Source organism: Ostrea edulis, chromosome 5 (genome assembly GCF_947568905.1).
Source record: "Ostrea edulis chromosome 5, xbOstEdul1.1, whole genome shotgun sequence".
In the NCBI taxonomy this organism is placed as follows: domain Eukaryota; kingdom Metazoa; phylum Mollusca; class Bivalvia; order Ostreida; family Ostreidae; genus Ostrea; species Ostrea edulis.
Window position 1 is genome coordinate 21,866,678 of NC_079168.1, and position 58,568 is coordinate 21,925,245.

The following is a 58,568-nucleotide window of genomic DNA, read 5'->3' on the forward strand; positions in this document are numbered from 1 at the left end:
AACTTTTTAAAATACAAGACGGTATGAACTGCAACGCTTCACGCTGAATACTTTCCAGGAAGCACTAACGCCTCTCTCTCTCTCTTTCTTTCTTTATCTCTCTCTCTCTCTCTCTCTCTCTCCGACATTGGCTCTATCTAACGATCTGAAATGGTGCTTTTTTACGCGAGGCATGCCGAGCGAATAAATCACCATTTCAACGAGTTTGATAGAGAAAATATCAAATTACACAGCTATAGTTGTTCTATTTATTTCTTTCGCTCTTTCTATCACTGTAGTTTTGAGATGATCTAATTCATTCCCGAAGCGTCATTACCGACAGCTGTGCTTGTCCGTGTTCCTACGCCATGGAAAAAAAATAGTGCGATAAATATATACTTACACACATTTTCATTCATACCTATGAATGAAACTTGTTTTAGAAGGCTTTCCTTTTTTAATCGTTAATGTGGGTGGTTTTTTTTTATTATTATTAAACTATTATATATCTAAAAACTTGATGGAGTATTTATTTTGTTGACGTAACATCATAGATTTATACTTGAAAAAAGTTTTGGTTGCGACTTTTTGAAACTGATCAATGGCAGTGGACTAATATTACTTTACTTTAGATAAAACAGAGATTTCAGTGCACAAAGTGTTTGTAATTGGGATTACAATGCTTTTTTAAATTAAATTTTTATGTGTTTTCTTGGATTCTGGATGGGGAGAATGTGGCTTCCTGCGAGACACTTTGATGGGAAGACATGGTAAATATGGTCCTATTCATTACGTCTGGAATAGCTCGAGAGAAGAGCGATATGGCCTGTTGAATACTTCCTGCTACTGCAGCTGGTCAAGTGGCTGGGCGGTCAATATTTGATCTACCGGGCCTGAATGGTTCTTTGTTGACAATAACTGTTTACATTTCTCTTTATTTACTTTCTAATCGTAATTTCGTAGTATTTGTTTATGGCGTGTACATAACTATGAAATGTGACTTGCATTATGTCAGTGGGTGCAATGCTATTCTCTTGCAATATTTGTACACAATATTTCTTGTACATTTTTAAATGATTAAGCTAAAACAGTACCGCTTTTCAGATTAAGATATTTTATCATTTTTCCTATGAACCTTTGTTTGATAAAACCAATAGACATATTAGTTAGTTTATGATTTAAATTTGATATATAGTGTTGAAAAGATTTTTTTAAGAAAATGATTCAATTTCTTAAACAGGAAAGTAAACTAAGGAATATTAAAGAGGAAATGATCTCAAAAGTAGTTCGGACAGGACGTGCTACATGTATATACAATGGGCCTTTGATAGAACTATGGTACAATGTATATCAAACTAGCGATATGTACCGCTTAAAGACTTTCTCTATTGCACCAAGGACCGTCGTGACAAAGGACATTGGTTTCCACTGTCTCATCCGAAAGATCAGCGTCTCTCATATCTAAATACTTTATGTTTATTATACCGGTTAATGAATTAGACTGTGCCCCATGATATTGATGATTACCTTTTGTTTTCTTGTACCTCTGATCAATTTTATGCATATTTAGGTAAGAATATGTATTGTCCTCACGTGTCATTTTGCGAGAATAAATGAACTTGGCATAGGAGCTGTCATTATTATACATCTTAGACTTGACGTAGTTAAGGTATATGCGGTGATGAAACCCAGAATCTACTAATTCCAAGGCGAACGTTCTACATTGTAACCAACGAACCACCGCAATCGGAAATATGAAAAGAATCTACATGTAAAGTAAATGTGTACCTGTATATAAGTAATACGTACTACTTTTTTTTTTTTTTTTTTTTTTTTTTTTTTTTTTTTTTAGAAAAGACATTTTATACATCGATTTACAAAATGTATATCATGCTGCAGACACAAAAATACTTGTACATACGTATTTTAAAACGTCTATATTTACACATGACGAACAAGAAACTTCAAGAATTTTACCAGAGTTTGAGTATTTTTCCAGAGTGAAATAAATACGCAGTCAACAGAGTTATCTGCGTTTCCACTACCTAGAAATAACAATCATTGTTTATTCAAATCTTTCATTCACCGACAAATCAAATTTCCTTTATCAAGCCAAGAAAAGAATCCATTGCATTGGTTGTACGGAAACTCGCTGTATTATTCAGCTTGTGTGGTTATTTCAATTGTGGGTACAGTTTGGTCCGATTCAATGATAGGTACTATTTGGTCCGAGGGAACACCGTTAGCCTGATCGGTTTCACTTTTTATAGGCGATTTTGTGGACTGAAGTTCATAACACTGATTATTGTCGAGATATCCATTACTCAGTGCATTAAGGATGAAGTCGATTGTTTTAGTATAGACGTTTGCCATGTAATCTGTATAACGATCTCCGAGCGTAATTTTCACGGCTTCCAGAAAAGGCTCTTTGATTTTCTGAAATGGAAAAAAAATGTAAATCGCTAGAGCTATGTACATGTATAATTTAACGAATCAGAAAAACAATTTAAACATGAACTATCGAGTGTTGAAAACCTTCTTTATTATTGATGAAACGATGATACTTGAATATTTATTATGCATAGGTGAAAAAAACCACTTTTACGAAACAACATTCATATTAAATCTAGAGTACCACACACAGATAAACAAGATAATACAATTATTAGTAGGACTAATGGTTCGGCTCTTACTACAATGACCTAGAAGATGTTCATCGCACAGCTGTCAAAATAAATGCATGCTTTGAAGATGTTCATTTCTGATTTAAACTCATTGGGATTTTCTAAGTAAATCAAAATATAACATTTATTTAACATTTTAACTTAGAAAATAAAAAACAAGCATTACAACCCTATTGTAAGGATCGTACAATACCGAATCATAACTTCGTCTACGAATTATTCATTGTAAGAGTTGTACATGTATCAGGTAAGTGATTCGAAATCTGCAGCTAATTGGACATTTAGAGATACAAATGCAATTCGGGTTTGTATATTTGATATCATCGTCTACATGCTACACGGCGGTTGCAGGTTGTACAACAGTAATTACCTCGAGGTGCACGTCAAAAACGACTGAGCTAAAATAATCCCGGAGTTTTTCATTCGAATTCGGGCGTTTTCGTGCCAGACGGGCTGACAGTTTTCCCATGAATAACTCTGTTATACCAATTGCATGAATTGTTTAAAAATGAGATAGTATACATGTATGTGTTGAATTACTGTTGCATTGAACATTCGTATTTACGAAAAGGATGGTTAGGCCGCAATCAGAATTTCAAGCAAATACTCCTTTTCTATAGATAAACTTCCGCGCCTTGCTATGTTTTTGGTCGGTAAATGTTGAGGACAAATTGTTCTGTATGTCGTGAAAAGGATTGTATTGTATATTGTTTAACGCCCCGCTCGAGAATTTTGCACACATGGAAACGTCTCGTGAAAAGGAATTTTCCAGAACAATTTTTCCAGAAGTTCCTTTAAAAAAAGTAGCGTGTACTTAAAGTTGCCATTGGTAGAAAAATACCACAGAATTTAATACTCAAGTGCAACCTGTATAAACACATATAGAGCATCATCGGAAACCCATGGCCAGTCAAGCTTAGTAGTAACCTGTGCCGAGTCAATTCTCATTCTGACCATATGATTAATTTTCCATTTATTTCATTTCACAAACATTTTCGTATTTACATTTGCAATTAAGCATACGTTGACAGTTTTTAGTGTAAAATCATTAAAGTTATGCAAAACAAAAACAAAAAAAAACCCACTTTATTTCCTGAACAGTTTGCTGGAATTCCCATGGGTACGTATTATGCTCCTTTATCTGAGTAAAAATGAGTATTATTGATAGATAAAGGGTCGTCGAGATATTGGTGTCGAGTTTAAGAATATAAAATATAAAGACAGGTCAGCTAATAAAGGAGTAATATATATATATATATATATATATATATATATATATATATATATACACACATGTATGTATTTACATATATGTAAATGTAGTTAGCGGTACTGTAATGTTATTTGTTGTTGCTGTTTTACTGGCATAAAACACAATTTGGGTTACTTTCATAATATGAAGGCAAAGAATAACAGGGTAGACTCATAGAGAGCACATTATGTTAGCATGTGTTGTTAGTAGAGCGAGGGTATAAATGTGCATACATGAAAATGGAAACCGTTCGTTATCAAATATACACCGCTCTTCCTACAATCACCACTCATATTGCAATTTTCAAAATGTATGCTCACTTTACTACCCTGTACTTCGATTGTATTTAAGAAGGCTTCGATTGTTTTCCAGATCGTTTGAGTTTGACCTGACAAAATTAAATCGTCACAGGAATTCTACCATTAAAACCGTATATCCGGGCCTTTTCCCTAGACGGTTAATTATTTGGAGATCGTGGTCTCCCGTCTCTCGGTCAGATTTTCCGTATGAAATGACTCCTCCCCGAGAAACAGATGTATTTCGCAAACTGTAGTGATCCACTCATTGTCCGACTAGCAATCGATTGTAAGAACTCCTTGACTGGGACCCAAGTCTTTACTGGATATATTAATGCAATTTGGTCTGCTTCCATTTTCTTATGATATTGAAAACGAAATAACTAACTAGAAATTGACTGGGGCAATGGTTGTGTGGACATAGAAATTGATGGCGACATTGACGTGGTAGATTCTTCATAAAATACCGGAAATAATCCATGACAATCGATCGCAAATTCCCTGGCATTGAAATGGGATTCTCCTTATTGAAAACGTCAATCATACTGACACTGAATTCATATCATATGTCTGTGTCATGTATAGCCCCGTGGTCGTTCTCAGAAGGTTAAACCTTTTAAATGATTTACATCTTTCTTAGCCCATTAACTTACACCTTCGATTAAAAAATAATCTCCACATCTCTTGTGAGACTCGGCACAAAATACACTTACTTAATCTATTGCTTCAAACACGTTAGTGCATGTACCATTACTTGATAAACCAAAATGGTTGTCAATGCCTAAATACTACCAGCAGTTTAGAATGACAGTCATTGATTTAAACTCATTAAAATTTCATTTAAGCTATATTTTACAAGATTAAAGAGACTAGTTCATCCTGCATATATATGACTAGAGAAATTATTTATTTTAACAGCATGCATGATGTGATACCATCATGGAACTCGGTAACTCCTTGTTTAACGCTGAGAGTATTGATCCCTTATACAGTGAATGTTTCAAAAGTCTTTTAAATTATTTACCTAATGGGTCTCATCGGAAATGTTTGAAGAAATAATGGGTAATGTTTCTCAGTCGTATTGTAACAGGAAATGCATTAGAAGTTTTCCATTACTGGAGATCTGTAAAGGTGCAGTTCGTTTCATAACACGTGAAATAAAAATCAGAAAGGAAAAGCCCATCCCTGCAACAAAATCACGTGATCGAATTAATTTTTATTTTGGAAGTCGACACTTTTGATTTGATTGCAGACCTTAAATATTGTTTGATAACACCGAAATAGACTCTCTCTTAAAGACCAAAGCATCTTCATGCAGAATCATCTATTGAAAATGTCATTGGTTGGGATTGTATAAGATTTTTTTTTTATCTCACCAGTGTTGTTCATGCGTAAATAAATTTTTGGTATTATTCCATTGGGGTTTTAAAATTTGTTCAATAAACAAAATTGTGTCCAATTACAGCCCATCTTCAGGTTTTATTTCCACAAACATAATTACCTTCCCGGCGAACGGTATCGATTATTTGATATACAACAGGGATTTCTGTACATCTAGAATTGAAACCCTATTCGCATAACTATTTTGTCTCTTCAACTTTTCGAATTGACATACCCAAGTTACACCAAACGAGGTATCTATTTCATCACCAACTGTGACAATGAACTTGTAGTATGTAGTGGCGGTTTCAGTTTTCATATATTCAAGAACACATGATTATACGATATTAACCTGTTGTAGTATTTTATGCCCTTTTCTATGTATTTATTGGGCTGTGTTTTAGTTTGTTATTATTGTTTTACATGTAAAGCACTTTAGGGTAATTATATCAATTAGATAAAGCGCTATATAAATGTACAATAATAATATTAATTTTAATTTGGTTCGTTTCTCCTGAAGACACGACATTGGGTCCCTTGCATCCTGCAATGTTTAGATATCATCTGCCGCCTGCATTCAAATGGAACATGTACAGGAAGCTGAAATTCGATCCCTTCGGAAAAATATCGTTTAATTTGGGCTGTTTGATGGCTAGTTATGCCAACTTGATAGATTTTGATAGAGGCTTTAAAAAGATGGTAGCCATGTATGTCAGCTTCTTTGTGTGTCGTGTAGCGGAGTGGACACAAAAACCCGTGGATTCAGTCGTCAAGGTTACTATCATTCAAGCAACAGACGCCACCGTCCATTGAATATAAATTCACATTTTGATTTATCGAAACTACTGTAAAACCATATCATTAAGTGTTTTTTATTTAAGAATTGGCAGAGTTTACTTGTCGACATTAATTACACATGCACCTTCAACTTTTTGGAACCAAAAGAATAGAAATGTACCACAAAAGATGAAAACCATACGTAAATCACCCCGGGGAATTTCTTTAATCTACGACTCTAATGGCAGTGCACTTCATTATTTTCGTAATCAACATGGAATACTTCGATGCGACTTGTAGGATAATTGGACTAATTATATTTCCTTCAACGCAAGGACTCCTCATTTGATTTTCTTTCGAAAACATAATCTTCTTAAAACATTTATCTGCGATATCAATAGTAATTGATTCCTTCCTGTACCTGTAGTTACTGTTGCTAAACCCCAATACTCTCAAATCTGATATGTTGTTCACTTCAAAAGTAGATAATTTTTATTTCTTGGAAATGTATGTGAATTCCTTGCTTTCCTCAAGTAATACTAAAGAGAGTCATTATTCATTTCTACATATAAGTTTATTTTCCTTTATGCTTTGTATATACAAAGTTCGTAAAAATAAATTGATTGATTGAATTGCTATTTATGAAAGCTTGATCGATATGACTACTGCTGTGATAATTTGGCAAACTGTGTGTGTGTGTGTTCTACCATGGAGTACCTCCCTGTGACAGATAATTTGCATGTACAATGTGTTTTTCTTTCAACCCGTCTACATTCGCATCATCTTTATATGTTCTGCTCTGCGAAAACTATACGTCAATACTAGCTAAGGCAATATAAATGTAAATTCTCCTGATTTCTACTAAACACTGACATTTTTCTCTCGATATTTCGCAAGTTTCCATTGAATCGGTGTTGAACTGCATAATATGTTTTTTTCTCTTACAATAGATATGAACCTATCTTATAGCATACTTGATATACAAAACATTCAAATATAAGCTTAAGGTAGTCAATGTTTAACGTAAGGAGATTGAACAGTTTTGATGATTTAACTCAAGATAAAGTGTTAATTGGTGTTTTTTTTAGATATTGATGAAAGTGACATACGTCAAATTCAAACGGCGGGTAAATGATTAGTAGCCGATCAATTTACACTTGAACCTCTTTGAAAGAGTTATCCACCTTTGATAAAAATAAGAAAAATCTAATTTTCTAAAAAATATCTGTGGTAAATGATTAATTCTATTTATCATATTTTTATAAAAAGAAAGTTTATGCAAATTTTACCAATAAATCGTATATTTGTTTCAAGAATATTCTAATAAAACGTGTTCTTCCCATAGACTGCCGTGGAAACTTCAAGGGGAAATAAATCAAGCAGTAATTATTTTTTTCTAAATTCTTATGGTGTATTATTTCTATTTGAGGAACCCTTCAAAATGATACCATGGTTACAAAAATCACACCATCCATTTATTAGATCTGAAATACATGTATGATAATATACATCTAATGCCTTAAGTTCAAAGGAATTCGAAAAGGTATATGATATCAAACCTGTAAAGTATAAATTTGCAACCATTTTGTAGGGTGACCCGCAGTGACCTTAACCTTTGGATCCCGAAATCAATAGGGTTTTTCCTCTCTTATAAACAAAGCTACATGGGAAGTATGAAATCAAAAGAGCATAAAATGTTGCCTGTACAGCGTCTACAAGCTTTTTGTGAAGAACCGCAGTGACCTTGACCTTCCTCTCTTGATAACAAAGCTAACGTCAAAGGAGCAAACAAAATGTGGAGTGTTGGGCGTCTACAAGTTCAGTGTTACACATATCGTTTGTACTCATCCATGCACGAATTAACTACATGTACGTCCCTCGTTACTAGCCTATATACCCCCTCTCGCAATAAGAAACCAAAATAGCATTTTTTTAAAAATCGAAAACCCATATCAAACACAAATTGGTCCATTATGTCACATCCGCTGCGTTTGCGAGTGAAAAATATCAATGTCTCTTTGAATACATGTACATTCACCAATCGAATATTTCTGGTGGAAACAAGACAACTAGAACACTAAAAGTAAGAAAACATTCATAATAGTTTAAACATAGAAAATATAATTTGACATTATTTTGATAGATTCAATAGAGAAAGTTAAAGATCACGATGAGCTGATAAAACTTCACGTAATTAAAAATATACTGAGTAAATGAATTGCAACCACATAACCCTTTTCTCAAGACTTAATGTACGTTCACCCATACGTAAAATATGTTTGCACTGACTTGCTTCAGAAGTGGATTCAATGTTTTTATTTTGTAGTTCCGTTCGCCTGTCCTTAAAAAAAAGAAACGAATTTTCTTTCGAACTTTAATGAATATTCACCTCCGCCTCAACCCGAGGTTGAACTCACTACCTGCGGAACCAAACCTCCCAGCAACATGTGACCAGTGCGCTACATCGATTGACCATCCTGACAAATTTCGATGATGATGGAATTAATTCTCGCCACGTTGTCGCACGCTACACGGTCATTGAGAATGGATTAAATGGTGCCATGCATGTAAATGCTGAACACAGCTATTGTAATTAACTTTTAACTAAATATAACTTCACTCAGGACAGAGTATCTTTAGATAAGCGGTTGCATATGGATAGTCCCACTTTCGTTCCAGTTCAAGGTTGAACTGACGTCCCGTATAACTACTAGTAAACCTCCAAGCAGAGTATTACCAGCACGCTTGACCACCTAGACAAGTTATCACTAGCTTTCTATGACTGTAGAATTCACGCTACCCTGCGACACTCTATACAATCATTTGTGGAGGGAAATGAGATAAGTTATTTGATGTAAATTTACACTTAGTTCTCAAAAAATGAGAGACAAATTTAGGTGTAAGTCTTGAATTCGCCATTTCTGGTAATATCCTAGTTCTACTACTGTCGAGGGGCAGCCACACTATGTTTATATAGTACATAATCTAATGGGATCACAGCCCCAATCACAAAAAACCCTCCCAGATCCGCCACTGCAATGGACAGTCTGTTGAGTTCGAAAGAGTAATCAGTTTTGATGAGAGGACTTATGATAGGTCGTTTCTTATTTCTTTTCTCTACTGCAGGTTAACAAGCTTGTTTGCATCAGCCACAAGCCCACAACCCGTACATGTACCGGACTGTTGACTGAATGCAAGGTGAAGATAACGAACAGTGATCAATCTCATAACTCCCACAAGCAATACAAAATAGATAGCTGGGCAAACACGGACCCCTGGACACACCAGAGGTGGGATCAGGTGCCTAGGAGGAGTAAGCATCCCCTGTTGACCGGTCACACCCGCCGTGAGCCCCATATCCTGATCAGGTAAACGGAGTTATCCGCAGTCAAAATCAGTATGCCAAGAACGGCTTAACAATCGGTATGAAACACGTCAGACAGCATTTGACCCAATACGAGGTTGTATTGACGAACTAGATCGTTATAACGACCATAGCGATATAGCGAAAAAGGATATTTTCTAAATTGTGATGGATAGAGAATTTTAGAATACACACGAAGAATCATTTATCAGATCGTCACTTCACCGTGATGCTTTACTAATAAATCTAGTCTATATTTTTAGTATGGTAGTAAATGTAAACACACAGTACATATAGTACAGATAGAGTTTATTGCATGTGAAGTCTTGCAATCGTATGTACGTTCCCAAACGCCACAAAGAAAGCAAATACAGATAATACCAAGTTTAGAAGAATGTCTTTTTGTCGTCAATAAATCTCTAAAACTACGAGCTTTATTTTTTTTTATTTCACAATACGAGATCCCAACCACCTTTTGGCACTATTGTTTTCTTTTATGCTGTTTCTCTGATTGAAAAAAAAAACAACAACATCTAGGAAGAATTGTTTTAACACACTAAAATTGATGTTTTCCCTTCCATTTTCCATAGTGTTTAAAAACATTTCAATGATCATCTTTAAAGTGGAAAATTAATAGTTACGGTACTTAACAGTCACCTATACATGTATATGTGTATGTGCTTTAAACAAGGAACAATGTTGTGAACATATGATAGTAAATTAAACTTGCCAACATACCAAATATCAAAGGCCGATATCAATAGACAAAGAAGTTATAGTCCGGACAAAAAAGCACTAAAATTCTATTATTTGTCCTTTACAGAGAAGGTTAAAGGTCATAAAAATGGCATGTGACACATTTGTCTTATCATGGTATACCAACATACCAATAAGCAAAGGCCTATATCAGAAGACAAAATGGTTAAGGTCCGACACAAAAATAAGCCCACAATTTCTATTATTTGACCTTTACATCAAAGGTCATACATCCAAGGCCTACAAAAAATTATGGTCCGGACTAATAAAATATTCCCAAAATTCTATCATTTAACCTTTACATAAAAGGTCAAAGGTAATAAAAATGGTACGCAACACACTGTCTTATGATGGTATGCATACATACCAAATACCAAAGGCCTACGTCAAAAGACAAAAAAGTTATGGCCCGGACAAACTTTGTATGAGAAGCGGTTCCAGTGTTCCTTTCGTTCATGAATGTACGTAGTTTGATTGATTGATTGATTGTTGTTTAACGTTCCACTCGAGAATTTTTCACTCATATCGAGACGTCATTACTATCGGTGAAGGGCTGCAAAATTTAGGCCTGTGTTCGGCGCTTATGGCCTTTGAGCAGAGAGGGATCTTTATCGTGCCACACCTGCTGTGACACGGGACCTCGGTTTTTGCGATCTCATCCGAAGGACCGCCCCATTTAGTCGCCTCTTAAGACAAGCAAATGGTACTGAAGACCTATTCTAACTCGGATTCCCACGGGACTGTACGTAGTTTGAAGTTTAATACATAAATATTAATCTTTTTCGAGTACCAGCAAACTATTGATTTTTTCTATTCAAAGTCACATGTTTATTTTTTTTTTTTTTTTTTTTTTTTTACAACGTACGTACATGTATGTATAACAGTGTGTGTATATATATATATATATATATATATATATATATATATAATATATGTACATGTATCTGATATTTTCCCACTCCAAAACACTGATAACTTTGATATTGAATGTCTTAATTTGATTTAGAATACGTATATGATTTCGGTGAGAACAAACTGAAATGATTGATAAAACTAAGCATTAAAATTCTAGCTATATGTAAATTGTCATAAACGTTTGACATTTGTCATGATTTTTGTGCATTCAGCTAAAGACTCAAATCAACACCGTTTTAAACCCCAGACCAGCTTATTCGGTCAGTAGTTATAACTCACCATATAGGGAAAAGATACATGTACTCAAAAATATATATAATCATACTCCCCGCAAACGAAGTTTGGGGGATATATTGGAATCACCATGTCCGTCTGTCTGTCCGTTTGTCTGCCTGTAGACATGATTTTGTTCGGGCATGTTCTAAGAAACTGGTGCATGGATTTTCTGAAAATTTGTAAACTCATTACTCACCATATGAAGATGTGCACTTGGTATTACCATACTAATTGGACTAATTTACAGGCTTTTTTTTCTACTTAAACTAAACTAAAATGAGTATATCTTAAAAATTCTTGAAGAGATTTGATTTAAACATTGTAAAATTGTAAATTGATTGTTCTTAGACTGAAGTTATGTATTTCTTATTTTAAATTCGAATATTTAAAGTATTAGAAAGTTATGCTAATTTCTATTTTGTTTAAGAATATTGTTGTTTGAGAATATTTCGAAAATATTTTGAAAGGTTTGAGTCAGACCTTTTACTTACATTTTTTTTTTATGAAAGTGAAATACCGTATGTGAACCTTACGTGTTGATTTACAGTGATATATGGATATTTCCATTTTCTATATATCCATTTTCTGGGGTAGGGGTCATACTCTAACAATTTTTAAACCATGTACCAAACAAAGAGAAATGATAATAAACAATTCAATTCTTTGAAAATCCTATTTATTGGTATAGTGTTTATATTGAGTATCACTAGAAATATTTCAATATTTGATTGATTAATTGATTTTTAACCAACATTTTCAATAAAAATATTGATTAGACAACTTCTGGTTTCATTTTAGGAAGTCTGTTTTTATGCATCATATAGTGTGCCCCGCGGGGGTTTTACTTCTAGTTCGTTCAGTTTTATGTACTGCAGTTATGGAGACTTTCAGAAAAAAATAATAAGAGGCCCAATGAAATATTCTTGCTGGTGCAACTGAACGCACCCATCCCATCAACACCAGGAAATGACTTTGAAATTGTTTAAGATTTAATGCATCAGTCAGTTGCTGGAGAAAAGTCAAAATAATCAACAAGACGACATCAGAATACGTTTGATTGGCAGGCATAACGTATTCTCTTACCCCAAAGTTTTCTGAACTGAAGTCAGGAAATCGTTGATGTGTGGCCCCGGTACGATGAAGGTGGTCTGTGACGTAGTTGTAGTTCTCTATGTGGGTAATGGCGTCGTCTAGCGTTGTCATCACGAACGTTGCATGGTGTTCTAAGGCCTCGTTTTCCCTCATATCATCCTCGGTTTCAAGTTGTGTGAATTTATTGAATATGTACTTCAGATTGGAGTTGGTTTTAAAGAGTCTGTCAAGAAGAAGGGCAAATGTGATTATCACGTTGACGAGATTCTATTCTGGTAAATAGCGTGACTATAGATCAAGATAATATTTCAGAAATTGGATAGGAGAATGTTTTTCAGACAGCAAAAAGTGCTAAATGCCGCATAAGAGCACAAATCAACTTGTAATTTATTTCATTATCACATATAGAACCAAATTTATCCTGTGAACAGGACTACATTTCCACATTTTAGAAGGATCATCTGTATTGGTGGAGGCCATATTCCATTCATTCTTGACTAGGCAGGCACAGAATTCTGTCCCCCAGAGAAACATCTTGCTTAGATTTTGTTTACTTACATGTACTTCTATTATTTTAGGATATAAATTTCATTTTTGAAAATACTTGAGAATATAACCTGCGACGCTTTACGCCGGTATACGACATAAAGCGCTAGGTAACGCGTCATAAAAAGGCTCATGTACTTTCAAATCTGAAGTATATACTTTAAATTTACTTTCTAGTTTCATTTCTGTCGAAATTCCTAACGTATTATTTGTATTCATGCGCGCATTGTTTATAACTGCAAAGCATTCATGAGGAAATGGCTATCATTGCAAATTGTACAGATATCAAAGGCAAATTTATTGAAAATGGCAATATATACATGCATCTATTCATAAATACTAACAAAATGATAATATTTTTCTTCAAATAAGGATTTTCTTGTTATATTGGACTCTTCCTTGAGATATGTATTTGTAGGTGTAACATACGAAGAAATTTTCAATTGATGAAAAGGATTAAATATGTACAATCATGTATAATTATAGAATTACATAAAATAGTGAAGATAACGAACAATGATTAATCTTACAATTCCCATAAAGAATACAAAATCAAGAACAGGCAAACACGGACCCCTAGACACACCAGAAATGGGATCAGGTGCCAAGGAGTAAGCATCTCCTGTTGACCGGTCACTACCGCCGTGAGCCCTATGTTTTGATCAGGTAAACGGAGTAATCCGTCATCAAAATCAGTATGTAAAGAACGACCTTAATAGTTGGTACGAAACACGCCACACAACATTCGAGTTAATGACAGGTTGTATTTGTAAAATGGATCGTTATAACGACCATATAATTTAAAACTTTAAACGAGACTGTTGAAACCCCTGTAGCATAAACCTATTTGTCAGTAGCTTACCTCGATTGAAAATGTACATGTATGAAATTGAAAAACTTTAAAATTTACAAAAAATTCAGTCGCAAACACGTTGAGAAAACAAAAATCATACCTCTGCGGGTCTCGAGCTCGTAATGACAATAATTAAATAGAGGGGTCTATTACCGTATGATGAACTTATTTTTATATGCCCATCATTAGAGTGGACGTAGTATATTATCGCGCTGTCCGTGCGTCTATCCGTCTGTCTGTCTGGCTGACTGTCCGTCTGAGGTAATGATCTCCGGACTTTTTTCCGTAACGGATGCTTGTGCGGTTTTGAAATTAGGTCACAATTTCTCCCTCAAGAAGCGTAGAAGTGGGTTTGCATTTCAGCTGGATTGGTGGACCTTGACCTACTTTAGGGCTATAAGTAAGTTAAACAGTTTTCTGGACTTTTTTTCGTTACGGATACAAATCTTGCACTGGAATTTAGTCATAAGCTTCCTCTCGGAGGAATAAAAGCTCATTTTGCATTTCAGCTGAATTGGCTTGTCTGTCTGTGACTTACAATAGGACTAAAAGTAGGTCAAACAGTTTTCATTACGGTTACGGTTACCTGAAATTTAGTCACAAGCTTCCTCTTGGAGGAATATAAGTTCAGTTTGCATTTCAGCTGGATTGGTCTATCGTTGACCTACTTTTTGGGCTAAAATTAGGTCAAACAGTTTTATGAACCTTTTCATTACGGATACAGATATTGCCCAGAAATTTAGTCCCAAGCTTCCTCTCGGAGGAATACAAGTTCAGTTAGCATTTCAGCTGGGTTGGTGCACCATGACCTACTTCAGGGGCAGAAGTATGTCAAACAGTTTTCCAGATTTTTTCTTATGGATACAGGTATTGCCCTGACATTTTGTCACAACCTCCCTCTCAGAGAAATACATAATCAGTTCACTTTTCAACTTAATTGGTGTACCATGACCTCCTTTGGAGCTAAAAGTAGGTCAACTAAGTTTCCTAGACTTTTTATCATCATAGATACAGATACTGCACTGACATTTTGTCACAACCTCCCTCTCTTAGAAATACATAATCAGTTCACATGCCAGTGGATTGGTGTTCCATGACCTACTTTAAGGCCTTTCTATTCAGAATGTGTGAGATATCAATTCAGAGTGAATAATATCCGTACAGGTTGAATTTTACTGTCCGAAGGACGTATATTGTACCGTTTATGATACTCTTGTTTAAAATATTTTGTTTTGGTACTCTTTCTAAAGTTCCATGGCTTTTTATTGGCAACGAATCAAACCATTGCTTTGAAATCCTAAAAAAAATACTAGAATATCAAGGAGATAGACATCGCATGGTATAATTTCAGCACTGAGATAATTTCTCACCTGATAATTTGCATCTTTCTAAAAGTAAATCTTTAAAACATTCTGTCCAGTTGTGTAGCAGGGATAGAAATTTGAATAATTTCTTGCACATTAATTTGACAAACTGTGTCCTTATGGATCTTTAGAAGATTTTAAAAAGAATTTTCCATCAATTTCTTTATTCAAACTTAGACTTCGCCCTGCCACTGAGGATCTATTTACATAAATCTGACTGTCAATGCATGAATTATACCCTTGAAGAGTTTAAAAGAATTATCCTACATGCATTCCAATTTTTATGTTTTGATCCCGCCCAATTCCCGTGGGCCATGGTTTGAATAAAACGTTAGGAAACTTGCATGAAAGGTGAAGATAACGAACAGTGATCAATCTCATAACTCCTATAAGCAATACAAAATAGAGAGTTGGGCAAACACGGACCTCTGGACACACCAGAGGTGGGATCAGGTGCCTAGGAGGAGTAAGCATACCCTGTGGACTGGTCACACCCGCCGTGAGTTCTATACCTTAATCAGGTAAACGGAGTTATCCGTAGTCACAAACAGTGTGCCAAGAATGACCTACAAATCGGTATGAAACACGTCAGACAGCATTTGACCCAATGATAGGTTGTATTGGCAAACTAGATCGTTATAACGACCATAGAATTAGCGAAATGCTGACTTTAAACGAAACCGTTGGAACCCCTGCAGCATCAACCTGTTTGTCAGTAGCCTGCTTCGATTTAAAAACTGACCATACGCAGAACAAGCTCTCTTGTATCAAATCAGTTGAGAGACATAAACACCATATGCAGTTGTTAATAGAATATTGCTACATAAATATGGAAAGTTGACGATGGAGAAGCTGAAATCATCCCGTTTAGCATAAAGCTGAGTTGTTAGTTTGCCGTTAATATCTACTTTCAATAAAATGTCTAAGTATGAAGCAGAAGTGGACAACTCTGTGGTGTATTTTATTTCGAGTTCACTGGAATATATCGAATGGACATATGAATGAAAATTATTATTGTTAATAAATAATACGTCGTGGATATACCGTATATAAATTTCGAATTGAAGGCCACAGCAAGAGATTGTTTCTTATCACGTATAAGTTTTTGAATAAAGTTTGCTTCATAGGAATATAAAAACAGGCCAGCTAACAAAGGAACACAATTCGTGCCCATGGGGATTCCAACAGACTGTTGGAAGACCTGATCACCAAAGACTACGAAGATATTGTCAATGAGGAACTCCAGCATATTTTTATTTCAAATTCAGAGTACTTGTGCGTGGAATCAGAGTGGCGTTTAACAAAGTAATTTTTTGGATGACTGATCACTAGATAGGAAAATTTGCGTTTTCCATTTTTGTTGAAGAAGCAACTGTCTATGATTTCAAAAAGTCTAGTCTTTAATTCATCGGGAGAAATGGTCGTGTAAAGTGTTGAAAAGTCATACGTTTTGATGTTGTTCATTTGAGAAACGTTCTGCGATTTCAAGTCTACTAAATATTCTTTAGAATTTTTTAGAATCCACATTTGATTTACATCACTTCTGGCATATGTAGTCGCACAGTACGTTTGAAGTTTCTCCTTCACAGCTGTTATTACTTTTGTGAGGAGCAAGGATAGGGGCTTGGTAGAACATTTACTGGATCCAGCAATGTGTCTTTGTAAGGGTTTTTATCCCTTGTTTAGGGATAACTCCGTTTAACTGATCACTTGACAAATTGTACCAGTGTGCTTTTGCAAGAAGAAAACTTAAAGAAATTACCTGTACATTATTATCTGAAATTTAAAAGTCTTGTGGTCAAACGGCTCATGGTTAAAACGAATTTTGAACTACACTACATGAGGATGTTTGCATAATTTGACAAAGTTGCTCTTGTGATTCTTGAGAAAATATTTGTGTAAGGAAACTTCCTAAGCAGAATCTAAAGCCATATATAGATCCACTTTGGGGCTCAAGGTTTAAACGCAATTTGAATTTCCGTTACGTTTAGACGTTTCTATGCAATGTTTGGTTCTTCAAGTCCAGAGGATTTTGAGAAAAAAAATTTCAGCTCCCTCCACGTCTAGTATTTGTTATTCAACTCCCAGTAGAAGCAATACGCCGTGATCATACATTTACAAACCTGAGTCTACTTTAACAAAGACGTTTTATGCCAGGTTTGGTTGATATTAGCCATGTGGCTCTGGAGAAGAACTCAAAATTGTAAGAGTTTACAGACGACACACAGACAAAGGACAATTTTCTATAGAAAAGCTCACTCAAGTATTTAGCTGTGGTGAGCTACAAATGCTAACTGCATGTAATCCCAGGGGTCAAATTGTTTTTAAGAAAATATTCTGACTTGAATAAAAATAAAAAAAATTTTTTACAATAGAAATAAAACAGGATCTACTATACACTCTTTTTGATAGAGTTATAATTAATCGATATCACATGTAAAGTGAACAAGAGACCCATGGGTCACATTGGTTGATGTTTACAATTTGACAACTTATAACTGAGATTCTTGGGAAGATTTTTTTTTTAGATAATTTGCCTCTGAATTCCGACGTAAACCATTGAATTTTCATGGCGTCCTCTGCGTGGCCAGTGGTTTCAGTTTTAAAAACTTGAATTTACATGAAAATGCTTGCATATTGATCTGACGAATTTCACTCATATGGTTTTTGGAGAGAATTTTCATAGAATTTTTCAATTTTGGTCATGCTGTTGCCTCAGGACTCGTGGTTGAATAAACTTGAAAATTCATTATGTAAGAAAGCTTTCAATAAAGTATTTTCTTTACTGGTTTAAGTGGATGTATTTTTATCAATCATCGTATTTTGACTCTTTAAATAATGTATTCACCCTTGGAAGAAGGCATAGTCCTTCATTTGAAAATTATTTTACCCAAGAATGCTTTGGAAGTAAGTCTGGTTGAAGTTAGCCCAATAATTCTTGAGCAGAAGTCGAAAATGTGAATATTTTGCAGACAACAGCCAGAAACAAATTTTCGATCAGAAACCTCATACATTTGATCAAGTTTGTTCAAATGAAAACAACATTGATTAAAACAGTTGCTTATTATATTGAATTTATATTTATCATGTTCTACACAGTATCTACACGATTGTACAGTCCAGTTTGACGGCTTATATATTGCTCACAACTGAATGTACGTTGAAATGAAAATACCTGTGTCATACAGCTAATCCATGCAGATTATTTACCCAATCACAAGAAAGTTTTAGTCATTCATAATACATAAACAAAAAGTACAGGGGTGTGTCTCACACTCGCTGATACTAAAAACCCATTCACTGTAAATTGTAGGCTTCAATATTGTATTTGTAAACATAATTAATTAATGGATTTGTTAATGGAAAGTTTCTCTTAAATATGAACGAGTGGTTCCCATCTTCTTTGCGGGTTGATGCTCGCGCTTGTCTGTATACATATACCGTACACATACCGATGATATAAGCAATGGAATTTGCACTGGCTCGTTATTTTTAGCCAAGTTGCAACGAAGTTGAACTTGGCTATTGGTTTGGTGAGGCGGGCGGTTGGTTGGGCGTCAACAATTGGTTTCTGGATGATAACTCGAAACGTTTACAATCTAATCAAATGACACTTTGATATGTTGTTGGGTACCAGGTAAGGTAGACCCCAATTAATTTTGGAGAAAAATGGTCAAAGGTCAAGGTCACAGTGACCGAAAATAGAATGAAAATTTCAGAAAAATTTGGTTTCCTGATGATAACTCAGTTTAAATCCGAATCAAATGATACTTAAAGATATTGTTATGTACCAGGTAAGGAAGACCCCTATTGGTTTTGGAGAAAATAGGTCAAAGGTCAAGTTTATAGTGACCGAAAATAGATTTAAAATTCCAAAAAAATTTGGTTTCAGGAGGATAACTCGAAAAATGTTACTTTGAATCAAATGAAACTTGGATATATTGTTGGATACCAGCAAAGCAAGGTCCATATTGATTTCGGAGAAAAAAGGTCAAAGGTCAAGGTCACAGTGACCGAAAGTAACTCGAAAAGTTTAAAACTGAATCAAATGAAACTTGGTTATATTGTGGATAGCAGGTTAGGAAGACTCCCTATTGATTTTGGAGAAAAAAGGTCACAGTCCTGAAAAAAGATTGAAAATTTTAGAAATATAATGTATCCCAAGCAACTCGGCTCAGCACCCTGGGTGCATATATTGATTTTTATGCATATTTACAATATGAAAATATTGCAACTTTTAAAACCCAAATATAATGCATAAAACTTCTTGGAAAATGTTTGTTTCATATATACAAAGTGATTCTAATCAAGATCACAATCGTGCTTCGACTTAGCTCCAGTATTTGGTTTGAATTCAGTGAAAGGAATTTCATACAGTACAGTGTATTGTATTTGCAGTAAAAAGTTTCGAAAACTGCATCGTTTATTTCCTTCTCTCCCTGTGGAGAATAGGGTTGTGAACTATTCCGAAACCGCACCGTTTATTTACGAGACTGCTCCGTTTGCATTCGAAACTGCACCATTTATATCGGTACAACTATATCATACCTTACCGGGTTTTTTTTTTACTGAACTAAAAAAAATGTAAAGCATGACATTATTACGGACGCTTTTGAAGATTATATCTGAAAACTGGAACGTTTAATTCACATTCCTAGAATGCGTAATTTTCATGCCTGGAACACCTTAAACATAAAAAAAACTGCTCCGGTCATTAATCGATATTGATCCTAGCTTTTCCCCCATAGCAATAGTTCACGATTCAATATTGGACACAATTAATTTCGTTTACATTTGTAATTCTAGGACTTAAACCAGAGGGCATTACATTTTCCTTGTGTTTTTCAAAAACCAGATAGGAAACCTTATTGAAAGTAAGCACATCTGTTACGTGTCCCCCTATCGATCAGTAGTAAAGGCTTGTTTGCATTGGTATCCAGACAAAACTTTGATAACTATTCTCAAGTCATCATTGAATCTGAGATACCATTTTAGTCTGTTTCTTTAATAGTTCTTCGATCAATGGAGAGAGAAAAACAGCTGGTTGGAAATAAATGTCTGTATTTTGCATATGGGTTTTCCATTTCTCTAAATATGATAATTTAAATATGAGTTCGTATACAATTTCAGTTTGCATAAATTCTGATTGAATATGCCGGTTAGTAGTATAGAATTTTTCCCCGTATAGTATTTCACCCCAGAAAAATCGACCCAGGTTAGAATTCCCCGTTAATTATTAGAATCTTCTTGAAGAGTGGAAAACCATTTTGTAAAGGGAGTTACATATCAGGTTTATTCGTGGTACTTAACTAGAGAAGGCGTTATATGAAGTTTCGGTTTCCGCCCAGCTGATATAATTCTAAACTAATTTTCAAAGAATTGAAAAGTAATGCTAAATGTATCATATATCAACATGTTTGCCTTTTCTAAACAAAAAATGCAAAATGCAACCATACATGTATGACGTAAATTATTTGATATTTAATGGAGAGGATGGGAGGTATTTAAATTCCAAAGGTCTAAAACAAAATAGAGCAGATTTTGTAAATCCTTTTTATAGGTAATTCAATAGAGGGCATACTAGTTATGACTGGTTACATTAAGTAAGTTAACTTTATTGAAGAAAATATGTAAAGTCGGAGTAGTCCTTAATGCCAAAAGTGACAGTTGTCCGAAAAAAAAATTTTTTTTCCCTACCTACTAACCCGCATGTAAAATTGTGGTAACCAAACAATATCAAATACTTTGAAGGCATTTAAAACATTTCTTTTGATAAGAAAAATGAACGGTGCTAGGTTCGATGATCCCAAGTGCCATGGTATACCCTATAATTGCATGTATTATGAAGATCATTGCTCATGATGTCGATGATGAAATATTCGCTTCTTTTGAGGTTTGTCTGCCTGTGTATCCGTGCATCGCAAGGTCATATGTATCCTTGATCATATCCGACCTCATATTAGGCCAAACTTTGTTAAGCAAGTGAAGCTTATTCAAAATTCGGACACGGGATTGTAGAAATTCCGCCATGGAGAAAACTATTATACTGACTTTGCAGGGGGGAAACTCTGTACTAGAACACATCCTCGCAGAAAATCTTACATGTACCTGGGCCCGGGCGAAATAATGTATAGGAGAGGTCTATATTACAGCACCAGATTACATTTTGTAATTGATATTTTTGCAATATAAACATCATTGTAAATGTATTCATCGAAAAATATGCTTTCATGACAGGCGTTTAAACAAATCAAACTAAACTCATCTAATTTGTAGGAGCAACACAGTGCATAGATGAATGTAATCTAATTTCACAGCACAGACCACCGTTTGTGATCAATCTTATTTTTCAGATCTGTTTTAGCAGGAAAAATATTATTACTAACAATATTGAACCGGAAGTACATCGTTTAATCTTGTTTTGACATAAAGTGTTAACTTTAGAGTGAGGTTGTACCAGCTTGTTTACTCAGAAGAAATTCAATAGTTATGTCTGTTAATTTCCAAAATAATTGCTACATCTGCTCCACGCATGTGTATAGCATACCATAAAATGTCCGTAATAAAATGAAAGGTCGGCTAGACTTTAGAATTAACGCAGCGAGAACAAGTTTAGCTAAAAACCACTTTGTATCGCATAGAATCTTTGTGAAAACAGGAACTTCTTTAACTTGGAATGGGTAATCAAATGTTAAGATTGCATGCAAAGTTCGGAAGTAATACCATTTTATCACTCTGTGAACGCTCTACAAGACTTAAGTCAAGACCTTATTGATCGAACTTCAAATTAGTTCACATTTCGCCAACAGCTGTCATTTCAATCGTGTGGAAAATATCGAACTTACATTTTCTATTATATACATATTATCATATGACGATAAATCGTCCAGAGACACTGTTGATTAATGCCGAACAATTAACGTTAAGGCGAAATCGTATTTATGTTGACGAGCACTCAATAAATAGTCTCTGTTTACGAGAGGTTTAGGAACGATTCGCTATGTCTGTAGATGAATCTATTTTTGCATCACCATAAGGCTTTTACAGGATGAACTGAAGTGTAAAATAAGAAATCGGAATGATCCTAGTCAACAGCTCCATTCCGTGTGGTAGGGATGGGTGTTTTGAAATAGGAACAAGGTCGGTTGAATTAATTATCCGGCGAAAACTGAGAAAATGTCAACAGCAAAATAAATAATGATAAAAAGATGGAATTTAAAAGAAAATATCTTCGATTAAAAGTTGATTCTTCTGTCAAATTTAGACAATGAAAGGTGAAGATAACGAACAGCGATCAATCTCATAACACCTACAAGCAATACAAAATAGATATACATTTTCTGCACACCTACATGTGTGTCTTCACACATTAACCAGTATTCGTATGATTGATTGAATACAAATGGCATGCTTTGTGAAGGAATGAAGACATTTTGGAGTAATGTTTTCTAGCAATTTCTGTCTACTGAAAATTAAGCTGGTATGTGTGCTTTTTATGTTACTGCAATTACAATGAGTTTTATCTTTGAGACAAAAGTAGACAAAGATAATTTATTTAATTTGATAGAGTATAAATAAATAAAACTTAATTTCAGTTCTACTGTCGTATTGGGGGAGGTGACGTTTTTGTCCAACAACAAAAATGGATAGAAAAAAAAATTGTAAAAATGGTTTTATAAACCTTATTCAAACAATCAAGAGGGTTGTACGTACAAAAAATAAAAATCGTTAATATCGATTGCTTGATTTATTTATTAATGTAACTCATTTTTTTTAAAAAACGAGAATGACCTAGTTCGACAAAACCTAAGCTGCAAACTTACACTGGACGTTACTGGAACGTTTAGTAAAGCTAACATTACACTGTAAAACATGCATCATCACCGAATGACTTTCATCAATCAAAGATAGCGATTAGATTGTCATTCTTTAGCTTTGTAACATTCATAAAAGAAATAATGACATGAGTACACGGTGTAATGACCGGAAGAATGAATACAGCAGGCAATATTTGATTCTCGAAAAAAGAGCAGATAGAAATCAATGTCATTCTCAATGCATAAAACGATTTTTCTTGTATGCGTTTTGTTCATTGATTGTCGAATCAATTTTTTAACAATTACTTTCCTATTTTCAGTCTTGAATTCAACAAGATGTTGAGTTCAACCATGTTGTATATGTACATAAACTTGTCGCGCATACACATAGCCGATATCATGCTGTCATCTAATCTAAATTCTCCAATAAACCCATGGTGGTTTTATCTATCGTCATACAGTATTCCATATGATTCACTCAGTTGCTTGGTCTCTCGATTTGCATGCCACATTAAACAGTGAAAAACATAGAAAAATAATCACAATCAAAGTAAAACACGTTTTAGAGACAGGAGTTTACTATTCACACAACAGGGGAAATCTGCTCCTTTATAATTACCACCCAATGTATATCGTCGTGCTTAACTGCAATTCATTTTGATTTTAATCAAAGTGAAGATTACTTTCTATGTGAACAATGTGTCATGCAATAACACTACAAAGAGGGATGCTATCACGCGGAGAGCATGTTTGATTAACGTTCCGTGGCTAACACGTGTTTCTCATTACCATGGAATTAAAAAAAGTTGTCAGTTTCATTGCTGTTATCAAGATTTCACAAATTGACAAACCCTAAACTGTCACAGAATTTGAAAGCAGTCAGCCATCAGCATAAAAAAAAACAATTAAAAAAAACCCCCGATATTGTCATTTCTCGCGACTTTTTGAGCAGTTAAAACCATTTTATAATTAAGAATTTCAATACGTACCTAACAAACATTTCTACACCTGTTTCCTCTATCTTGCGCTTAATGCCTTTCCAAGATTGTTTGAGTTTAAAAGCCTCTCTAGCATCGATAGGAAGTCGTGGATCTACCTGAGGAACGGAGGTTTTTTCCTCCAATTTGTCAAAATTTTCTTTAGTTTCCACATCTTTTTCAACTTTTGCTTGTCTACACCCCATTTTTCACTATTAGTTAAAAATCCATTAAAATTTACGTTAAACGAGCCGTCCAATGAACATTTTGCCGGAAATTTCACCCATTACGCGGACAAATAAAACAGACGAGAAGTGCCTGCTGATATGAGTATCAAACACTGTTGGTAGTAATCAGAAAGCATCTAAATTTCTTCATGGAGATCACATTTAGATCACAAACTTCAAACATCAACCAGAAAATTATCGGTTCTTCGGTGGCTTTAGTTCCCCTTGTGATAATTTCCTCCAAACTTCTTTTCAAGGTTCTTCTTTGTTGGTCTTTGCCAAAAGTAGTTACTATGTCCAATTTTACAAGTTACACCGACTTTTAACAAACTCGAATAAGCTGGAAATTGGGAAAGATCCAACTAGCTTGCAGGTTCCAGGTTGAAGCCTGTGGAATCAATCTATCGATTGCATCTCCCGACCTAAGCATTCAGTAGTGTTTGTTTTCTGTGGGCCACAGTTCTCCCCTATGCCAATTACACCTAAAAGTTGTGGAATTGATTTGAGGATACCATTCCCTCAATAGAATACCACAAATTGTGGACGACTCAATTAGATGTTACAAAAGAAAAGAAATAAGAAAAGTAACAGCGGATCAATGTACACAATTATTACATTAAGTAAGAGCGATTGGGTCAAATTGATCTACTCCGCCGATAGATATCGCGTCAATTCTTTTCTAAGAAGTTGATGAGCGTCAGTCAGACGAAATTCCAGAACATTATGAACGTCGATTCCATTACCTCAATCCAGGATGTTTAAAAGTACCTTGACCATAAACTAAAGTGCGAGGGTCTTCTGTGTTCTTGTGATTGACAGCATTCCGACTCTTTGAATTTCTATCTGATCCGCAGTATTGATAAGATCGCTGATGTCAAAAGGAACCGAGCGATCATTCCCAAGTGATCTTGAAATATTTTCAATTGAACTGTTTTATGTTCACTAGAACCTAGTTCATTATTGGCATACCCATAAAAAGAATCTGTAGGCCTCATGCAGGGATTTTACAGTATTCCAGATTAAAGTGGACGAACTCCTGTCAATCCGCGGTTTTCTTTTTTTAAAGAATCTAAATAAATAGAAGACGAAAATTGCTTTTTTACTACTAATTTATTTTATGAACTCTTTCAAATAGTAGAATGTAATTTCAATAGTAAGCCATTGAAATATGTACAATCTATTGAAATTGACGTACTAAGAGCTCGTTTGGCGTTTATGTAGTAGATTCGTTAATCTTGTACGTGTAGGTGCTTTAATTGGTAGATTTCTTTTATTCAGGATTATAGATGTTTCATTAGGCAGGTTTGTTGATTTAGCATTGTATTACCTATATAGATGCTAAAAGTTTACTCGCAAATTCATTCATTCAGTAGTACAGATGCTTTATTTGGTAGATTCTTTAATTCAGCATTACAGATGCTTTATATGGTAATTCTTTAATTCAGTAGTACAGCTGCTTTATTTGGTTGATTCTTTAATTCAGTAGTACAGATGCTTTATTTGATAATTCTTTAATTCAGTAATACAGATGCTTTATTTGATAATTCTTTAATTCAGCATTACAGATGCTTTATTTGGTTGATTCTTTAATTCAGTAGTACAGATGCTTTATTTGGTAATTCTTTAATTCAGTAATACAGATGCTTTATTTGATAATTCTTTAATTCAGTAATACAGATGCTTTATTTGATAATTTTTTAATTCAGTAATACAGATGATTTATTTGGTAATTCTTTAATTCAGTAGTACAGATGATTTATTTGGTAATTCTTTAATTCAGTAATACAGATGATATATTCGAGAAAATCAAGTTGTCCCTTTAGTTTTCCACAATCGTGCTGGAACATACATGTAAAAAGCACGTGGTGACGGGTGATAGAGAAACCATATAATGCATGGATTTCACAGTATCGATATCTGGCAAATACTTAGTCCTGATGTGCTAATTTTACTACATTTCTACATGGGTGGTGGTGGTGGTGGGTATTACAAGTACACGTAAGATCTGTAGCTAAATGAGTGATATTTGCACTGAAGTTTGAAAATTAACAGTTTCACACTGTCCGCCGTTTTGTGAAACCGTTTTATTTGATTCACTAAAAAACTTTACACTCGTGAAAGTAAGTAGTAAAGTTCCTCTTCCATCTGTGAAATCAATTCCATACTCAACTGCTGAATATTCCTTGTTCTATTCATACATTAGAGCGACCCGAGAGCCGTCAAACTGGTGTGATTTTTATGCTACCCATAATTCCCGGGGGAGCAAATTGTTCAGTTTTGTCCGTCCGACCTTATGTCCAATTCCCATAATTTGATCAAAATTTACCCAATTCTTGATTGTGAATCATGCTTTTGGACAAGGATTATATAAAAGTCTAAGTATTTCAGGAAATGTTACTTCGTCCCGGATTTATGGAGTTAGATACTTTATGGGAACATTCATCAGTCCAGTGACGTCATGGTTTGAGTAATGTGTTGTTTTATGATGTTGGGAAAATCCGCAAACCTATGGAAAAGAGGCGTATTGTTAAGTCTATAAAACATTTTGAACATTGCAATGGGATGCAATGTTTTAGTTTATATTGAGAAGGCACAAACCACTGAAACTAGAATCTTCACCTTCTTACTAACCTGATGCATGTATCAGTAAACTGTTCTCCTTTTTTTTTCTAGGTATGTCACCTATATTGGAACCTCCAAATCTGTTTTTAATGGAGTGCTGTTTTCTGTCCTTCACTTTATGATGTATATCATTGTTGTTGTTCTTACATAACGCTGATCGAGTAATATGTTTTATTTCCAGCGAACAGGCTATTCTTACAGTGTGCCACAGGAATCTGTTTCTTTTCACGATTGCAAATGAAAAAGACCAGAACATTCAAATTCCAAGTTTTTCCTCGTCCGTCTACATAGCTTTTCGAAACATTCCATACTCAACTTGATATGGGTTCTAACATCACTGATAGTAAGTATCATTTCATTACATATTTACGAAATGAATGAAGACCAGTGACAACTTGAATGAGATTAAATACTTGAAATCTGAAATAAGCACTTTGTCTTTTCCGTGATAATGCGAGAAAACGTTATTGTGCTACAATATTGGATTCCCCCAGAGAGCGCCGTCCGCCACCTGTCCGGTTTTCTTAATATCTGACAAAATCGCATACACATCCCGATGCAATGTTATTGTAAAGACATTATTTCTCCTTATTTGCAGGTCAACTACGTTCGAACGAAGTCTAAACAGGCTATGCCAAGAGAGACAACTTTCAGACTGTCAGAGTTTGTGCCAACATTGTACATCACCGTGGCCAAACGTCATTTGGATACAACCATTCCTACGCAGGATACAGTCGTGCTTTTAACGCAGAGTACAACCATGTAATCCCTATGAAAATTTACTATGGAGAGTGTAGGTGTTCGTAAGGAAGGGGTTAGAAAGTGGTATATTTTTATTTATGCAGATAATTCTCAAGAATTATATAGCCTATCAGGTGGTTTGAATGATATATTTAACTGTACGTGGAGCTTTCTGTCAGATCACCTACCACTTGCTCAAACACTTCAACACAGTTGGAAAATTTCGTGTAATTTGGTCTCTGTCGCTCGTTTTCTTAATTTTGTTTTAGAAAACAGAAAAATCCACCTCAAATTCAATTACATCATTACAAATGTATACCATCAACGTCAATTAAGACTATTATTAATGATAATTAACATGTAACACTGGATACAACCATTCTATGAAAGTATAACGTAGGATACAACCATTCCTAATACATTGACAATTTACAACGATACATGCTTTTAATGTCTTTTATAATGATAACTGGCGTTTTCTTTCATGAATATTGAACTTTATTGTTTATTACAAAATATACAACGTAAATTATAATTGTTCCAATGAAAAGAGGAAAAAATTGATGACGGTTTTAGGACTGCATTCCATGTAACCATTTTCAAAAGCATGTATAAAACCACGTGTACATATATTAGGATCTTACAAGTGGCCATCTCAAAAGCTTACAGAAAGTAGAAACTGACAGAACGACTTATGACTAGTTATGAGGGTGATCGGTGGGGATATAACATACATGTATTTTGGATAAATTATTGGTTCTGTATTAATAATAATTTCATTCTAAAAGGCGGAGGGAGGGGGGGGTATGTACATAAGATTTATACAAGCTATCCACACTTCCGTTGCCTGTGGGGCCAAGCTCGTTGTGTTATTACTACAACAATTAATTATTTCTTCTATCAGTGGCGTTCCATAGGGATTCGGGTTAGAATAGGTCCTCAGTACCCCTTGCTTGGTAGTAGAGGCGACTGAACGGGACAGTCCTTCCGATGAAACCACAAAAAAAAAAAAAATCCGAGGTCCCGTGTCACAGCAGGTGATCCCTCCCTACTCAAAGGCTGTAAGCGCCGAGCACTAGGCCTAAATTTTGCAGCCCTTCACTGGCAATGATGGCGTCTCCTTATAAGTGAAAAATTCTCGAGTGTGACGTTAAACAATATAAAATCAATCAAATCACTCCTTATATATGAAGACCATTAATTTGGCTTAATCTTGTTCAGTTTGATGGATTAGATATTGTTTAACGTCCCTCTCGAGAGGTAGATATGTTGTTTAGTTACAAATTATAAGAAGCTCTTGTAATTCATTGTTCAGATATGCACGTGTAAATCAATTAATAACCTTTTAAATGACATTAACTTAGTGTATATTGAACATATGATTTACATACCATAGGCGTAGCTTGGGTTCGAATATTACCGAAGCTATCGACATTTTAACAACGTAAAAGGTGTTTTTTTTTTTTTTACCGAGGCAGCTGCCTCGGTTGCCTCAATGGAAGCTACCCCACTGCATACATATACAATGCTCGCTGGAAATTCCCACTGATACCGGTCGCGGTAACTCAGTGGTAGAGCGTTTTTTTCGTAATTGAGGGGTCGTGAGTTCGAGCCCCGCTAGTGCCATGGTCGCATCAAATCTAAGACTTTAATATAGGTAGTGATTACTCCTTCGCCAAATGCTCGGCATTTCGAAGTGAGAAACACAGGTATTTTGGATATAACCTTTAAAACGGAAGTCCCGTGTCGCGGCAGGTGTTGGTACGATAAGAACCTTCACTGCTACGGCCCTGAGCGCTAAGCATAGGTCTAAAGTTGTGGTACCTCACCTACAGCTGGTGACGATTTTGCGGTCTCATCTGACGGATGGCCCGATTTCGTCACTTCCTACGACAAGCAAGGGGTACTGAGGACCTACTCTAACCCGGATCCTCACAGGATTATAAGGAATGAGATGGTAACAAAACGGATAGTTCTTTATAGACAAAACAGTTCTGAATACAGATATATACGTACAAATAAATATGAAAGCATCCACAACAATAAGCGCCATATTTTCGAATAGCATTCTTCTTTTTTTTTTTTTTTTTTTAGAAATACGATCTTTCAGGTCTCGTATAAATGCTAAGAAAGTATCTGTTGATGAGTAGCAAGATTCTGAAATTTGTTCTATAACATATCATAAACAATAGGCCCATGGATCGCTTCGCTCACCTGAATCACCTTGGTCCTTCCATTAATTCAGCAGTTGTGATTTTTAAAAGATTGTTTTTAATTAGTCTTTATTCCCATGAAAAATATTGTGGCCCAACCTAGCCCCAAAGGATCACGCCATAATCGAAAATAAATTCATATAACACGGACATGCCTATACACCAATATCACCATTATACGACTAACATGACCTTGCTGTTGTGGTTAAGATCAAGGTCACACCGTCACAGATGATGATATAAAACGGGGGGGGGGGGGGGGGGACTTGCCATAAGAAATCTATATACAAAATATGAAAGCAGTAGATATGGATTAGGTCAGGCTTTTAAAAAGTAGGTCAAGGTCACATGATCACCACGATTGTATCACAAGGTTTTGTCATAAAGAATCTATACACAAAATATGAAAGCCCTATCTTGAATAGTTCGGAAGATATTAATGGTTGTGTTTTCTTACAAGTATGTTGAACTATAAGGTCAAACATCATAAGTATGAAATGAAAGGTCTTGTCGTAAGAAATCTATACAAAAATATGAAAGATCTACATTAAATACGTGTAGTTCAGGAAATATTGAATAGGTAAAATGTTTAAAAGGTAGGTCCAACTCCAAGGCCACAAGGTCAAACTTCGTGGAACAACAAGGTCTCGTCATGGAGAATCTAAATACAAAATATGAAAGCCCTACCGTAAATAGTTCAGGAGATATTGAATAAGTAAGGTTTTTATAAAAAGTAGGTCAAACTCCAAGGTCAAAAGATCAAACCTATTGGGTCACAATGTCTTGTCATAAAGAATCTATCCACAAAATATGAAAGCCCTACCTAAAACAGTTACTGACATATCTAATATGTTATGTTTTCTTAAAAGTAGGTCAAACTTCAAGGTCAAGTTCACAAAGTCAAACACCATGGTATGAAATGAAAGGTCTTGCCAAATGAAGTATATATACAAAATATGAAATATCTACTTAAATAGTTAAGGAAATATTAAATAGGTTAAATTTTAAATAAAATAGGCCAAACTTCCAGGTCAAGGTAACAAGATGGCTCACCATTGCATCACATGAAAAATCTTGCTGTAAAGAATGTGAGAAAAACACTGGCGCCTCACTGAATGTGAGAAAAACACCGTGGAGCTTCACTGAATGTGAGAAAAACACCATGGAGACTCACTGAATGTGAGAAAAACACCGTGGAGCCTCACTGAATGTGAGAAAAACACCGTGGAGCCTCACTGAATGTGAGAAAAACACCGTGGAGCCTCACTGAATGTGAGAAAAACACCGTGGAGCCTCACCCTTGGCTGGCGAAGATGGTAATTACACGGGACAAACACCTATAGGTGAGAAAATGCATGTGGACAGCGAGGAATCTCCATTCATAAGATGTTTGTTTTGAATGCGGTCCAGTCTGGGTGAACTGAACTTACATTTAAGTTCCTTAAAAGGTTATAGACCTCAGTTGAGGACATTTCTCCTCCCGGAATCGTTGAGTATGGTTGAAGATTAGTTGTGAGCTGGCACGAGCAAGCTGGCCTTTTACCGTCTTCCAAGGAAGCATATACCAGTATATAGTTGAATTATTTTACAGTCTTCGGACAATGCACTTCCTCTTCTTTGTGATTGGTAAAAAATGCATGAAGCAACACCAATGATATTTCTTGTTCTTCAAATGACCAAAAACAAATGAGGGCGAGCAAGCGATTTACTAATTAGGATATTATAATTTATTTTCAACATAATTTTCAGGCGGTATGGTAAAAGAACAAAGCGAGCGATTATAGTTTTTATATGAAAAAAAAAGTTTTGTATAGTATAACAATAAAACGTTTATTCCAAATCACCTAAACATGTAAAATGACCAATGAATATTTTTTTTTGAATACACATATTAATATTTTAGTCAAATATACATGTGTTTCTGTGACTAATTACATATTGTTTTTATCCCAATATGTAATAATATATAGCTTAGTTTATATGTTCAAAGCATTGTGTATACAAGTTCACTATTTGATGAATAACAAAGTTTAATGAATACAGTCACACATCCGAACTATAGAAGGGAAACCAAAACTGCAGAAGAGTTAGTCAATTTGATATATTTATTAATTCAGAATCAAAACACACACACACACATACACACACAAATTTCTTTATTTGTTTTTATCACAATATTATATCTTATTGAATTTATTTAAATTCATTTGTAAATTTGATTAATCTGGTAGAGTTAGATTATTTGGTTTTGGCAATGTTCAAGTCTATCCTATAATCTGTACAGGAGAAGCGCTCACAAGATTTTGTGACAGACAGACGGTAAAAAACATTTCTCCTGGAAGAGAGGAGACATAAATACATACATGTAAACGTGTACAATACATTTCATGTTTACAAATTAAACTGTAGCTTTTTAAAAAACAAAACAAAAAAAACTATCACCCCCAAGTTTTGGTATCTTTTCCTGCATTTTTACATTAAGAGCATATTGGTCTGACCACTGAGTCATATATCGTACACATATCGTAGCAGCTATCTGAGAATATATACAGAGAATACATATATGGATCAGTCATCTAGAGGTTTTCAGCTGTACCTACCATAGCTGCAATAATGTAGTCCTCTCCGATTTGTTTTTTTTTTTGGGGGGGGGGGGGAGGGGAGGGGAGAGCTACAACTCCTTAGGATCTCCGTAATGGTGCAAATGCGGGAGTGATTCACTTCCGCAACATTTTCGATCATTCTAAACATTTGCCGACTTTCCTTACGTAAATGGTGATATTCTATGTTTCTTAGTAAATATATAACTTTACAACCTGCAACTTACGATTTGTGAAGCCCTATTCTACCGTTTTCAATAATTTTGATTTATTCGAATCTCTCGATTCCTATTTGTGCGCCATGTTTGATGTACTGAAGTTTCAACTTCCGATTGTGATGTTATTTGCATATGCCACATAAGGTAGTATTTACATTAATGGGGAAGTACGGAGGAGAAAGCTATTTCGTCGGTATTAAAAAGATTTAAATTTAATATCAAGTTAAAAAACGAACAGCAGAGTGAAAACTCTTTCTGCAACCATATGATTTTCCTTTCTTTGTCGGTGTGGCTCAAGTAACTGCATTTTCGCGCAGATTGTCAATGTTTAGGTTTTTCGGTAGATCCACCTACGAGATCTCGCGATAACAAGCATGGCGGAATAGACGAAGAATTTTGCATGCTGTACTTGATGTTTAATGAAAAACGCCTTTAGTAGACATGCCCAACCACAAAGTTGGTACTCCTTTTGGTGTAAACAACATTTGGGACTAATACACGGAGCTTATTATCGGTTATTCATAAAATTATTTTGCACCATTACGGAGATCCTAAGAAATTGTAGCCCTATCCCGAAACGTCAGAAGAAGAAAAAATTGGATAGGGCTACATTATTGCAGCTAGCTGTACTACGGTGATTAGAAAGTGTCTTAATGAAGTAGTGAAATAGGTCGCATCCACTTCTGATGAAGATGATAAAGACTCTTTGACGACCAATCCCAAGCTGTCACTTTCTGTAGGAAGAAGAGAACCACCACAAGAAAAGAATTTATCCTCCTTGATTTGTCGAAGAAGCGCCTCCTAAAATTAAACATAGAATTTGGAAACTGAATTTTGAAATATATCTATTCGATAACTCTTGAGTTAATAAACAATTTAAGTTTTGCTATATGGTCATGTTAGTAATGTGTCCTTTTATAACTATTGATAACTAGTATTACTCATATTGGCAAAATTTACAAATGATATTACATGGAGAAGAGTGTATATTTCGATATATTATGAAATCCATGTACTTACATCCAAGAGTCTCCATGATTTCGTCTATTTTCATGTCGGAATTCTCTGCCATAACGAACAGAGCAGATATTCTTTCTTTCATCCTCATCTCGATTATTGGGTCAATGGTCCCGTGGAGATCCGGGTTAGAATAGGTCCTCAGCACCCCACCCCCGGGGAATCCGGGTTAGAATAGGTCCTCAGTACCCTTGCTTGTCGTAAGAGGCGACTAAATGGGGCGGTCCTTCGGATGAGACCACAAAAACCGAGGCCCCGTGTCACAACAGGTGTGATGCGATAAAGATTCCTCCCTGCTCAAAGGCCGTAAGTGCGAGCATAGGCCTAAATTTTGCAGACCTTCACCGGCATTGGTAAAGATCCTCGATAAGGACGTTAAATTGGGTGTTACTAAAACGCCCAATTATAATTTCATAATACGGAAAATATATTATGCAATAATGTTATAAGGTCAGCATTTTGCAAAATCAAAATGCTTATTATGAACAAGGGAAGCAGAAATTACAGAGAGAACAGGAAGTCATCCTCAGAATCCACCATTTTATATTGATACCTCGTACTAATGCATTATTATGTATTTTTAAACGATGTATTTTGTGGAGGAATGTACCAAAACTCACTGAATATAGAATGGAGGGGGTCCACCTCCTTTGTCACTTGACCCTGTCTCATAGAAAATTATTTAGATCCACCGGGAATCAGTGACTGTAATTCATCGGGATTTCAGGAGGAGTTGAGGATGGAGGCCTCGATATTCACGGTACACCTACATTATTGTATTATTTAAACTAAAGTAAACTACGACTGCACTTTTCCTAATACAAATACTGAGAATTGAAATATGATTTAGTCAAAGGAAATTCACAAGTTGAGTAGTTCGTCTACAAACCGGCTTCTATTTTTTCCCCTCTGGTACGCCTAACACGAAGTTGTACGAAAGCCGGATAGTCTCATATTTGAAAAAATAAAAAAATAAATTAACTCGTTATAACGAGATACTTAACTCGTTATAACGAGTTAGTATCTCGTTATAACGATTTAATATCTCGTTATAACGAGTTAATTATCTCGTTATAACGAGTTAGTATCTCGTTATAACGAGTTAGTATCTCGTTATAACGAGATAATTAACTCGTTATAACGAGATATTAAATCGTTGTTACGAGATACTAACTCGTTATAACGAGTTAAGTATCTCGTTATAACGAGTTATTATCTCGTTATAACGAGTTAGTATCTCGTTATAACGAGTTAAATATCTCGTTATAACGAGTTAGTATCTCGTTATAACGAGTTAATTATCTCGTTATAACGAGTTAGTATCTCGTTATAACGAATTAATTATCTCGTTATAACGAGTTAGTTATCTCGTTATAACGACTTACTGAATTATCTCGTTATAACGAGTTAGTATCTCGTAATAACGAGTTAATTATCTCGTTATAACGAGTTAGTATCTCGTTATAACGAATTAATTATCTCGTTATAACGAATTAGTTATCTCGTTATAACGAGTTAGTTATCTCGTTATAACGAGTTAAGTATCTCGTTTTAACGAATTAGTATTTATGGAGGGCCTGTACTTTCCAAAATTTCGACAAACTGATTGGAAATTATTTGAATTGCATATGATTATTTCATAATGACTATTGTGCAAGATTTTATTTGTCGTAAAGATGACAAGAAAATGTTAGTTATTGCTTCAAACAAATTAACATGTGATGATTTTTTTTTCTTTCTACTCAACAAAAATACCTACTTTCCCTTGTCAAGAATAAATGTAAACTGTGTCGTTTTGATAACAAGTCGAGTAAATACAACAATGCTTTGGCAAAATGTTTGAGCTAATTTCATATCTGAGCAAAAATCAGCCAGCCTAGATGTTGATGATTCTTTTGAGAATATAGATATGTTTATACATCTTATTCAAGCTTGTTAGTACAAGAACTAAAGTCCCCTTCCCCCTTTTTAACAGCGTTGATTTACCGTTATTTTCTACATTAAAAACTTTCTTTGCAATCCAAAGTAAGATAGTTTGGGTTATTCTCCCTTTTATATCCTTTTTTCAAAGTAGTATCGAGTGTTAAGAATGTAGGCTTGAACAAGTAGAGGTAACGAACGTTGACGGTCACACAGCCGTGAAACCTATATCTGTAAGAGATACAAGACTCCGATGGTCTATCATGTCAGATACGGGACTGGCACTATCCGCGTAGCAGCGAGTGATCAGTCCTGTATCTGACATAATAGACCATCGGAGTTTTGTATCTTACTTAAAATATTGTTCTATCTAAAACAGTACTTCTCATAATATTGGCCTGCTCTTAATAATACTGGACTATGTTCAGTACTGTCAAGACAAAGAACTAACGTCACAACAATGTTTTAATGATCAGGTAAACAAGTAATCCGTGGTTGAAATTACTCTGTAAAGAACGTCCTACCAATTGATATAATGAATTGAGCTCATGTAGAAAAGGACGAATACTCGCTAAACCCCGCCCCCATCCCCTCTGTTTACAATATTGTGGGTGTGCTTTCACTTGCCCCCACCCCATCCCGGATTTTAAAATTTGGATTTTCATTCTTTTTTATTTGATTTTACTTGTCAAGAATTACATGTATAGACAATTGTGACGTCAACTTCTCAAACGATTACCACTACCACTTCTCACACTTTGAAAACAGTTCTACGTGCTTGAATTATCAACCCACCAATAAATAATAGAATCATTCATGGGTCAAATGCTGTATGATGTGTTTCATACCAATTTTTAGGTTATTCTTGACGTGCGGATTCTGACTACGGATTACTCCGTTTACCTGGTCAAGATATAGTGCTCTTGGCGAATGTGACCGGTCGGCAGGGGGTGCTTACTCCTCCTAGGCACCTGATCCCACCTCTGGTATATGCAGGGGTCCGTGTTTGCCCATTTTAAAAATTTGTATTCCTTATAGGAGTTATGAGATTGATCACTGTTCGTTATCTTCACCTTTTCATGAAGATAGAGCAGGTAGCAAGACATATCTGTCTTGCAAAGAAAATTAATACTACATGTACTTTAAATTCATGCTTTTAATAGACCCAAGCCAACAGCAGCATGGATTTATTTATGTTATATCACCATAAAAAGGTATAACCGATAAGTAATATATTTACTTACAAACATCGGTAAATTAATACACAGGGTACTGTGGTGATTTACTTTTACAGCATACACGCATTTTTACCAACATTTACAAAGTTGATATGTGTTTTTAACTCTGAAAAATCTAAATTAAGAACACATTTTCAGATTCTCTTAATGGTATTTTTTTATTTCTTTAAGTACATGTAATTGTATTATTGCAACGACTTGTTTAAAAACTAATCTTAGATTTCAGGAACAATCTTGAGAAGGGCCTACAAAGTTTCCATAATATATCTTGCTATTGCAAGTTCATTATCTCGTTATAACGAGTTCATTATCTCTATATAACGAGTTAATTATCTCGTTATAACGAGTTAATTATCTCGTTATAACGAGATAATTAACTTGTTATAACGAGATAACTAACTCGTTATAACGAGATAACTAACTATTTAGAACGAGATACTAACTCGTTAGAACGAGATGCTAACTCGTTATAACGAGATACTAACTCGTTATAACGAGATAATTAAGTCGTTATCCCGAGATAACTAAATCGTTATAACGAGATAATTAACTCGTTATAACGAGATAACTAACTTGTTATAACGAGATACTAACTCGTTATAACGAGATAATTAACTCGTTTTAACGCGATAACTAACTTGTTATAACGAGATACTAACTCGTTATAACGAGATAATTAACTCGTTATAACGAGTTCGATTTTTTTTTTTACTTTTCAAAAGTGAGCCTATCTGGCTTTCGTAAAGTTGTAACTTTTAACCCAACGATATAATTTTTCAGTGAAGGCATTGCATAAAGTAAGCATAATTAAAATAATCTGCACATGTACATGACAATGTTGGAATATAGCTAAAAACAAGTCGAACTATTCTTAGACCTACTCACATTATGAATTCATCACCAAGACCGGTGAAGAGCTTAGGTCTCTCGCGGCCGGAATTCGAATCCCGGCCTTCCGCATGCGGGACGAACGCTCTAACCTCTAGGCCACCGCGGCGGTGATTCCATCTCAACAGTAGAAACATAATTTGCATAAATGTTAATAGATTGAATTCGATGTTTTTAAACTTCAATCCCATAATTATAATTATTTCAACTTGACATAACATAGATGCAATAAATATTCTTCAGAGAAACTACTGCCCCCACCACTTTTGACCCCATAGATAATTTTATCCACATAAATGATAAATTAAAAATACTATTATACTGTACCGGGTAACCCCTACCTCTTTGATCATCATTTAAAGAAATAACTACATGCACATGTATTTATCTAATATCTGTGTTATTTTATAACAAGTAGTTGGTTTGTCTTGTTTTTCGGGTTTTTTTTTTAATTTCACAGAAGTAAAAATTATCCCTGAGGATTGTGACAGGATTGATAATAATTACATTCTTTCTCGTATTATTTCTTTAAGGTTTACTTTAACTTAGACAACGACTTGAAATTCTCAACTCCACCTGTCAACATCGTGTTGGGTTTTTGTTGTTGTTGTTGTTGTTGGTTTTTTTTTTTTGGTTTTTTTTACACCGAATTAAGTGATCACAAGACCTGTTTATAATCTACTAACACTACTTGTTTGCTTTCAGTTAATTTAAACGCATGAATAAAATCCGAATGTCAATATTATTTTTTTAAAAATATATATTAAAGATAAATAAATGGAAGAGATAAAATAAATAAATATTTATGTACAATACAAAATGTGTGTGTACATGATTAATAACTCCATTTAGCTTAAATTAATTTAATTATCAATTTATCAAAGATTGTGTAGTTTTTAAAGTTGTATTTGTTTTTTGAAAATAAACAAATAATAACATGATTTGAATAGTTTAATAAGATGAATGAAATGGGTATATAAATAAACAGCTAACTTTAGCGTATGGGAAGGAGGGGGGGGGGACTACAAACATAAAGGTATGGTTAGGAGTTGGTGCACTGTGGTAGTAAACTTAGGTATAAAGGGGCTCAATTTATTCCCCCTCTCCCCTGTGACCCCCACCTCCCCTACCCCGGTGACTTCACCTATGTATCTTGTTTATGAATTTTTAAATCTTTAAATTTCATTCATGTTGTTAAAAACAGAGATACATTGAATTACATGATAAATATAGCTTTTCTTGATGTTGTAGGAAACCAAACAATATCTTACAATGAAAACACGGTGAGACGGCACAACTGGGACTCTACGAGATCTGTGATGTACCGGACTGATTCTTCAGAAATTTTTCAACTTTATTTTTACTCTATTTCAGTGAATCATGATTAAAATGTCTCCAAACTCCCCGTTTCTTTTGTTATTTGCTCATGTTTACATCAAAAAGCAAGTAAACAGTCATGTTTAACCACTGGTTAAATGACTAACCCACCTCTGCAGATTGGTTAACTTTGGTCAATATTTAACCATTGGTTAGGTAAGTTAACCACTTGTTAACTTTTAAGCAACATAATTTAACCATTGGCTAAAAGTGAACCGGTGGACAACAGATTTAACCACTGGTTAAGCTTAACCAAGGTTTTGAGCAACCCAGTCATGGGACCAGTTTCACAAAATCTTACGACTAAGGTCTGTCTTAAGACCAAAATTTGTCATAAGATCCATCATAGGTGTTTCACAAAACTGTCATATCTTAAGATAATCTTAAGTTTGTTAGAAATCTTAAGACATCCAGATACTTGTCTTAAGTCTATACTGAACATGGTGGTGGCCTATGTTTTGAAAGAGATAGGTAGTTTATCCGGGGAAAACGTGGTTTCAAGGACAGAAACAATCTATTAGACTATAAGGAGGATTGATAAGCTTATACCGCGACATGTGACTCAATATTCGTTTAGAATATCCCACAGCCAACTTTTTCCTACTCTCGCTGTTAACGCATGTCCACTTTTTCTTAATTCCTTCCCCCGACCGGACATAGTCTGTTGAATTTACAGCATTGATTTTAGAAGTGACATCTCCCCAAGTTCCTTCATAGCATTGAAACTGTAGTTTTGTTTTGAAAACAAACGTCTTTTCTTTTCTCACCTCATCAAACAATGCTGATATTTCAGCAGCTAAAACGTTTGGACTTCGTTTCATAAACATCTTAAATCTTTTGATACCGATTTGTTTGAGAGCATGCACACGGACTTCGTAACCGCTATGTGGTCACAAGTAAACGCATTCGAATACCATTCATTTATTGTTTATAGACACAAAAGCAGTGTTACGTAAATCTATTTCTACACGTTTTTATCGTTTTGAAAGTTTTCCTACTATTTCATTTCATTTAGTTAATGGCTCTTTATACATAAGAAAGCCTTTGCGCCCAGTATACATGTATAGTCGAACACGCGTAGGCATTTTGTTCGATTATTGCAAAGTTCGTTATAAATGCTTAAATATTACCTGTGTCTTTGGTTTTCCCTACCCACCCACATCCTCGTTTACAGAATACTTTTTTGTATTCAGTATATTATTTTGTTTAAAAACAACAAGTGCGGCGTTGCTAACTTGTAACAAACTTATCAATCCTATCGTCTTTTTTCTTTATAAGCAAATATGAAATATAAAATGAGGGAGGAAATAAGAAAAAAATATATAAGACTTTTGATATAGCGTTTCTATAAAAATGTCATTCAATGTTTTCATTTTTGTATCAATGAAATATAACACAAACCGAGTGTAACTTTTGAAATACAAAATAAAGTCTAAGGTCACATAATGTATAAAAGAAGTACAAAGTATTAAATTTTATAAATAAATCAAATCATTACTAATAACTTAAATCGTAATATTTCAACTTCTTGTTTATATTTTTATATACTTTAATCTTTCATATACATGTAACATTTAAATTCATCCATGCAGTTAAAAGTTGATAAAATAAACACCGTATTTTACAATGTAACGAGTATAACAATGTCCTAAGATCTATCTAAAGTTAAGATAGTTTTGTGAAACGGTACTACCGTATCTTATGATTGTCATAAGTCAGATCTTAAGACACTCTTACGATCTATCTTATGACAATCTTAAGATAGTTTTGTGAAACCCGGCCCAGATGTCTTAAGATTTCTAAAAATTTTAAGATTATCTTAAGATATGACAGTTTTGTAAAACAGCTATGATGGATCTTTTGACAAATTTTGGTCTTAAGACAGATCTTAGTCGTAAGATTCTTTTATGAAACTGGCTCCTGGGAGTTTAATATAACTGACCATCGAATTGGTGGATCTAGGATTTTTTTTACGGAAGAGTTATGTTTTAGAATAATATTTTTGCGAATCCAACTGACTCGAAAAAACGCTAAAAATTAATCGAAAGCAACAATAACCAGATTTACGGTATTTAGTTTAGGAATAAACTGCTAGAAGTCCTCCGTATTTAGGATTGGAGTGCTGCGATTACGAAGTCTCTGTTAGTTTAAAAAATTATAAATCAAACACAAGATGTTTCACTTGTTGACTACATAAGATCATGAATTATTGTTCTTTTATACATATGCGTTAATGACGTTTTGCCACGGGGTGGGGGGTATAAACCACGTGTGTTCTTTTGTGAGTGAGGTTGTGACAAAATGTCAGTGCAATATCTAGCAGTGGTGATAAAAAGTACTTTAACTAAAGTAGGTCAAGGATGGCCCAATCCAGTTGAAATGCAAATTCACTCTTACTATTCTATTTTGCATTGCTTATAGGAGTTATAAGATTAATCACTGTTCGTGACCTTCACCTTTTAGGCAACATTTCTTCATTGAGTGTCTTTCAAAGTGTACTAAGAGGTCCTGCATGTTTCCACTCTATCCAAAATCGTTCAAAAATGTACTCGATTATTCTTGAGCAATATCAACCTTGCATTTTCGTTTTTTAAATCCGTGTTTAAGATCATTCATCGAAATAATTTCATTTTTTTTTTCATAGGCCACGCTGGATACTATATTAATGATTAAAAAGTTTTCGAAATCAATTTCAGTATATACAAGTATTTTGCTTAATATATTTTTGTATGAAATGTGTGGCCTGTGATATAACCCAATATCAGTCGTGTCGTCCGTATTTAAACATCTTACACTGACAATATAATTACTTACCCCTGGTGTGATGAATGAAAGATGAAGATGATATTGATGAAGGAATAATAAAATGACAAACCAATCACAGCAATATTGTATGTTAGTGGGTGAGAATAGGCGTCCATGGGTAATATTGTCGTATAGTTAAGCAATAACCATGGGGAATAATATGCGAAGCTAATAATAAAATAATTCCGCATATTCAAAAATCATTTTTAGTCCAGTCATATATACATGTATATTGAGATCTGTCCAGTGAATCCGGTGAGGGCCCCTATCCTTAGATACTAGGTTCACTGGGTTTGGATCACACATTACTGTTCACTCTGGATACAGAATCATTGTCAGTTAGCTTCAGAAGAAGCGGACCATTTCTGTAATGTTTCTCTGTTCACTCTGGATACAGAATCATTGTCAGTTAGCTTCAGAAGAAGCGGACCATTTCTGTAATGTTTCTCTGTGATGTATTGAGACTTTTCTGTTGTCTGTTGTTGTGCAGGGTAATGCTGCATTGCTCAGTATTTTAAACTCTACAATCATGTACCTTATCTAGAATATTTAATCCCATCCAATCTTATCAGAACAACCCGTGACTTGTGTATCTTATGTCAGGTGATTGGCGGAGAAACAATTATTACATTTTTTGTACGTGGCCGACAAAATCCGAAACTTGCCGACAGCGAAGTTTCGAACATTCGATTTTACAAATGAAAGTCAAAGGTCTGCCTAAATGAAAAAAAAATATAACATCTGAATTCTTGTTTTTACAACATACACACAAATCTCCTCGGAGAGAACATTTGATAATATGCCAGATGTGACGTCTTTTCTATTATAATCGATTACAAATTGACAAATCAGATAGTCGAAAATTCAAACACGAAACATTTGTAAAGGTAACTTTAAATCAGTTAGCATACACTTTATATTTAAACCTCCACTTGATTTCGTGGAACCAAATTTTCTTCCGTTTTGTTTTTCAACAATAGGTTTAGATATATTGCTAGCGAGATTCTTGCGTTCATAGGAAATGTTAACATACAAATAAACGATTCACGATGGGATGTGTATCCAGTAAACCTGTGAAAGTCGTGCCACCAATTCAAGTCGTGCCACCAATTCAAGTCGTTATTACTCCAGATTTGCCGCCACCACCGAAAGAAGAGGAACCGGAGACTTCGTCCGATCATATATTCATAGGGACGGATGATGCAACAGAAACGGTATGTAATCATTGTACATGTACGTTAATCATAGTTCACTACAAGAGAGAAAATAGGATATGTATCACCATAACTATATGCATGATATTTTTTCTTCGTCTATATCATTTAATGTGTCAGTATGAGTAATTTCACAACATATTTTAAGGTGAAAATACCAAATGAATTGGACGAGTACAGTGAATTGAAACCACAGAACTCGATCAAGGTATGTGAAGATAAAGAAAAATATGCCAAGTTCTTTGAGAACTGGTCACCAATTCTACAAAGCGATGAGGACAGCGACGCCATTTCTACTGCGGGAAACAATTCAGAAGAGGCACAACATAAACTGACGATGGAAGACATTGACAAACGAGCGCGAGAGGTAAAGGGAAGTGTGTGATCTATTTATAAATATAGCTATTGATACAAATGTATATGACATATTATTAGTTACGTGATTTAATCTGGTACCACCATCAAAAGAATATTTAATGCTTTACCTTTCCATGATATCTGAAATAAATATAAAATTTAATACCATCTTTTAGTGCACTATATATTTGCAAGTGAAATTACATGAAATATATCAGATCTGAATATTTATTTACACAGGCTCCTGCAGAACGAGCAGATAGTTTTGATAATCTTAAAGACTATCTGCTGGATGGTTTGTCTGGCCATGAGGAGGAGGAGAAGTTGAGTGTCCGGGCCATCATAGTGTGGCTCGGGGAACAAGATCTTAAAGACTGGACTGATGTGCCTCCATCTAGAGACTCGCCTAAGGGATTCTTGGCTCTACTCGCGCAGAAAAATTCTCTCTTCGTAACATTCTTTACAGTTCTCTGCAGGTATTGTAAAATACGTTGACGGTGTACTGTTAGGGACAAACGCAGCTACATATACATGCGCGGATCCAAAATTTCCCCTAGGGAAGTGAGTTCCATCCCGTCCAAATTTTTCCACGGGCTTCAGTCTATAAAGGGGAATAATATTTAGTATTTGAAAACTGGAAGCGCATAAAACTATATTTTCTACCTAGCTCGGGAAAATTAGGGGGATTTGTAGTATAAATAAAGACCGGGATAAAAGCTTTAAAACCTCTCTTTAATAACAAGGTGGTGATATCCTGATATTTTGTAATTTAATCTCCATGTAACATTCACGTATTTTTATAGAGCTATCACTATCATATTGTAGAATATCCTAATTATTGACATAATGATTGAATATGTCAGTATTCGCGTTTATGGTACGAGATCATTTGATGACAAGCTTGCAGTTACAATTTTCATAGACGGAAGTACACTTTTTCTGTCAGAGAAAGTAAAGTGACATGCTTGCTTTTCATCTTGTTTGCACATAATAAAGTAACCCTAAAGCAGTTCCTATTTTGAAATGGAAACAACAAACAAACAAACAAACAAAACCAATAAAAAACCAACAAATGTAGAGGTTTCTATTTTCTATTGCACAAACAATTTCTTCAATTAGATCCGCCACTTCATTGTTTATAGTAGAATGTCAAAGACCATGAAGGCATTCATGTATCTATAATTTTCTTCCTGCTACATGTATGATCGATATTGCATTTCGTAATTCATTTACATGTATAGACATTTCTTTTCGAAGGAGTAAAATTAAGGTTAATCCACTTCAGTTCATACATGTAATCTCAGATCAACGAGATGTGCGTTTGCGAGATAAAAAGGACGGTCGTTAGGATTATGGAAATTTTTACTCGACATCGAAAATATTGGACGCATATTTAGTTCACGTTTTCTGTATCAATCGTTAGAGTTCGATACGCGAGCCATAAATAAACCTTTTTTCCTTTAGATAAGGCAAAATTTCATTAATAAGTTTAGAAAAAAAATGAGACAAAATACGTTATTGATATTTCATTTCTTTCAGAGAGTTTGGTTTGAAGTGTGTCAAGGTACGTGGAATTTCAAAGGCGGGGGATTATCAGCCGGGGGAAGAGGTAGAAAGTTCGAAATATGGAGACACTTGGGCCGCTGTTTTTGTAAACAGGAGATGGCAAATTGTGCACCCATACTGGGTCTGCAAAAGTCTTGTAGGACGTAATGCTGGTGGATGGATAAAATTAGAGGAAAACGGGAAAACAATTGGTAGAAAAGAAAAAGAGTCAGTCGGCGTTTTAAGAAAAGCTTTCAAGGAGTACTATATTTTTCCGGATCCGGATGAATTCAAATACCGGTGTCATCCTGACGACGAAAAGTGGCAGTTAACTAAGAATTCCGTAAAGAGGAATGAATTTTCCCGCATGCCTTACTTATTTCCTACATTTTTCGGAATGGGTTTAAAATTGATATCCGCAAATACGTGCTTATTAACTAGCGACACGGGAGAGTCTTTAATTGAGATACAAGCCCCTTTGAAGAACGCAAACACACTAGACTTGTGGTATGAACTATACCTAAAGGAGGGGACAGGGAATAGCGATGAAGAAAATATGATGTTACAGGCTGAAAACATCCCAAAACTGGTCGCCATGATACGATGTGGCGACGTCTGGCGATTTAAGATGAACTTGCCAATCAAAGGAGCTTTCAAACTTTGTTGTTACGGTGGTCCTCATAAATCTCCACTCTCCAGAATTGCTGAATTTCGCATTGACAATCATGTACCGAAGAAAATCTGTAAAATTATCCCGTTTAACCCTGGACGTGTCGGATTTGGCCCGGGACCTGCCGCTACCGCAGCAAACTTTTTCACACCGTCACATTCAGATGGACAAATACCGATACAGATGAATACTAAATTGGAAATTTCTTTTACAGTGATCAAATCTGTAATCGAAAAGAGATCGATTGTAGCATTACTGCACAAAAATGACATGGAACCTGAAGAACTGGATCGGCATGTTGAAGTAGAAATAAGAAAAGAAAGACGCATGATACTTATTCGAACTGATGCTCCCAGTGAAGGCGAATATGCTCTCACAATTCATTCTTGCGTGAAGGAGGAAAGAGCACATCCTAGTCGTTGGTACGCTCAGAATGGTGTAAATGTCTGTAACTACCTGCTCACCACAATGGTAAAACAACATGAGGTACGTACAGAGTGTATAATGAAATATTTCGTTTTGTATTTCTCGTTCAAATGGTCACTTTAATATCACTTAGATATACTTCGCGTATATACATGCATATCGTACAATACTGTACATTTCTGTGCATGGAGTATTACAAAATCTTCGGCTTTTGGATTTAAAAATATCAGATTGGATTTCGCCCATGCACGGTAATAATAGTCATTGCAAGGTAGCAGATGGATTGTAAAACTAATAATGTCATGGAATACCTGTTTAATTAATATATTTTCTTTTTCAAGAGAGCTAATCAGAAGATTGCTAGGAAGAAGTTGCAAGACGCGTTATCGTCAGTTGATGTTGGGCGAAATTTCTTGAGCAGCTTTGATGTATTTTCGCAAGCCATAGAAAAATGTATCAAGGAGAAAATAAATGAAAATGATAACGACATTGTGTCAGCCAAGACTAAAGTAGATCTTCTAAAACTGAAGAACGGTAAATATATGATAACAGAAATATATACATGTACTCAGTTTAAATCACCATCCACATGGATTTAAGATTATTGTTTCTCATATTACCAGCATTTTCTACAGGAAGTTTGGGTATATTTGTTGTTAACCTGGTTCGTCCGTCCGTCATACTTTCTTCTTCCTCAAACTCGTCGCTTATTTTAAGCAGCAACCAATCAGTCTTTTAGAACATGATACGTGGTGTTCAGTAGATGTTCAATAAGGGTTTAGTATTTTCAATTTTACCTTGGAGACAAAATTGGGTAAAAAAACCCGATGTATCTTCTAAAAGATCCTGGTTCCCAGAACTCCTGATACATTTTGTGCAACAACAAAAACAAACACCCCTGGCTTTCAGAAATTCTCTTAAAATTTGTACAGTAGTCTAAGATGATTGGTGGTGTCCTGTAGATATGCAATAAATTTTACGAATTTTCATTCGCATCCTAGGGTCCACAAACGTTTTTTCTCTGTCGAAAATGTAACCCTAATTCACAGAACTGCTCTTACATTTTATGCAGTAGCGAAATAATCTTTTGAAAGGTAATTGGTGGTGTCCTATCGATTTGCAGTAAGTTTTCAGAATTTTTATTATCCTAGGGACGTAACGACATTTTTCTATAGAAAAACTTGGTTTCCAGACGTCCTTTTTCATTTTATACAGAAGCCAAATCATCTTTTGGGGATTAATTGGTGGTCGCTTTTAGATGTGCAATAGGTTCTCAGAATTTTATTTGTCATTTTAGGGGCAAATGGGGTTGCAAACGACGAACAAAAACCGGCGCTCAGTCCATTTTGTTATGTGTAACAAGAGTATATTTATCATATATTCCCCCCAGAACGCCTTTCCAAGCATAATATATTAAATTAAGAATTTATTCGTTATTAAGTTATGAGTTGATTATATGGAGGCAGGTTGAATTAAAATACCACTAAAATTTTAAAATTACATCACATGTTCATTACCATGACTACATAGTATACATTATCGCTACCGTTAGCCAACGTGTTATACATGTACATGTATAAAGTACAACATATGAAATCAAGATGAAGATCTAATTTCTGGCAATGTAGCGGTAAAGTATTCAGTACAACCTCCCATTGGGTCAAATGCTGTCTGACGTGTTTCATACCGATTGTTAAGCCTTTCTTGGCACACTGATTTCGACTGCGGATAACTCCGTTTACCTGATCAGGATATAGGGCTCACGGCGGGTGTGACCGGTCAACAGGGGATGCTTACTCCTCCTAGGCACCTGATCCCACCTCTGGTGTGTCTAGGGGTCCGTGTTTACCCAACTATCTATTTTGTATTGCTTATAGGAGTTATGAGATCGATCACTGTTCGTTATCTTCACCTTGCATTCCTCCCAAAGGTGATACTCTCACTTGACCATTTTACGCTTTTGGTCATGTGTATTTGAGTAAATCTTAAAATAACTGTTGTGGTTAAAGGCAAACACTAGCTTGTGGGTATTACTGTCTTATGACAGTATCTAATTTTGTTTTGCTATTTCTTTTTTTACCATAGATGCTCGTGATGCAAAACTTCGGAATCAATACCATGTGACTGAAAGAACACTGCGAAGATTGAAATCTTCTGTGTATGCACCAATCTGTGCCATGGAAATTTCCGAGCTGGAAAGTATCCTTAAAAAGTTAGAGGGTGAGAGAGATAATTTTCTTTGATTGAAATCAAGGCGAGTATGCTGAAGAAAGAAAAAAATGACAAAACGGCAAGACTCATCATAACCAGCTGCGTCACTCTTCACGGAGACAATAAAAGATCAATATGGAGAAACTTGATTTATGATGGCATATTTATTTTACAAAATATCCTTTGTAACCAGACATTTGCATTCTTCCAAAAAGTCATTATAATGTCGTCTGTTTTTCTACATTTTTTTTTGACAAATCCACCGAAAGTTCCAACAAGACAACTGCATCTGAGAAGACTGTGTAATTATCTTGCAATTCAACGTATTACTTCACACGTCAACATAATTTAATTGCCCTAAATCTATATCAACTTACCAGGTGTTATGTTCACTTATGAAAGGTGATGATAACGAACTCCTATATGCAATGCAAAATAGATAGTTGGGCAAACACTGACCCTTGGATATACCAGAGGTGGGATCAGGTGTTAAGGAGGAGGAAGCATCCCCTGTCGACCGGTCACACTCGCCGTGAAACCATAAACAAAACAAGCTCTTGTGTATCGAATCAGTTGAGAGATATAAACACCATATGCAGGTGATAATGGAATATTGCTACATCAAAATGGAAAGTTGACGATGGAAAAATTGAAATCATCCTGTTTGTCATAAAGTTGAGTTGTTAGTTTGCCGTTGATATCTATTTTCAATAAAATATTTAAGTACGAAGCAGAAGTGGACGACTCTGTGGTGTCTTTTCTTTCGCGTTCACAGGGATATATCGAATTCACATATATATGAATTATGGCGAATTGAAGGTCATAGCAAGAGGGTGATGGGTTAAAACAAAACTGATCAAGGGGTAGAGAACAATGAAGCCAACAAAAACCTTAAAAAGTGTCGTATAGGCCTGTCTATATGTTTGACTAAGTTGTTTTCTATCCATATATCAGTTTTTCTTCTGTTCGATCACCCCAAAATTCAGTTATTAGGGAGTCTGAAAAGTGACCCGCCCCTCGTGAGGCCCCATGTGGTACCCCTATAGCCCAAACTGAGGGCATAAAGTGATAGTCCTAGGGGTTCCCCTCCTTACCTGTATACTCTTTCTGTGGACTCTTTAGAGATTAAGTTGTTATTTACCTTCATTATGACCCTAGGGGCCTCCGTGGCCGAGTGGTTAGAGCATCGCGCTCAAAATCACACGGCCTCTCACCTCTGTTGGCGCGGGTTCGAATCCCGCTCGCGCCGGTGAGTGAAAAAGTTTCCCAGTTTACTTTCGGAAGGTCGATGGTCTTCCCAGGTACACTGTATCTCGATTCTCTCTTCCACCAATAAAAACTGGGCGCCACCAAATAACTGCAAATTTGTTGAGTGTGGCGGAAAAACATCAATCAATCAATCAATCATTATGACCCTACATTATATGAAATTAAGAATTTTCAATTGTTCAGTTGCCGTCATAACCCGTTTTAGTGTTCTGTGTGTTCGTATACCTTGTTTTCTATTTCGTGATCACTTTTGTTTCATTCAGTCACCCCATTTTCAATCATTAAAGAGTTTGAAAAATTTATCAATTTTGACCTAGTATTTATTACGTCTTAGTATTACGTCTGAGTACTCTCAGTACTTTGATAAATTTCTTATTGGCTGCCAACTTATTGATTCCTGGTTAGTGGCTGCTAGCTTCAGCTTAGTGGCTGCAGTGAGTAAATTCCAGCAATAACTCGAAACTCTCTCATTCAGTCATACTACATGTATGAATCGACACTACCAACATTATGGGATGAATCCTTAAAACACAAAATCTGTTTCATTTGTGAAGACCATTTTCATTCAAATCGTATCACAAAATAATTCAAACCACAACGTACAAAAACCAACAGAAAATATTGTATGTCGTGAAAGTATTCAGTATAAACAACCTTACCTTCAAACAATTCTGCCATTTGCCACCTCATCCAAACACATCGAACTGACGCGGATACAGGACAGTGAGTATGTTCCTCCTCTTACGCACGCGCACTAAACAAGTACTGTTTTGGGAGAAAGTCTGAAATAACTTCCAGAAAAATAGCATTCTCCAAACAATCCTTTATTCAAAAGCTAAAATTCAAAACAAAGAGAGCTTATTTCAAATTATGAAATGGTAAATAATGGGAACATATACTTTATCGGCTTTGTGATATTTTTTTTTTATCATACTACTACTTGTGTAGATATCAAAATACTTCCGGGTTAGAATAGGTCCTCAGTACCCCTTGCTTGTCGTAAGAGGCGATTAAATGGGGCGGTCCTTCGGATGGGACCTTAAAAACCGAGGCCCGTGTCACAGCAAGCGTAGCCTGATATACATGTAGATCTCTCCCTGGTTGAAGGCCGTAAGTGTCGAGCAAAGGTCTAAATTTGATTAAAAATGTCTAGGTAAATGCAACTCTTATCTTAAAGGGGTATTAGCTGTCATATTGTCACCAAAAATTGAATTCAATTAAAATTGCTCCATGTGATATTTTTCAGTAATAACACCATCTTTAATGATTTCAAACACTTTTAAACCTCGAGTTAAATTTCTACTACTGCATTCAAACTTTTTAACTATAAACAAACTTTGCAGTGCCTAAACATAGACGATGTTATACTTAATCCACCTACGTGTTCTTGTTCTTCATCTTCTTTCAATTATAGTCCAGCTGGCCATGTCATTACTGGTGATGTTGATATAGTTGAAAATGAGGACCTCAAATCACTTATTCTAAAAGGTCCTAAATACAGAGAACACCGGTCTTTCAATTGGCGATAGAACTGCATCTCTATTATGAATTCTGTCAAAGGTTATGCCAGACGATTGGCTAAATATGAAAAAGAAGAACTTGATACATTGTCAGAATGGATTAAAAGTATAAGAGGAATATCAAAATCCCGCATTAGACATTTTAAAACAAAAGTACGTACCATCTATACTTCTATGTTTAGTAAATCAGAAGTGATAAAAGAATTAGATAGGTTACATGAGGAATATCTTTTGGTTCCAGCTGACAAAGTTTATAACAAAATTATCTTTGTTTGTAAGGCTCATTATTACAATTGTATTCTAAACGAACTTGGCATTAATTCCACTTTTGGTAATCGTACTCGTACTCCAACTGCCCTTTCAAAATATGAAATCCTTCAAAACCACGCTTCAATTTTAGAGCATTTAATATCCCAGTCAATGGGTCGGATGAATATGAGTTACCGTACCTATACTAGATTCCTAAACTTCATAAAAAACCTTACAAACAAAGATACATTACTGAATCCAGTAAGTGTTCTACCAAGCCCCTATCTTTGCTCCTCACGAAAATATTAACAGCTGCGAAGGAGAAACTTTAACCGTACTGTTCGACTACATATGCCAGAAGTGGTGTACATCAAATGTGGATTCTAAAACATTCTAAAGAACTTTTAGTAAATTTGAAATCGCAAAAGTTTTCTCAAATCAACAACATCAAAATGAATGACTTTTCAACACTTTACACGACCATTCCTCCCGATAAATTAAAGGCTAGACTTTTTGACATCATGTCAGTTGCTTCTTCAACAAAAATGGAAAACGGAAATATTCATGTCTAGTGATCAGTCATCCAAAAAATTGCTTCGTTAAACGCCACTCAGATTCCACGCACAAGTACTCTGAATTTGAACTACAAAATATGCTGGAGTTCCTCATTGACAATATATATGCGTAGTCTTTGGTGATCAGGTCTTCCAACAGTCTGTCGGAATTCCCATAGGCACGAATTGTGCTCCTTTGTTAGATGACCTGTTTTTATATTCCTATGAAGCAAAATGTATTCAACAACTTCTACATGAGAAGATAAAATCTCTTGCTGTGGCCTTCAATTCGACATTTAGATATATTGACGACGTTTTATATATACGGATGTATATTTAATTGCTGTTATAAAATTTAGAAATTCATTTCAAAATTAAGGATTATCTCCCTCATGCATAGCTCTTATCCTTGGACGAATTTGGCTTCACGTTTTTGGCACGCTGTTTTTGGCTATATTTAGCTCCAAAACTTCATAGTTATTTCGGATTCAAAGATTTCGGTTGAGCATCACTGAAGAGACATTATTTGTCGAAATGCGCATCTGGTGCATCAAAATTGGTACCGTATAAGTTTTACATATATAACAATAATAATTTTCATTCACATGGCTTGTTTGGATTCACATTCTTTCTAACCTGATTTTGAATTGAAATCACTTTCATTATCAATAACAGAAAATTAACTCTACGTTCAAGTTTGCCATCAGTAATTAAGCACTGAACCATGTACTACAAGTCAGAAAGATAGATACTTATGTACATCTAAATGATTTTTAGAAAAGGGTGTAAAGTGCTTCATACCCCTTCATTATTATGGATTTTTTTTACATGAATATCTGTTGAACTTGCTACTTGGTATATGTAATTAATATGTGTATTTTACTTTTTTTTTGTTCAGTTGTTTGTTTGTTTGTTTGTTTCGTGCTTGACAAATGGATCAAACTATACATTAGTTTCATTTTAGTTCTATTCTAAAATGTTTCATACTCTAATTAACTAGAACACGGTACTGTATTAAGTTATCTATTAGATATGTAGTTGTTGTGGATGATAGACTGAAAAGTTTCCATTCATTTCTATTGCATTTAGTCAGCGTCCTTCGTGCTTTAACAATTGAACACTTCACTTCGGATAACTACCTTTACAACTCTTTTCAAATGTTCAAACAATGCCAAACCTTCACCAACTTTCAAAAAATCTTCTCTACAACATCACATCTGTAAGAAAATCACTTGCATAGTCATATAGAGCAGGATGGTCTTTAACAAATTGTAAATTTCATAATCTTCGGGATAGAGGTTTTGTCTCTAGGGCGCGGCCAAATTTGGTACATTGCGCTTATGTGTAAAACATTTCAATAACATCTTATTTGATGCTATTGATATTAAATTTAGACTCACTGTTCGTTATCTTCACCTTTTACTAAATAAATATTTAGAAAGAGCAGGTAGCTCTTTACCAAAATTGTAAATTTCATGATCCTAGGGATAGGGTTTCGGTTGGTGGGCGGAGCCATAATTATTAACATGACTATTGTGTTTATCAACATCACATTTACCGTGAGGATCCGGGTTGGAATAGGTCCTCAGTAGCCCTTGCTTGTCGTAAGAGGCAGATAAATGGTGCGGTCCTTCGGATGAGACCGCAAAAACCGAGGTCCCGTGTCACAGCAGGTGTAGCACGACAAAGATCCCTCTCCGGTCAAAGGCCGTAAGCGCCGAGCATAGACCTAAATTTTGCAGCTCTTCACCGGCAGTAATGACGTCTTCATATAAGTGAAAGATTCTCGAAAGGAATGTTTAACAATATACAATCAATCAACCAATCAACGTCATATTCAATTTATATTTCAACATGGTTCACAGTTTCGGGACATTGTTTCCCATCCATACCTTTTATTTCCTTACAGAAAATGTATTATTTAGTAGTGTTAAAATAAAATATAGTCCATCAAGTTCTCCCCTTTTGTTATGTACCGCGTCATCACGTACACTGTTGGATGTGCTAAACTGACTTTTACCATTAGCATCCGGTGTAACCGCGCTTATTTTGGTGAAATTCGCGTGTTAACTATAGTCTAGTGTGGAATTTTAGTTTACGCATGTCTAGTCAACTAGTGCATTTGAACGAAGTATAGTTTAGTTCAGAAATGAAAATATGGCTGTCTGCAACAAATCAGTTGTGGAATTTGCAAAGTAGTTTTCGATGACAGTGTTGAAGAATCACAGATGTACCAGCAAAATTTACTAGCTACAGCTTGTTTCTCGATAACGATGTTTTTCGGGATCGAAAATTTTCCCAAAATTATGAATCATTTAATTTAGAATTATTATAGTTTTTTAATTGTATTTATTAAGCTCGCTTTCCAAGTGGAGAACGACTGACTTTTGGGCAAGAGTAAAATGTAAAGCATGGGCCTAAATGAGTAAAATCGACTAAAATAACTGAAAACATGCACCTCGTTGTGATTTCTGTCATATATTCCTCAAAAGAGGAATAGCGCTTTTGCTGACGAAACGGCCGACTCAGAAATCTAAAGGGAAAACACCGGTTTCCAAAAATAGACTGGTGTGTTATTTTTAGATATAAGGCCAACGTTTTTGACGTTTCGTTAACCAAGATAAATCACTGTCGCAGTTTAGCATTACTGACATTTATATGAGTCGTTCTTTAATCAATACACCATGTTCCTATGTGGAATGATGAACAGTACAATATTTTCATAGGTGCATTCATATCAACAACCCTTTTACAAATGGCATTATTTAGCTCACTGTATTTTTCTGACATGGCTGCAGAATCTTTAATAGATTTCATCAGTTCATTTGTCTTTGGTTGATAATTCGAGTGTTTAGCTTTGCCTAAATATCATATGACAGTTGCTACCTGAGTTTTGATGTTTACTTTTGAGAAGTCAAACTGTATAACAGTCATTTTCCTCCCTTGACCTATTTTTATTACATGCAAGGTGAAGATAACGAACAGTGATCAATCTCATAACTCCTACAAGCAATACAAAATAGAAAGTTGGGCAAACACGGACCCCTGGACACACCAGAGGTGGGATCAGGTGCCTAGGAGGAGTAAGCATCCCCTGTTGACCGGTCACACCCGCCGTGAGCCCCATATCCTGATCAGGTAAACGGAGTTATCCGCAGTCAAATCAGTGTGCCAAGAACGGCTTAACAATCGGTATGAAACACGTCAGACAGCATTTGACCCAATGCGAGGTTGTATTGACGAACTAGATCGTTATAACGACCATAGAATTTGCGAAATGCTGACTTCAATCGAGACTGTTGAAATTCCTGTACCATCAACTTGTTTGTCAGTAGCTTACCTCGATTTAAAAACTGACTATACCCAGAACAAGCTCTTGCATATCGAATCAGTTGAGATATATAAACACCATATGCAGGTGATAATGGAATATTGCTACATAAATGTGGGAAGTTGACGATGGAGAAGCTGAAATCATCCCGTTTGTCATACAGTTGACAATGCTGTGCATTTGTGCCCCTTTCCTTGTAGTATTTGTTTAGCTTTTCGTCAGCCACATTACGGTTCGAAAACCCTGTGCACACAGGAACAGGTTAGTGTAATCAAACGGAACTACAGTGATCTCGGAATAAATTACTTTTCTTTAAGTCGTAACTTGCAAATATTGAAAGTTATGATGAAAATTACTAATATTTATTAAAATATATGTATCACATTTATAACCCCCCCCCCCCAAGAAAACGACCCCCCAAAAAATAAAAAGGAAAAAAAATAGATTGGGAAAATATGGGACTTGAACTCGGAATGTGTGCTTTAAGTGTAAGTTTACCGAACACTTTTTTTTTTTTTTTTTTAGTTTACCGAACACTTAAACCACTAGGCCACCCAGGCATGTAAGTTTAAAGGTTTAACGTTTGACAGGCTGCTAAATCTCAAGGTAAATTTTGAGAACGATTTTTTCAGATTTTAGCCATTTTCAACCAGAGGGCCACCTTAAACCAAATTTCTTCAAATGGACTTATGTACAGTCATATTCAATTAAAACAATTTCAGTGTTTTATTTCTGGTTTAGGGTGGCCTTTAGCAACAGTTTGCAATTTCTTAGGCCCATTACGTTACATCTAATCTACTATATACTCTATATAATCACGATGATGTTTATGCCTATCAAATAAAGATAATATCAACATATAGATATCTTTATTGAGTAATTTGGGTGGACACAAGTATAAACTGACATTGTAGAGCAGAATATTTGTAAAAAAAATGATATTCAAGAAAAAAGTATTTATAAAGGCGAAATTACATACCAAGTGCGCTATACTCCTTTAATATGCTAACGTGCTCAAACTACTTTTCACTTTTCACACTTTGTCCGCCATCTTTGAACTAGACCGCTAGTACGTGATAGAATAGTTAGTAATTTTCTACTAGACTCATTCACGGCAAACTAAAGCACGTTAGAGTGAACTAATATAGTTTTACTTTGTGACTATAGTTTGCAATCAAACTCCACCTTTCTTAGGGTCCACGCACAGACAATTGCATCGCTTGGGATCGAATTTACTATTAAAGAGTAAAGGTATAGAACTGTATATATAGGGTACCCAAGTTAGCCGATGTAAAAACAATAAACCAATTAATATAAAATTCTACTTTGTGTTCTAATATATTCATATATAATCAATCTACATTACTACCAAAGTTCATCCCGAAAATCCGTATACTTTCCAAGATATGCAGAAATGAATTTGGAAAAATGTTTATTTTTGGTCGACTTTTAGCTGGGCCCTGGCACTCTACGACTAGACAGAATGTTTGAGCATTGCAACAAACTATTACATACAATGTGCAGCATTAGATATCATTTGTAAAATAATTTTCTTACCCCAATTCATAAAATGAAGTCCGTAATAGCTCCAAGTGACTGAAAATTTTAAAACCGTCTGTATTTTCAATATCCCAGCCATTACGGTAGTTACGACTAATTACCCAAAAGGGATGAAAGGACCCATAGCGATTTAGAGACTCAAATACTATTATTTATCAATATTGATTCTTTATAGTACATAAATTATGCTAATAACAAGTCTTTATAAATATACAAATGTCTTATTATGTCAATTTTTATCTAAACCAATTCATCACAGGTGTTTGACGATTTATAATAATGATGTTCATGTGGGTAGTTAGTGGCACCGATGAAAATGACTGTGATAAGTGAAAGTACAGAGGTTTTATATATGATAGTACTATTAACATATCAAAACAAAATGTTCAATAATTTGCTGCAATTGCCAAGTAAAAGAAAGAATAAAATATTGGAAGTTTGGAACACTTTTCTAAACAATTATAAATGCATGCGTTACTAGTATTTAAGATGGGGATTTCCTAATGAAATATTTTTCATGAAATGGAAAAATGAAAATGTTTTATAGTAATCCATATTGTTGTTCGATTTAGTTTGATCCTTATTGTAACGATGATATATAACGTAATGGGACTGTTAAATTAATGAAATGAACGCATTTTGTAGTGATATACATCTTATGCATTCAAAACGTTTGCTGGAATAAATTACAAACTCGTTTTGATATGTGAAGAGTGTACCTATTTATTAAATGACATCTAAGAAGAAGAGTATTTGGTTTTTCCTCAACACAATGTCACCACACAGTACCACGCAGAGAAACATTAAAAACCATTAACACAACAGAATTGTCATTCCTGTAATAAGATGTTAGAAATATGTCTTATCATTTTATCTCGATTAAATGTAATTGTATTTCTCGACAGTCTCAAGAATGTTCTCAAATAATTCGAAAACAATTCTAAATCATTTGATAAATTCTCACATATTTGCCTCATAACATTCCAATGTTTTCAGATGATTCCGAAGGTATTTGCATTCGCCTGATGAAATCTCAAAAGTATACCTCATTATCTAAATGAAATCTAAGTGTATAATCTTTTAATAGTTAATAGTACTATCATAACTTGTATATCCATACAGCATCATTACAAGCCAAGCCTAACGATTCTCAGTACTTTCAGTACTTTGATTCTTTTTTAATTTCATTGCAAAACCAGGTCTGGTTATGGCGATTAGATCGACTAGAACTTTGCAAGCAAGTAGTAAAAGGCTGGGTTGATAGATCACTTCGCTATGGATTTACGGGCCCCGGGACGAATCTCGATCTGGTCTATTATCAATTATGAGAAGCACAGTGTCATATCTAAATTATGACCTAAGTACATACGCACTGTTATTTAAAAAAATAAGTAATGAATTTCATTACGTCAACACTTATTCAACACGACTTCAGTCTACCAAGTAAAATGTTTAGATTTCATTTTGA

At 35.0% G+C, this 58,568-nt stretch overlaps 2 protein-coding genes across 2 annotated transcripts; one reads left to right on the top strand and one right to left on the bottom strand.

Annotated features, from left to right (window-relative positions):
- Positions 1 to 1,062: 1,062 nt before the first annotated feature.
- On the bottom strand, positions 1,063 to 25,058 carry LOC125652160 (neuroglobin-like). Its single transcript, XM_048881152.2, has 3 exons — positions 24,341 to 25,058; positions 12,763 to 12,994; positions 1,063 to 2,415 (listed from the first exon to the last, which is right to left on the bottom strand). The coding sequence occupies exons 1-3, from the start codon at positions 24,532 to 24,534 to the stop codon at positions 2,137 to 2,139; spliced, it is 705 nt and encodes a 234-aa protein (XP_048737109.1). The 5' UTR covers positions 24,535 to 25,058; the 3' UTR covers positions 1,063 to 2,136.
- An 18,068-nt stretch (positions 25,059 to 43,126) lies between these two features.
- LOC125652157 (hillarin-like) lies at positions 43,127 to 49,353 on the top strand. The gene is made up of 6 exons (XM_048881150.2): positions 43,127 to 43,408; positions 43,557 to 43,775; positions 44,006 to 44,241; positions 45,305 to 46,466; positions 46,748 to 46,940; positions 48,492 to 49,353. The coding sequence occupies exons 1-6, from the start codon at positions 43,244 to 43,246 to the stop codon at positions 48,647 to 48,649; spliced, it is 2,133 nt and encodes a 710-aa protein (XP_048737107.2). The 5' UTR covers positions 43,127 to 43,243; the 3' UTR covers positions 48,650 to 49,353.
- Positions 49,354 to 58,568: the final 9,215 nt, after the last annotated feature.

Coding starts and splice junctions, on each gene's coding strand:
- LOC125652160 (XM_048881152.2), bottom strand. CDS start 24,534: ATGGGGTGTAGACAAGCAAAAGTTGAAAAAGATGTGGAAACTAAAGAA. Junction 12,995..24,340: donor GGTGTAGAAATGTTTGTTAG/GTACGTATTGAA, acceptor TCTTCTTGACAG/ACTCTTTAAAACCAACTCCA. Junction 2,416..12,762: donor TCAGTTCAGAAAACTTTGGG/GTAAGAGAATAC, acceptor TTTCCATTTCAG/AAAATCAAAGAGCCTTTTCT.
- LOC125652157 (XM_048881150.2), top strand. CDS start 43,244: ATGGGATGTGTATCCAGTAAACCTGTGAAAGTCGTGCCACCAATTCAA. Junction 43,409..43,556: donor CGGATGATGCAACAGAAACG/GTATGTAATCAT, acceptor ACATATTTTAAG/GTGAAAATACCAAATGAATT. Junction 43,776..44,005: donor TTGACAAACGAGCGCGAGAG/GTAAAGGGAAGT, acceptor TTATTTACACAG/GCTCCTGCAGAACGAGCAGA.